Raw genomic sequence first — 72089 nt, forward strand, 5'->3', positions numbered from 1 at the left:
GAACCAATCAGAATAACACCAAACATCACTATATTCTGACCTGGGATTATCATGAAACATCTTTATACCATCTCCAATATTCCTGTTCTGGAATGTGAGAAAATCCTTCTCTAGCTCTCCCCCACAGGCATGTGTGCCAATGGTGGGGGCTAACAATGTAGGAGGGGGGGAAGTCAGCAAGCTGACCAGCGCATGAGACCAAATGTTCCTTATGACCGGCTTACAGATTCCCCCCTATGGCCCCGAGGGACAAACAACACAGTTCCAAGGGGTCACTGTGAAAGCCGTGGCTGTACATGTAATTCCCTGCAGATGCTTGGGGTCTCAATCCCGACAGTGTTGGCACCTGCAGGGGGCTGAGCACCGAAACAGCAGGGGTAGAAGATTTGAGGGAGTGGAATGAGGCTGGTGATGACGGACTCTCAGAACACCCAGTCCCACCAGTCCCACCATATGTAGGCATCCTGGGCAGAGCCGGTAGAGGAGCTGGCCCTGGACGACCCGTTGCACCAGGTCCATTAGGTCAGTCAGAGACCACGCACACTGTCCAGAAATAGTGTCCTTCCACCACAGAGAGACGTCCACCTCCAGCGGAATTTTCCTCAGAACGCAGATTTGACCCATTACGAAGTCCTCAATCACTTCCAGTCAATCAAGTGACTCGCTGGAAAGGTCAGACCTTCATGCGTGAAGGAGCTCATCTCGCTGATGACGTACTACTGTGGGTGAGACACCTGGACGATCTCAGCATGGCCAGACAAAAACTGAATCCCAATACATTTGGCACAAAATGGGAAAATATTGTTAGACATATAATAATGACAAGATGTTTCATGACAACCAGTGCGAGTGGTGAATATGGTCTTCATGTCCCTTATAGAGATATGCACCAATACGGTGATCTAATTTAAATACCTGATTCTTCACTACTACGCAGGTTGAGCGTATGGTAGTGGAATTTAGATAGACCTGTCTTAGGTGAATCAAAGGAAAAGAAACCAAGAATCCAATATAAACAGTACAACTATTTATAGTAAACATACAAACAATACATAGACACATTAATGAGGTGGATAAAGAATATTTTATCTTTGTTCTGACACAATCCACCTATGCCAGCCTAAGGCCTCAATGAATTCCCTTACGACATGACTAGGGTTCTTGTGCAGACAAAAGTCCAGAATATCTTGCTGGCAGCAGCAAACCAACCCTTGGCATATGTTCTGCAGGCTAAGACACGCTCGATGGTATGGGTCTGATGGACAAGTGAACAGCTAATAGAATGGAGCGCCTGCGCTTCAGATCTAACAGCCGTGAATATATTTTTTGTAAACTATGAATGATATGTTTGAGACCAGTGATCATCTGGTTTACCAAACTTGATGAAATTTAGGATAATGAATTATCCTATAAGTATTTGGAAGGCACGTCTGCCTAAGAATTCAGGAACTAAATTATCGAGCTGTGCCTGTAGCCATGCATACTACTATATTGCAGTATATCGCATGCAGAACAGAATACTGGGATGGTTAAAACTAACATATACCAAACACAAGATGTATAACGCAGCTATTTGCTTTAAAATATAAACATTTATGCAGGGTGAATGTCTGCACAAATCCATACGTCCAATCAAAGAATGAATTAAAAACAATAAAAATATACACATTTATGCAGGGTGAATGGCTGCATAAATCCGTAATCAAATGAAAGAATAAATCAAAAACAATAAAAATATACATTTATGCAGGGTGAATGTCTGCATAAATCTGTAATCAAATTAAATAATTAATCAAAAACAATAAAAATATATACATTTATGCAGGGTGAATGTCTGCATAAATCTGTAATCAAATTAAAGAATTGATCAAAAACAATACATCAAAACAAAACAATTCATACACTCTCTCAAGATAAACCATTGAGAGTGCAGGTTCACTGCTCTTACAACAAGAAACACCACACATGACAAACACTTAGGGAAGGAGAGACAAGACGCACAAAGGGAGCAGTGAGAGCTGTGAGGGGGGGGCAGTGAGGAACTGAAAAGCTTGAAACTGTGGGGGGAGTAGAATGACCCATAAATCAGTCCTTGCCAGAAAATGACCCCCCTTGTTAGGTTTTATGCCCAGAGGTGTAAATAAGAGGAGGAATTGCTTCTTCTCTTTTACTCTGAAATTTGCTTAAACATTTTTCATTTGGAACACCTTCCAAAATATAAGCCAATTCAGTGTTACTGGGCTATAAAGACCTCTCCTGTTGTAAACATCTCACCGTATAGGTACAGATGCCACAGGTCACTGTAAATCAGTGAAAACTTTAAAGGGTTCATTTCATGGCATTAACTAGTTTATCTAAGGTCTAGAAAATATTCTAATATATATATTTTGTGTTAGTGGGAGAAACCACACAAACATACAATTAGATTTAGGTACACACATGCCTCAGTTAATCTAACTGGCATCCAAGTAAGTATATTAGTATTATTAACTAACAATTCTTAAAGGACATGCACAGACATGCAGTATACCGTATATAACAATATAAATTATCTGCATTCACAGTGGTGCAACTAGAGCACACAAAGTGAAGCAGAGGAAACTAATATGGTACACCAAGATGCACTATACATTTGGCCTATGCCTAAATAATTTAATTTATCCGATAGGACAAATTATATAATCAGGGATTTCATCCTGTTTTACAACAGATGTATCCCCACTAGGGCAAAGCCTATGTGACATCTATTATAGAACATTTAGTAGATTTAATTTTACATATGTCCATAACAAATATTTCACAAACTATTGCCTATGCATTTAATTATAAGTATACAACTGTTGCCAATACAGGTAGCACATGCCAGAGGACTCAGTTTCCAGCCGCTCAGAAAGACAGAAATTCTGTGAGGCGACACCCGACCCCCGTCTCAGAGGTCTAGACATAGGCACCACGTGCAGAATATTCCCCAACCTTGTAGCAGCGCATCAGAGGGGTGGAGACTTATATCTGCTGTGGCACCCAGCGGCCCTATGACGTAACATCGGGCCTAGTATACAGAGATATCGCAACCACTGATACAGGCCTCAATCACTGAGACTTAAAACTGCTGTTCCCTACGGACGGATACCCGATAGTCTCAAGTCTTGTTATAAACACCATACTTGTTATAACCACCACAATCAAAGGGCTTGAGAAGTATACCCGCCGTGGAACACAGACAACCTGGGAACCTAGAACCTAGGCTATGCCCCTGATTCAGCACCCAGTTGCAACTTATAACAATTTCTGCAATTATAATGGAGAAACTTGCCACCTTTAACGGAGCTCAAGCTTACTCCAAAATTAATATTATATATGCGCATCCTAACAGACCGCACACATATATGTATTATTATACAACTTTCAAAGCTTACCAGCTCATAAACCACTCATCTCTACATACAGATCTAAACACTTTTACCTTCTCTGTGACATGCTTGTTTGCAAACCTGTTGCTACCGGAGCCTACTTGCTCTCTAAGCTATTAGCCACCGCAACACAGCGCCGTTACAAAACATGCACAGCAACATTTCTCTCTCTTTACCTCCTCCAATAATTACGTTACATACCCTGAGAGGTAGTAACCTGCAAATATGACTGGATTTTACGGTCCCAGCCCTGTATAGGATATGTCGATTCCCTAAACAGTGTACATGCAGTAAAATAACACAACTCTCCCAAACATATGCCGATATGAAAGAAATTGTGCTACTCACCACACCAAGGACCGCAAAACCAGATGGTACCCGCGGTAACGGGTATCATGCCGGAATGCAACAACACCACCAGAAAGGACAAACTTCAGACACCTCACCCATTGTAAGCCTCGGCAGACGAATCTTACATGGATGAAGTTTGATCACATAATGAAATTAGATCACGTCGGGGTCACCACTTGTAGAACCTGCACAGCTAGACCAATGAGGGAATAGCTGGAGGTGAAGGGACGACGTGTTCTTTCCTGGCGGTTGAATGAAAGATTTTAAATTATCAAACTCCGCACACGAACAGAGCACAATTATGTTTAGGAATATACTGGGTCTGTTGCCACGGGTCGGATATGGATTGACCTGCCCCATATCCCGCTTACAACTGGCCTGAAACAGATCAGTAATATTCCTAATATTCTCCGTTCGTAAACGGGGCCGTTTTGAAAGCTTAGTGGTTACTCTCGTTCCACTCGTTGATCTGACTCCATTTAAAATATAATTTAGAAATTTGGGTTTGCAATTTACGCGGACCTCCGGAGTGATTACATTCGACTTGTACCTGCGCCACCATTACTCAATAGATGCTCCCGGGATTAGCATTACTGCTGAAATCTCAGTTCGGTGGAGAACTCAGAGGCTGAGGGTCCAATCAACACAATACATGCAAACCTGCCATGATATTTGCGAGCCCAGGTCGGCGTAGCATTGTCTGGGCTCCTTAGAGCTAATTTGGTAGGAACCGGCGTAACGCCCATGGGTTCCCTTCGCACCAGATTACAGGAGCCTTGCGTCGCCCGACCCTTTAAGGGACAGAAATTGCTGGCCTCACAACTTAGAACTATCACAGGTGTACCGCCCCGCCGATCGGTCGGTCTTTTGGCCACCATTTCCCCCTGAGTATTTCAGTTGTAATTTAGGCTGAAAAGGTACAAGATGAATTAGAGTCATGGAGATCACGCAAGTTACAAGCAAAATAGTTTATTTGCAGACAGGTAGGCAGTTAACGTAGAATATCAGTCAATTACAATTAGATAAATTGAAAATAAAAAGTATAGAGTAAAGAATCTTACCCAGCCTGCTTTCGCTACACACATATACAGAATATGCACAGTGTGGGAAATCGAGTGCGATCTTCCACTGCTACACATACATACATACATACATACCCAAGACATGTTGTGTGGGAAGTCGAATACGATCTTCCCGATACTTACATACACGCATACCTACATAAGACATGTTGTGTGGGAAGTCGAATACGATCTTCCCCGATTGGTCTGTCTCCCTTGCTTTTATGCCAAATCACACGTTTGAAACCAGGCGGCAGTGCCATAAATCAACCTGGAGGGGTGGTCAAATCTGGAATTTAGACCCCCACCGTTGGGGGTTGTTGAGTAGGGAAAATGAGATGATTACCAGGAGAGGACGTGTAGGTTTTCCCTTGAGTTATTGAAACTATGGTTGATTAAAATCCATTTGGTATGAAATGTATCTCATCTGATTCGTTGACTTTACTGGATCACATCCATACCAAACAGATTATCCTAATGTTTTGTTATGGTGCAGTTATCATGAAACTTCCCTCCTGATTATCCATTTTACATGCAATTCCTGTTACCATTACATAAGACTTAATGCAATAATACAAGGATCACATGGGCAATGTTTTCAAGGTGTTACTGGGTCTATTTACCATCTAAACAACAGTTTTGAGGTTTTCATTCAAGAGAGTAGTCCCTGGGGTAATGACAGCAGTGCCCAAAGGAGGGCACTGTGGTACTGCCCGGAGTCTTTCCCCCTGGAAGTGACCAGGTGTGGGGTCATAAGATGTTAGGCACATTCCTTTCCCGGGAGTTTTAATGGCCCACATGGCCTAATTGCCCGGGAACCGCTCATCCACCCACCATATATCTCTCCTTTATCATCTTGGTGTCACTGGTCTGGAACTCCTCAAAAGGTACTACAAACAGTATTGTCCTTTGTCCCTTTTGACACGCCCCAGAACCCCCACCTCACAAATGGCAGAGTCAACCCCCAGCTCACAGGCTCTTCACAGATGGCAGCCCCATCATATCTATGAATGCTGTAGTTGGGAGTTTTCATGATAACTGCATTATGCTGTAAATATGTCTTTGTGCCTCTCATGGTAATATACCTTTTGGATAAACCTGATTTGGGTGAATGAAAGGAAAGGAGACATCCCAGACTGTTTGGTTTCTTCTCCTTATCTCCGAAATCCAGTTCTAAACAGTGAGTCACCCATCTATAATTTACAGCCAGGCCCACCCGGCAGGGGGCTAAAACACCTGGCTTCTACAGAGCTTTTGTCCAGTTTCCCCTCGGCTCCTGAATGGTTGTGATATCAAAAATAGACTGTTACAAAAACTAGACCATTACACCAGTCGCACTGAACCAATCAGAATAACACCAAACATCACTATATTCTGACCTGGGATTATCATGAAACATCTTTATACCATCTCCAATATTCCTGTTCTGGAATGTGAGAAAATCCTTCTCTAGCTCTCCCCCACAGGCATGTGTGCCAATGGTGGGGGCTAACAATGTAGGAGGGGGGGAAGTCAGCAAGCTGACCAGCGCATGAGACCAAATGTTCCTTATGACCGGCTTACACTACTCATTCTGCTTATTTATAGAATATTTGATTGTCAAATATATTTTAGTTTCAGGGCATATTTGCATGCTTGTGCAGCACAGTTATGGGTTCGCATGAGAGATCATGCAAGGAATTTCAGGACGGTTAAGGCAAAAAAGTCAAGAAGACCTATTTTTACTTTGTTAAATGGCATTCCAGTGACCTTAAATACACATTCAAGTGCTGTACAGTTAAAAAAAATAAAGATAAGGACATAATACATGAATGTAAGTCAGAAAGAATTGTATATACTAGTTTCTGTCATTGTGATACAGCCCCTGTCTCCTTTTGCAGGCTTCTAGAGCCATCAGCTAGAAGAATGAATAGAACCGCCCATATTTTGGAAAACTGCTGATTCAGGAAATAGCTGACAGTTGTAATAACAAATCACAGGATGGTAGGCAGAGTTTCAAATTAGACAATAAATTCAAATGTTTTCCATAGCCAATAGGTAGACAAATAAATATGTCTCAGCTTAGAATGTGTTTTCCTACAATTATTTTGATTTCTATTGACAGAACTTAATATTGCATACGTCTGAAATAAAATGCTCAAAAAACTTCTGGAACGTGATCCCTTTTGGCAAAGCAGTGAGCAGCAGTCATGAGGGCAGAGGTGTGTTGTTAATGAGAGAGGTCAGAGGAGAAGGGCCAGACTGGTCAAAGCTGACAGGAAGGTGACAATAATGCTAACAGCCACACATTACAACAGTGATATGCAGAAGAGCATCTCTGAACACACAATGCGTCAAACCTCTAAGTGGATAGTCTACAGACCAATAAGGCTAAAAAATAAGTCTAATAAATACCTAAGAATTTACTCACTGAGGGTATGTATTCAGTATTTTGAAGGTAAAGTGAAAGCTTATTATCTTAGAGCTGTTTACTGATTTTGGATGATCTTGCGCACTGGATCAGGTCTCCTGAGGCTAATGACTTTTTTTGTGAATCACCATCTTCTGCACATAAAACTTACTGACAGGCACAGGCAGATCGATCTCTGAACACGGTGGAGTTGATTTGACAGAAACTGATACAGTGGGCTTGTTATATCCCTCCAAAGCTGAAATGTAGCCATTTTGAGCCCTCTTTCTTTTCCATCATTTTTACATTATTTTCGTATCAGCAACACCGGCAGGTTCAGACCGAATATAAAGTGTTTTCTGAAAACGGCTCCCTACTCCTTGCATTACCTAGCTCTCACTGTCAAATAGTACCCGGGGATTTAACAAGTGGTTTTAACAAGGATTGTCATGACAACGAGGTGCTTTCAAGGGCAGGGCCTGTCCGTTACACGTGTGTAGGTGGTTAATATTGCGTGAGGATAAGCTGTTGAACATGCTTTTCATTTTGGCAGATACTGTTTACCATACTTGCGACAAGTTCCGGAAGCATCCGAACACAGACACCGTCGGGTGAAACAATACCATACTTTTTATTTGGCTAACGTGTAGAAGTGGGTTAACAAATAGGTCTCCTCAGTAGCCAAACATGACCCCCGCATGGCTCAGGCCATGTTACCATGACACCCTGATCAGAGAGGGAAGACTGCATAAAGTGTTATCTTTGCAAGAGGTCAGCTGGACAGACTCTCCTTTGTGTTCATGGTGCTCTCAGAGTCAGACACAGTCTCTCTCTCCGGCTCTCTCTTTCTCTCTAGTCATACAACAATCTAGCAAGATTCTTATGTCATATAATATATACACAAGTCATATAATTAACACATATGGCAGCAAGTGCATATATAAGCAAATATAATCAGAATTTATGTTCGATTATAGGAAGGTTAGCATGTGGGACTCTTTCCCCAAATCGTAGTTTTAGTATTATGATGTGATATGATTTGTGATAGCCTAAATAGCCCTTCAACCCCAACTTTTGTATAAGTTTAAATGCCAAAACACTGTACTTTCGCTGTATTAAATGTATTAATTGTACAACACATATCACTACTAAAACATACTTTAAATCTGCTGCTACAAATCCTCTATATGATTCATAGGTTGTTTATATATGCACCATTTTCCATTTTGGATTTAATGTATGCTTTCTAATATGAAAGAGGCCATGAACACAAAATGAATAACATAAGTCATGACTTGAAAAACATCTCACTAGATTCTCTCTCTCTCTCTCTCTCTCTCTCTCTCTCTCTCTCTCTCTCTCTCTCTCTCTCTCACACACACATACACACACTCCAAAGAAAACAGTGATTGCTATTTGTTGGCAATGTTACATCTAATCTTTATTTACGCATACACCTTTTGACTTTGAGACAGTGTGCTTGTAATACTTTTCTATCTGCTGCATTTTGTTATTCACTGACAGGAATGCCATTGTTGCTGATATAAGCATTCCTTGTTCCTGTTCTGGAGGTGGGGGTAATTTGGGTCTTTCTAAATCAATGCCAGTATGTTCCCTATATCCCTCTCTGCCAGGCAAGCCGGCAGACTTATGCTGGAACACAGCACTGGAGCAATTAATTCGCTGACGAGGCCCTCCAGGGTCAATAGTGTATGACAACACTGCCAGTTTCTTTGTGTTTCCCATGGACACAGTCAGCCCGCAAATTAAGCACGCAAACACGCAAACGAACCAAGTAACTCAGGTAAGCCACCTCGCTAAATATTAGGGGAAAGAAGCACAAATATTGTGTAATGGGTCGGGTAGGTTGGGGAGTTGAGTGGCTATACCATTCCAGCACTTAAATGGGCCCCACAGTCTGGTTTAAATTCTTCACCGTGCCAGTACTTACTGTGATCATCAGCCCCACAGGGATTCATCAGTACCCCAGGATGGGAGGGTTTCAGTCAGCTGATATGACAGTGAGTCATCATGTCCCAGCAACCCCCGCTGGCCAAGCAGCCATCCGCAAATCCTCCTGTTGATCTGCATATGAAGTGTCCTCTTTCAACTCCTTTCATTTCAGCTCGCAAATAAGAAGCAGTGGCTGATATCAAGTGCTTCAGAGGAGAGTGCATGCTTCTCTGTATTATCAATAGTGCACATACACTCAGCGAGCACTTTATTTGGTATTTATTAGATTTATTTTTTAGGCTGTTGTGTGTGAAAATCCTCAAACCGCAGTGTCTGGCACCAACAATCATTCCACAGTCAAAGTTACTGAGATCACATTTTTTCCTGATTCTGATGGTTGATGCGAATATTAACTGAAACTCCTGACCCATATCTGCATAATTGCATGTATTGCACTGCTGCCGCACAATTGGCTGATTAAATAATTGCATGAATAAGTAGGTGTTCCTAATAAAGTGCTCAGTGAGGGTAGATGCACTTATCCAGAATTACTCATTCTCTCCAGCTCTCATTCTTTACATACAATAAATTTATACAGCTCTATTTTTATTTACTGAAACAATTCAAATGGATTGAAGTTAATTTATACTTTATTGAACCCCATGGAGTAATTTGTCCTCTGCATTTAAAGTGTCAATCTGTGTATCTTTCATATAAAAAAACATAGTTGATGCCTTCCCTAGAAGGTGTCTATGTAGCAATATCGATTCAATGTGTTCTTAAACTGCTCCTCTGTATGGTGGTTTCCACTGATAGTGTTGGGTGTGACATCCTGCCATGTATTCAAATATGATGATGCATGCACTGGAACTTGCTTGCTGAATGCAAAAGTGCCTAAAATCCAAAAGGTATCGTTAAAATGAGGTTTGACAATATTACTCTGCCAGCCAACATTATTGGTTGTCTCTCGGCAGTCCTCTTTCCCCAAAATATGCTACAGCTTGATTATCTCCGAAGAAAAATAAGCACTCCGCTCCTAGTCATAGCTTTGAATGGAAATTTGGTATTCGAACTGTGAAAACAAACTTGTGAGACTGCCAGTCACCACAGTGGACAGACACTGTGAAATGCCCAGGGACCAACTCCAGGTCTGAGGCCTGTGCCTTGGCCAAGGGCAATGGCAGGAGTATCCTGCTTAGGGCAACCTGTAGCCTAGTGGTTATGGTACATGACTGGGCTCCTACAACCTATAACCTTTTGCAAGACCAATTCCGTAACCATTATGCTACTGCTGCCATTTGTAACAATTGGTCCTCAGAGAACCATTCAGTGTATCCTTTTGTTGTTATTGCTTCCCACTTCCTGTATTTGTTGTGCATCTCAGCTGAATATCTAGCCTGTCCAATCCATGTGTATGTCCATCCTAGTAATGCTGTCAGTTGTGATTGTGATTAATAACAGCTATCAACTGAGATTGTAATTCATTAGTTCAGCTGGGTTTCTGGTCTTACCAAAACATGATTCATTTTGTCCACATTGGAAGCTGATTGGTGGAATTAATCTCTGAGATGTGGCAGTTGATTGCACTGACAATCAACTAACAACTAGCAACAGGAAAACCTTTAGAGATTTTAGAGAGACACAGATATTAATGCTTTTGTATCTTTTAAATTTCAGTTTTAGCTTCAATCAGATAGCACATAAAAGGCAATTGAAAATTATTATTAACCCAACAAATAAATATATGATATACGCTCACCGAGCACTTTATTAGGAACATTGTACTTTTTACTTTACATTTACATTTTTATTATTTCTGCGATTATCAATTATCTAATCAGCCAATTGTGTGACAGCAGTGCAAGGCATGCAATCATGTAGATACAGGTCAGTGAATGTTCACATCAACCATCAGAATGGGGAAAAATGTGATCTAAGTGACTTTGACCGGGGAATGATTGTTGGTGGCAGACAGGGGGGGTTTGAATATCTTGGAAACTGCTGATTTCCTGGGATTTTCATGCACACTAGTTTCTAGAGTTTTCAAGGAAAAAAACTCAATCCAGTGAGCAGCAGTTCTGCAGACAGAAACAACTTGTTAATGAGAGATGTCAGAGGAGAATGGCCAGACTTGCCAAAGCTGACAGGAAGGTGACAGGAAGGTGACAGTAACGCAAATAATCACACATTACAACAGTGGTAAGAGCATCTCTGAACACACAACGCATCATAACTCCAGATGGATAGGCTACAGCAGTCTAAAAAATAAGTCTAATAAATTCCTAATAAAGTGCTCGGTGAGTGTAGGTACATGCAATAATTTAACAGGTTAGCATACACACTTTGTAACCCCTTAAATGCACTTTAGCAGGGAACACTTTCAATGGATGAATGCCCAAGGATACAAAATAAGTTTCCAGAAAAGGTTTCCAATTGACATGTGTCTACATGTTTTGAATTTCCCTTTCCTTATTTTTTGGAATAAGACCACATTTTATCCTACAATAAATTATCCCTCAATTTGCTGCAAAAAAAAAAAAAACTTACCACAGTTGCCGCAATAAGTGAGCCAATCAAGAGTTTAATTTAGACAATTTGAAGAAACAAACAAAAACAAGCTGCACTCTAATGATTAAAGCCACGGTCGAGTGAGATTAGTAGAGTTTTTTTTTTCCTCATTCTATAATCAAGCTCCTTTAAAGAGATGTAAATTTCCTTAGCTGTGGCGCAAATCCTGTTCAAGTGATTTTACTGCAGCTGCGGAATTGGCAGAGGCACGAGCAGCTACTAGATCACCCCACAACGCTTCTCCGTCCTACGCTGTTCATTTACTCCCCTTTTTCACTTTGTTGTAATTTACAAGACCGTAATTCTTTTACCTCCAGTATTACCACCATCGACTACTGGGAACTGGGAATGCGATCATTCAATCTAAGCTTGGCTTGGGGAGAGGAATTCAGTACAAGCCCAGACTTGCCCCTTAGCTGTGATCAGATCCTGCCCACCCCTCTGCCACCTACAAATTGGGTTTGCTGCAGTAGATGTTAGTGTACTTCAGGGCTCTGCTGTACCCAGAGCGGCAATACAGCAGACTGCCTGTCCCTGAAGTGACCTGAAGGCTAAGCAGCTTTACCTTGTTTTTGTTTTTGCCTCTTGGCAAAATGCGTGTAGTGATAGGGACAGCTCGGTGCGGAGAGAGAGTGGGGGCTGCTCAATCTGGTCAATGGGATTTAGTCCTTCCTCTGTGTCTGTGTCTGTGCCTGTGTCAGTGTTTTGCATGTCAATGTGTTTGCGCCAAGGTGTGTGTGTGTGCGTGTGCGTGCATGTGAGTGAGTGTGCAAGGATTAATGTAGTGATTGTGTCCCCTCTTTTCCTCCATATATGAGCAAGTAAGGCATTGGTCGGGGGTGCCATGTTGCTAGGCGACACAAAGATTGACGAAGGCTGGGGGGCAGAGGTAGGGGTGGGGGGTCATTTATAAACCCATTATCCCGCGCTGCTGCCGGGACCAGAGTCTGTTGGAAAAGCAATTTGGTGTCGGGAACGGAGGGCCAAAAGCCAACGGAGAAAGGCCGAGTTAAAAATGGCTGGGTGTTATGTTTTGAGATGACTTGTGGTCTGATGCTATTTCTCATCTGGGTCTGCCCTCTCTGATTTGAGCACAAGTGCCACGCTGTTTTCTCCAGGCCGCAGATGACAGTGCTTAATATCTCGACATTAGCAAGAGCTTGGCTCAGCCAAAGGCGCCTGCACTATAATGTATTGGCACACACTGCCAAACAAAAACAAAAAACTCCACTACAGATGCATCATTTTTTAATTTATGCACCTGTGGAGGAGTTTTTTGTTTTTGTTTTTTGCAGTTTTTTATTTTTCTAAAATATCTTTATAGTTTATAGTGTTTATAGCGAATACATTATCCTGGTCAATCAGTTTCCCATCTTAGTAATGACTAAGTTCAACATACAATAATTTTGAACTTCTAACAGTCAAGAGAGGAATACCAGCAACAAACGCCATTAAACCACAACACTGTTTATCCCTCCCCCTTCTCTGTAAATGTGCTGAAGTTGAAACGCTGTGGCAATTAGAACCCATTTTCAACCAATGAGCTTGAATTATTGAACAGTTATACAATGTTTTGGTACAGAGTGTCGGGCCATCAACTGTATATTTTTAAACCTGAATTTAAGGACTATAAACACAGGCAGAGGGTCAGTCAACATGTCAGTGAGCCTATTTCAATGATAGGAAGGGATTTACAGTGGTCTTGTAACAATGTTTTCACACAAAAATCTTACCTATTGTACCTTACATTTGGTTATAATCAGTGGCAATAGTGATGGCAGCAAGGGGTAGTTGTTAGAGACATTGGGCTGTAGTTATTTGGGGCATTGGCCTGTAGTTGTTTTTGCTTTAAATATTTTAGCAAATAGTTGCTAGGGACATTGGCATGTAAAGCTAAGGTTACAGGTTAGATTCCTAGATAGGGCACAACTGTTTTAATCTCGAACAAGGTACTTATCTTCTAAATAAATAATGTACTTCATAAATGGAAAGTACTGTACCTAAAAATTGAGGATACTGCATTAAGAAAAAAAAAATCATTTTTTGTGGATCTAGTAACCACTCTCTGCCATACATTTTTAATATTTTAAAAACATTGTTTAAAATTCAACTGCAGTTCCAGTTTGGAAGTCAAACTGACATTGTTAATGGCACATAAAAGCAATATCCCCTTATCACCTAAATCTCACAGTCCATGGGCCCCATCCTCAAATCAATATCTTATGTTGCAGATGTAGATTAGGGAAATTTGTCAGACACTTGACCTAGTGGGGAAAGGATTCCAGCCTGCTTATATGTGGGTCATGCTGTGTGTGACCGCAAAACAGATTACACCAGGAAGAGGAAATGGGATTAGGGTCGGGTGACATATACAAAATCTCCCCTGATCACTCCTTAATCAACTGTGTGTAGCTTGGGGTAAATCCACAAATCCTGGAATACGTTGCACCCGCTTAAAAACAAAAACACACACACACACACACACACATACATACACATACACATACACGAATAACACATCACCCCCATGGCTGTGTTTAACCAAAAACAAAACAAAACAAAAATAAATAAAACACAGCAAAACACTCCCATAGCACCCACTTGGAAGGCACAGTGATAGAACATCGGGTGTCATGGGAGAATAAGTGATATGACCCAAATCACGTTCAACTGTTTTGCTTCAACAGTGTTGCATATGCTAAAAACAAGACACACAGTATGAGTCATGTGACTCTCCTACCACTTAGTCCTATGTCAAGAAGAGGCCAGCTAGGGGATAACCCCAGAATAATCCCCTCTCTACTTTAGTGTTGTTTTACTTGAGGTAGCCGGCTGCTGGAATATTCTGCTAAAACTGAACTATACCCCCCACCCCCTTGATGTAGCATGCTGGAATAGTCCACAAAAACTGAAATATACGCACCCCCCACATCCATTTCTGTGTCCGTCACTCCCTCAAATGAATTCCAGTGCAAAGCTGTTTTTCAGACGGGTTTCTCTGCTGGTTGTCCATGACCTCATACCCAATCCTAACCAGTGGAGACTGACAGATGGTCCATTTTTCATGCCAGCACATCGTCTCATGACCCTGGGTAATCATGTGACCTCTGTGCAAGACAGTCTTCTCTGGTTCATTGGGATTACGTACAGCCACACTTTTGTGGTGTTTTTATTGGTGCTGGTGATTCTATAGCATAAGTGTTTTACTTATGCTATGTAATTGGAGACATTTACATTGCTCATGATAGCTTCAGTTTGAATATAATAAAAGATAAGGGAGCATTTGGCCAATTCCTATTTTTATAGCAAATTTTAGCAATATGATTTGCCCCAAAACAAAACCATTGCTGTGTTAGTGGTAATATAATGGGTATATATCTCCATCTAGTGGGGAATATCAAAATTGAAAACGGATTGGGTAATTGTTCCCAGTCACAGTTATCATTCAATATTTTATATTATTTAAGAACTGTACAGGCATAGTAATATACAATTTGTTTTCCATTACAATGTATTAAATATTGTATTAAATGAATGAATAAGACAAAGAAAATCTTAAATCGGGAAACAAATGTAAAACAATAATCTCACAAAAAATTACCTTTACCCACATGAAATTAGATAAAATAATTGATTTCTTTAAAAAATATATATGAAATAGAATCTAGCTCAAATCTCAAGTGAGTTTTGTCATCAAAGTATTTTGTTATAAACACATCTAGATCTGGAATATACCTATTGCAATTACAAAGAAGTACTTACAATACTTCAAATGCCTTCTATCCAAAATAGTCTTCATTAACGTTGCCATATTCACAAAAATCTCCTCCAAACGTCCTCTACCACACACGCCATCACGCACGGATGCACACACACGCACACACTCCTGAGATCATGATCATCTGCAGTGTGTTAGGCATTCTGTAATGAAGTTATTCATCTGGATATTTCTTTCTGGCTTTTACAGCATTCATCACTTAGATAGATTTCAGGATCCTTAACGACGAGGAAAATATTATCAAATACATTAACCGTAGTCAACATCTCTGTAAATACAGGTCAAAATTGAATTATTGGTCTTTTTCCAGTACCATTCTCCATCAAATAAACATTCCTCCATTTCGAATACCACTTAAAGGGCATCTCCACAGTAAAATAAAGAAATGCAAAGCCTTCTAAATGAAAAATATCAATCGTTTGGTAAATATTGCATATTTCTTTTGTTATTTTCATTGAAAATTCGAAACACAAGCTGAAGCCTAAATCATGGCAGAGTTGTGTCGGTAGTATCGTTAGAGTCTCTCATCTCTCTTTGTGAGAGGCTGTTGACTGTCCCCTCTGCCCTGTGTTCAGTTCCTAATCAATGTTGAATTGGATTTAAGTCTTTAGATTGAACTGATTGCTTGCCTTCGTATCAAGCACTAGGTGTGTCTATGTAGTATCATGCATTATTATCATGTTACTTATGATACATTACTATGAAGAGAGGAAAGGCACCTGATCCCATGGTATACACACACACAAAACATTTATTAAAAAATAAAAAAAATAGATTAGATTTACAGAAAGACTGACACACCACTTGCACACCAGTGCAATGCTGGTATATTGCTGGAAAAATATAAACAAGGGAACATCTTTTAGAAACGTTTCATTTTAATGTTACACAAAGGTACATTTTCTATTATGAAATTAATTTTTTTCTGTAGCTGTTGTGCGTTTCTTTTTGCAAGCACAAGCCCATATGCATTTCATAATGCATTGTCATTTGTCATTTTGCCATTTGTAAGGCATAATTACTTTAATGTGGTATAAAACAGCACAATGAAAGGGATAAAATTACTTTAGCAATAAATATAAGATGACGTAGGACTTCAAAAGCATGTGTGCTGCAGCAGTGGAGAGAACAGTCAACAACACGATCACGCCATTAGGGCGATACGCATCAAACAGTTAAGTATCTTTTTAATCTTGGTGCCTGGCAACAGTAAAGGTTGCTACTCAGCGGTGGGGTCAGACCAGTCTTCTGTGAAGTGCTTGGAAGACAGCCGACTGTTTTAAGCCAAAGTTTCTGTTCACCTCAGAGCACCATCCCATGATTCTGAGTCTTTTTAAAACTTCGCTAAAAACATCTAAATCTATAAACTGACCCAACTATCGAGCTTTTTTTGCACCTTACTGCTACATAGGATGTCTTCAAGTTCGAGAAAAATGTTTCTGAGAAAGGAATCCAATCATTCAGTTTTCAATGCCTGAAGCAGCTGTCCTCACATACTCCTTGTTAAATGCATTGGCAGACAATCGTTCAAATGTGTAGACCACAATACAAATGAACAGCCAGAGGGATAAAAACCATATCTAGTCCAAAAAGGACACTCCAGAGTGGCAAAGCTGTAATCTTAATGAAGCCCCCCTAAGTGTAGCCTAAGCCATTCTTTAAGCATTGTGTACTTTTAACACTCATTCCAATCTCCAACATTGCCCAGAAATCGGATGGTTCCAGTCGGCTGGGATAACAGTGATAGATCTTAGGACAGTCAAAATATATTTTGCAGAATTTTATTTTTGTTCAATACTTGGTTAATCAATAAATTAAATAACTTTCTATGGTCTCATATAATTATCATCATCAGCTGATTGGTAGTTGGGCAGGTGGAGGGCTGCAGGTGGCTTCATCCTGTGGGGGAAAACCGGTTTAAACTGGCCCAGAATGCATGGAGGACTGCAGAGAAAACATCAGCACTGAGAGGTGCGAATGGCTTTTGTGCTACTTCTGGGCACTGCGAGATGTGTTGTGTAAACAACCATTGACTCTCTTTCCCATGAAATTCATGTAATGGCATCGTGGTGACATGGTGACATCATAAGAGCACAGTGTTGCAACCTGGTTCAAGCTTGTAACAACCACGGGCAGACCATTAATGACAAATAAGTTGATTTAAACTAAAGTGAGGCAACAACAGTAGAATACATAACCATGGGATGTGAGAGTATTAAAATCAGTTGTTTAATGCCATGTTGAATTAGTGTAAACTGTATGTAGCAAACATATTGGTTGGTAAGTCAGACAGGAGAGAAGGGAGGGAGTCCGGGCGTGGCAAACAGAGCAACCATTTTATGAAACAGCCTCACCCACAGGTGTAGCTCATTAAGTTGAGGATCCATTACATTACATTACATTAATGGCATTTGGCAGACGCTCTTATCCAGAGCGACGTACAACAAAGTGCAAAGTGCATACCCATAACCAAGGATCCACCCTTCTGATTCCCAATTACCTGCACAAACAAACAAGCAATGGGAAACACAATCACAATAGTACAACTGGCCCTTTTTGCTAAGTTTCAGCATCAATAAAGTCTGCAAAAAATGAAAGCGCACTGCAGTACAAATAAGACCAAGAACAGTCTGACCTTAAAAAGAAAGGACAGCAGTACTCAGTACCCTTTGAGTTCTGCTGAGGAATGCCATTGGTACAAAGTCATTAAAAAAAAGTTTGTCCGCATGTGCCAGCTCTCTCAGAACACTGCGCACCAAACAAAAGTGCGGCTTCTGATTGGCCGGAAGCGTCAGCCACCTATTGGGCCGGGGGGGGGGCAAGCCCCTTGTAGTGGCTTTCCAGAGGATGAGTCAGCTCTTTGGCATACCTTTCTGGCCCCGCGGGTAGCAGCCACGGGTAGCCATGCCACCGGGCAAGAGTGCGTCGCCACGGAAACAGCCAAACAGAGTACACCGGACACCAGCATGATCTCACAGCCTGGTGTTTTGCCAACAAACGGAAAACGAATTTGGGGGAACAACACGGGCAGTACTCTGTGGCGTAGATTCATTCAAATGTACCGAATAAGTCTCAGCGCTTGCTCAATTAAGTAACAGGGCTTATAGTTGCTAATCACCAAGAAAAAAAATCTCAAAGCATTATTACGCGGATTAGACTGTGTTAATGTTTGTAATGGTGCGGTGCTGTGGATACATTATCTGCCCTGAGGCACAAAGAGGATGAAGCAAGTCTGTGCTTAAATATGAAGTTGGAGAGAAGCAAGATGTGCCATGATTTTATATGAGGAAACCACACCTTCAAGCAGAACGTTACGGCGAAGGTGTGACCATGTGACCATGCGCTGACCAATCGCTGAGTCTTTTGGATTAAATGAGTGGTTGCATTCAGGCCTCTGTTTCCTGGTCTTAGTTTCTCCAATGCTGATCTGCCAAACCTATACTAACACACTCAAATTTGATCTCTAATGTAACTTTACAGAATAGAACTAACAAGTTACAGATAAAGGCTGTTTTTCGAGGCTCGTTTGAGTTTTATTTATTAAAAGCAAGTGGAATTGCATTGATAACTACTGATTTAAGTTCTTTTCCACCCATTGAGACCAAGTGTAAAAAAACATAACATAATACATAGCCACAAAGGGCCTCTTTACAATGTTTTAAATACATTTCTGCCTTTGTAACAGGCACATTTACAATAACAAGGTTTTATTTTTTTGCATCTTCAAAGCAGAACCAGTATGTTTTATTTAACGCAGACTGCAATGGGGTTATTAACATCTCCAGTTGCATTTACATTAGAGGCATTCTGTATCTAGAGCAATAAACAGAGCGTGTATTCCCTGCACGTACAATCAGTCTATAAAGGTCAAGTATCTTGCTCAAGGGCACAACAACAGCAGCTCACCTGGGTCTTGCACTTACGACCTTAGAGTTGCAAGCTGAGTATCCCAGCCTCTATGCTACTCTGCCGCCCTATTGAGCTGCCTATGGATTAACAGAAGAGCTCATGGCTGTGCACGTGGGGAGAATACTACTCCCTGGTACAACAGGTCATCTGGTACAACTGGTCATCACGCCATCTCCTAAGAAGTCCTCAATGGAGCCTTTGGATTGGCTGTCTAGCTGCTTAGCTCTCTGTTTCTTGGCAACTGGGACTTCCTACCATCCTCTCATCATGTACTGTATATTCACAATACAAGGCAGCCAGACACATGACTCATTTAAAACAAAAGTCTCTCTCTACTGTATTCCAGTGACAGGATTACACAGTCACTGCAGCAAGCAAAATTGCAAACAAGTGAAGAGTTGAAATCTTCTGAACACTGTGGGATGAAGAGGACTGAGAGAGAGCCATTCTAATACATTCACCACACTTGTAGTTCTGTAGCTGGCTGCCAGTTGTCATACTTTTGCTCAGCTGAAAGAAATTCACAACGTACAAAACACAACATTTATAATAATGTTATTGTTTCATACACCCATTTAAATCCCGGCTGTGCGGGACTGACCTGGACCGCGTCTCTCAGAGTGCGCAGATTCCGCACATAGCAATGGAGTGAGATAGGAAGGACAAGAGAAACAGCGATAGAGAGAGAGATGAAAAGTATGGATTATGGACAGGCAAGCGGGTGGCAAGGCCCTCTGGCCAAGCTGACTGTCGCACACTGGAAGCAGTGTTTGGAGACAACAACAGTTTCTTTTGTCCCTCGCATGTGAAATCTATTTCTGAAAGAGACAAAGATTTATTTCTTGTGTGATAAAAGAGCACTTTGACAAAGGTCGCTATCTGACCTGCCTGCAAAACAGATGCGGGAGAGGAGAAACAGCAGGAGAAGGAATGACAGCCCTGCTTGACAGCAATCACTGTTATTCTACGGTTTAAAAGCACATACACCAGCAGTTTGTTGAGAAGATAGGACAGGCATTAGATAGACCATTTAATGGATAAATGTACTTATTTACTTGTTGATGGACTAATGTCTGACTAAAGACTTATGTAGCAGTTCAGTTTCAAATAGCCTACCCTGCTGAAAAACTCGGCCTATGTTTTGAAACAGCTGGTAATTTCAAGATAGTCATAGCTGGATTTTACACCAGGGTACATTTGACCTCAATCCATAACAAGCTCTGAGAAGCATTAAACCATAAAAATATTATCCAAAGCCAAAATACCGCAAACTAAATACGAGTACAAAGGATGCTAGAGTGCTACATCGTGGTGCTGGGTGGGGAAGTGAGATGCGGCCTAAAGCTGTCATCACACAGTCTCCAACAAACGACAAAGATAGACCAGATGTCATTCATTTCCCATGGGAGTCATGAACAAGTTTGCGAGGGATTCTGACCCAATATGATGCAGAGATTTTGTGTCTGACTAAGGGTTTGGGTGCAATGGATTTTTTAAATTTCCAACTTCTCCACTGCAAAGTAACCCGACTGAACTACCGGAAGTCAAGCACTACAATGGAGAAACGGTTCCTGAATAAACTGTATCATTAGCCAAATAGCATGTAGGTTACCCCACTCTTATTTTTAACCCACATTGCAATGCACGCTATAGGTAGCAAAACAGAACATTATTATTTTTGCTTTCCCTCCAAATTCCCTCCAAAATTTTCCTTGTCATATCTATCTAAAGAGGGCAGCACGGATGGTGCAGTGGGTAGCACTGCCGCCTCAAAGCAAGGAATTCCTGGGTTTGAATCCCGGTCGGCCAGGGCCTCTGTGTGGAGTTTCTCCCTGCGTTTGCATGGGTTTCCTTCGGGTAGTCTAGTTTCCTCCCACAGTCCAAAGACATGCAGGTTAGGCTGATTGGAGAGTCTGAATTGCCTGTGGGTATGAGTGTGTGAGTGAATGGTGTGTGTGCCCTGCGATGGACTGGCATCCTGTCCAGGGTGTATTCCTGCCTTTCGCCCAATGTATGCTGGGATAGGCTCCAGCGCCCCTGCGATCCTGTTCATGATAAGCGGGTTAAGATAATGGATGGATGGATGGATATCTATCTAAAGATAGCTAGCTTAGTTGTCATTGTGTATAACATGCAAATAAATTAACCCCTTTTCTTTTACAGGTGTAAATAGATAGTGAAGTATCTCTGACACTCAAACCAGCTCAAGTTAGATTTTGAAACAGCTGGTAGCTGGTTGGTCAGTTCCGACCAGCTTCTAACTTGACATTGTTTGACCAGCTCAAGCTATGTATTCAAACACAGCTCAGCTACCAGCACTAGCTGGTTGACCAGCTCATACCCAGCTAGACCAGTGTATGAGCAGCTTGACCAGCTCAATTTTCAAGCTGGTCAAGCTGGCATAGCTGGATTTTAAAGGCAGGGATTCATTTCAGAGAGAACTTTCTAGAAGGCCCACACACACTACAAAGTAATTGCTCCTTGAATCTAGTGGCCATTAATATGTTTTCCTTGTTTGTCCTCCTTCCATTTACCATGAAAGGAGACAACAGTGTTTTAACCATATAGTTAACTACATTTAACACTTCTTGAGGCATTACTTACTCTTGAAAAGATACATACTGATTTCAAGTCCCACAGCTGTATTGACTTGCTTGTCGACCCACTGCAGAGCACCACATTTGCTCCACGGTTGGCATCTGAGGCTGCATTTGTCTCTATTTAGCAGTCCAGTCAGGGTCCTGGCACATGTCTGGCCAAGTCTGCCAGTGAAAAGGATTTAGTCATTAACATGCAGTGCCATCCGTTTCCTTTGAAGCAGGCCGTTGTGGTTGAAAACACAGCACAACCGATCTTTTGTGCAAATCGCGGTGACCAGAAGCTCTGAGACAATTGACGGTAGAATTAGAGTAAAAATCATCAATGCAATATTGTGTGAAATGGATTACAAATAAAAATAGTCAATGTATAATGTTTTTTATTATTAGAGTGGCAAAAGGATTTCACTGTCAGTAAGACATTGTTCAAATTTGTAATTAGATTACATGGTATATGACTAATGCAAATTAGAAATATAATAGTTTAATGGTTTAATAGTCATTACTAGCCAACAAAGTGTTTAATCAGTAAACCAGATAGGTTATTCTAACTTCATATGCAACAGCAGTCATGTATACGATCACCAGTCCCATGTTTCTCCTTTAATTGCTAAATCAATCATATGCATTGATAACCTCAATACCACACTGTAACACTGTGATGTGATGGTCTGTCAATGAATGAAACTATTATTTACAAATACTGTACCCATATGCAAAGAATGAGCCAATTAACAGAAAACACACACACACACACACACACACTGTATAGAAGGGATCCAAATCAGAGGTTACCTGGAAGAGTTTTACAAGAGGAGGTGTGCTGTCTCAGTGACTGACCGCTCTATTGGTCAGTGAGGGTGATTGATAGGGATGGTGCCCAGAAGCCGTCCCCTCCCCGAACACCCAGTGTATAAAAGCCACCTCTTTTTCTCGTTGACATTACATGCTTTGTCCCACAAAATAACTTTGTCCACTCTCCTCAACTGCAGCACCACTGCGGTAAGTCCTTCTTTTTCATTCATTTTACTGCCTGAAAATACTTTCAACAATACTTTCGGTAGTTTGCAGTTTCATGATAGTCACAATTTTGGAAGAATGTCCAGTAATAAATATTAAATTCATTGTTATTATTTTCCCCATTCACAAATACCAATACATTATACACATGGGCTGACTAACTCTGAATGTACATAGTATACAGTTCTTAGCTGTTGGTGTGAAAAAGCTGGAGACACATCACCTTTACCTGTCCTTCCTCTCTTTTATATTAATATATGCTAATTACAAAAGTAGAATTTGCATATAACCTGGTATCTGTCCTGAAACTGTTTCTGAGAGCCTCACCCTGAGTAAAATTAGCCAGTTTTAGCAATGATTGTCTTTTGTTTTGTTTTGCTCATCATGCTCCTTCTTGTTAACCAGTATACTGAATGTCAAATCTTCTCTGGTTCCACTACAATAAAGTATGTACTTATGATATGTATTGTTTTTATGGGCCATGCTCTGGAACACTGGAATGCTAGTGTAAATGTTGGAGCAGTGAAATCACTCATTTTGTTGGGCATGAATTGAATACTTTTGTCTCTACCCAGTTTGATAATTATGTGGTCTGCAATAAAGGCATTAGTGACAACATGGTCAGCACAATGGGTGTGGGTGGTGCTGGGGCTCTCAATAAAAACATTTGCTGCTGCGCAAGTGAAATCACACAACACATTTTATGGATATTGAGTGAGAAAGAGAGATTGTCACTCTTGTAAAATTGTTTGACATATGTATTTGTTAAAAAATACAACATAGGTTTTTAATGAAAGTTTAAAAACTAAATTAAAACTTAAAAATAGTTTTTTTTTATATTTACTTTCACTTCAGTTCGGATAATCTTATTTTAAAACAGGCACCAGTAATATAAGAAAGTATTCTCTCTTGTTAAAGCTGCTTTCAAAATGTATGTCTCACTTTCAATGACCTGCTGTCTTTGGTTTCATTTTATAAGTGTTTATAAGTGTTTACAAGTTACTTTCACTCTTGTAAAGTATTCATGGGTATGTTTAATCATCACAAAAGCATAACATTGGGTTTACATAGAGGGTTAAATAAACAAATAGTTAAAGTGTAGAAAATACTGTAAATGTATGTATATCTATATGTTTATATATCCTGACAAGCTCATGCATCATGTAGTCTACGAAAAACTTTTCTTAATACAAATTATAATAAAAAGGTACAAATACTATATACAAAAAAAAATAAAGACTAAAAGAAATGCTCTTGCTAAATGATGGGCCTATATTTAATACATCACTCTCTACCCTTACATTTGAAATCAAACTAGATCTTTATGAAGCGCAGATTACTTTGAAACACTTTCATATTTGTGTTCCAGACCACAAAATGTCGGATTTGGAAAATTCCATCGCCACCATCATTGAAGTTTTCCACAAGTACTCCGAGAAGGAAGGAGACAAGCACAAACTGAAGAAGAGTGAACTACGAGAACTGATCAACAACGAGCTATCAAACTTCTTGGGGGTGGGCCACAAGAACACGCGACTCCTGTAACATTATTCTTAAACTCCTTTCAGCTGAACTATAGCTGAACAGAACGTGACCGTGTGCTCAGTTCTCCCCTCTTCTGCTTTCAGCACATTAAAGACCAGGCCACGGTGGACAGTTTGATGGAGAGCCTGGATGCGGATGGAGACTCGGAATGCGACTTCCAGGAGTTCATGACCTTCATCACCATGGTGACCATCTGTTGCCATGAGTTCTTTGAACACCATGAAGACGAGTAGGTTTGAGGGCGGGGGGAAATGGCCTAGCTTGACAGGATAAATGTAATGTAAACCTTTTAACACACATTTTGTTTTGCACTTATTAGACTCTGTAGTAATTTGGGGCGTGCCTTATCTCGTGTTGCATCACAGAGTCTTTATTTAATTATCCCGTGTTCGGTATTGTTTGGTGGAAGCCGGGATCCCTTCCCACAATTCCTTGTGTGCAGAGGATATTAACGCTTCCATGGTGTTATTAGGCAGTGACTGTCAGTCCTGAAAAGGGTAACAACAAATGCCTTTACACAGCTGCCTGTATGCTGTTCATGGTTTCAGTTAACAATATGAGGAGACAAAAAATTAAATACATTAAATGCATCAAAAATAGTTATAGTTACGACACAAAGGGGTTGGGTTTTTGTTGGAAATATAAGCAATTTTGCATTTCAAATAAATAAATCAAATAAATGCATTTCATGAACATAATTAGTCATATTTGTCAGAAATGGGAAACCAAAGGAACCACAATGCACCGATCATCAGAAACACAGCCACTGCTGTGTGTGTCATAATCTTCTGCTGATAAAAAATGACAATGAATGTGTGTTTCTGAACAAAACTTGTCAATCAACCATCCAGTCAGTCAGTCTTTATTTTTGTATAACACCCTTTACAAACAGGTTGCCACACAAAACTTCACTTGGACAATGGAAACCGAGATCAAAATCTAAAATCATAATTTATATGCATGAAATGGATCCTACACACAGCCTTCTGTGGACCACAAAGGCTTCACACAATGTGAACAATACAAATCTCAAACCTCAGCAAGAAGACAATGCATTCATCAAATTATTAGATATGAGTTTTTCTAACCTCTCTGCATGCAGAACACAATGCTTAGATAATGGTATATTTCTGTTGTATTAAATCTCATATCAGGCTTGTAAGGGTGATATTAAAGATAAGGAATTATATTATTTAGATTTTTGACTTTTACTGAGTCTTCAAATGCCCTTGAATGACATGAGTTCCTATATCTGCTTTTGTATCTCCTTTCCTGAGCGTACTTTATATAAAATGTCCTGCCAAAAAGACTTCATAAAGCATGTGTTAACATCTTTTATGACATTCCTTAGAAAATGCAATGACTTATGTTTTTTTTTTGTTATTAGCTTTAGTGTTTCATGCTGAATTCATTTCCTGTTGCAAACAGCATCGTCCTTTCGAAGTGTAAAACACTGCCCTCTGGTGGGAAAACAACAGATCAGATCCACATCAGATCCACGCCCATTGCGACACAGTGCCTATAGTATAGTACAGGGCTCCCCAATCTTGTTCTGGAGATCTGCAGTACTGTAGGGTTTTTTAAACCCTGATTTGGCACACTTGATTAGCAGCTCAATGAGATATCTAGCTGTTGATTGGTTGGAAGGTAGATCTCCAGGGACAGGACTGGGCAGCCCTGCAATAGTAGAACCTCTAAAGCAAGAGTGCAACAGGAGAGGAAGCATTTGGAACAACTTTATTTGAAATCATAGGAAATGGTACTGTACCAAAATATAATTTTTACTATTATTATTATTGTTGTTGTTGTTGTTGTTGTTGTTGTTTTTAGATAGGCTACTCTCATTTTGTAACCATTAAGCTTAGTTTAAGTAGTTTATTGGCTTGCAGCAATAATCAAACCATAGCTAATGATAGTCTGATAAGGGCCCTCCCAGCCCCTGTATCTCTGCTGGCAGACTGTGTAATGAATGGAAGCAGGGGCAGCCAGAATAAACTTACACTTATCTGCACTCTGCTGAATTGATGCAGGCCATTGCAATGCTGAGACGGGCCTCCTAAAGCAACCGAGCATTCAAAAAAATTACAAAAAGAAAAGAAAAGGGTGGATTAATTTCATTTTGAAAAAACAATGCTCCGGGTCAAACACTCAAGCAAATGTCTCCTCCTCACTGTTGCGAAAAAAGGAAAATCATTCACAGGCTTGGTATTCTGGAAGAGAAATGATCCAATTATTTTGAAAAGGCACAATAAAAAACATGAGGCAGATCCTGCCTATGGTACAAGAACTGTATATCATAAACGAAAGCCCCAAGGCCATTTCAATTGTTTAAATGCGGGTGAAATTTGACGTGACATTTTAATCTATTCCATCGTCAGCTACAGCTTGCTCTTGGTGTGTTTCTCCAACTCAATTAAACTTCAAGTTGTCCCCTTGACAAATGTATTTGAGAGATAGTTTTATCCATGCCATTGTCTCATTAAAAGAAAGAACACGGGCAGATAAGACAGATAAGGGAGACAAACATATGAAAAATGTATGATAATTGTGTTTGTTGAGCTCCTTTGGCATAATGCGTTCAAGCTCTCTACCCTAATGCTGTGCTGTAGTTGATTTATCACAACCTGTCTGACAGCCGTGTGTGGAGTTATGGGGGGCTAAGTTTAAAATTCTTTGGGGCTGCACAATTAAATCCCAGAAATATCTCTCTGTCTAATACATGTCCTTTTTTGCCTCGCCCTTTGATTCCGTCATATTTGGCCAGGTTTTCCAGTAAATCAGTCGCTAAACAGACAGTAAACCTGCAGAATGTCGAGGAGTAGAAGTGCTCCTGTGTGCCTTAGATTGCTAAGGCATCAAATCATTGCACATTTTATGTCCATTTGAATGAATCCCACCCTTTAGACATAAAAACACAATTTGCTGACATTAAACACAATTTAATTACCATATCTGTCCTGTGGTAAGTTAAGGGCACAGGCTCGCTTCTGCCAATAAATGTTATCACTTTGGGTCTTCAGGTTGCGAGAGGAAGGGAATGGCTTTAATTTATGCCACCAATATCAAATAATCTTGAGAAGGTGAATCCATTACAGACAGACACCTATAAATCAACCAACTATTCCGGCTTATTGACAATGTTCTATTTGCTAGGGCAAGCTATTTCTATCTTGCAAGCGGGCTACAATATACATCACTGAGAGATAAACATCACTCTGGCCTCATAACATACAAGCTAGCTAGCCACTTAGCACCAAGCACAAGCTAGTAATTTGCTATGGCTACGCTATGGCAATTCACCCCGACATTCACCCCGACATAATGATAAAAGATTTAGCCAGCTCATTGTTAATAGGGTAGGTTAAATGTTAATAGTGAGGTGAAAGACACTCATTGAAAATTAAATGTCCACTGCAGAAGCAGTCTGAAATCCCATCTCCCAGGGCATTTTGCTTAAGTAGGTGATAAAAGGAAAAGCCACGAGACCTTTGTGATTGTAACAACCAAGAGAGAGCAGAGTTCACAAGAGTTTGAGATGCAGCACAGCATATTTGATTCTCATCCAACGGGCCCACAAAACACCCCACATGACAGGGAATATGGGGAGTTGTGTCAATGATTATGGAAATGTGTATGGTGTGATGATGGTAACTTACTTAGCTTATTCATGCTGGATATTCAGCTATATATCTAGCTACTATTTGCATGCATAACTGCCAATTTAAATATAATAAATAAACAAATAAATGTACTAATTTTTCACTCCAATTATCTATTTATATCTATCTATTTAAAAACTATAGATTTTATTGAATTAACAAAGTGAACTGAAATACTGATCAGAAGTATACAAAAAGTACCATTTACCATACATAAAACAACCGCTTATAAAATGTGAAACCAGCCCTTCTGCTGTTAATACATAAATACCCACTTCAACGGGCCAACCATGACACATTCCGATATTTTGTAAAAAATACATCAACAACAATCAACAACAACAAAATCTCCCGCCGTATCTGTCGCTCTTCAAAACAGATAGTAGCATCTCCTTGGTGTTAGTTTTCAGCGTACTCCTCCAGTCCACCGTTCTCCCCGGAGCCTTGCTTCGCCACCGGTTTCCTCTTGCTCGTTTCGGCCATGACGATGGCGGCCAGCACGACGATCACCACGGTCCCTGTAATGACGAGCACGGTTACTGTCTCGGCGAAGCACAGCTCGGCGTCCACCCGGCTCAGCGGGTGACCCCGCAGCTCTGCCGGCTCTGCGCAGCTCAGGTCCCCGTAGTCGTCCAGGGAGAGCCTGCGCACGCTCCGCAGCTTCCTGAACACCCTCTGCAGGTCGCAGTCGCAGTGCCAGGGGTTGCGTCTCAACAGGAGGTGGGTCCCATAGGTACGGATGCTGAGGAAGGTCTTAAAGCGGATGGTGCACAGGCCGTTTTGGGACAGGTCCAATAAGGCCAGGCTGACGAGGGGGGTGAGGACCCCCGCCTCTACGCTGTGGATGCGGTTCCTGCTCAGGTTGAGCACCTCCAGGGACCTGAGGCTGGAGAAGACGCCGTTGGCCAGGCGGCCCAGCCAGTTGTCCCGCAGGTCGAGCTGGCGGAGAGCGGTCATGTAGACGAAGGTCCTCGCCCGGACAGACCGGATAGCGTTAGCGCTCAGGTCCAGCTTCCGCAAGCTGTCCAGGTGCAGGAAGCTCTCCTCTTCCAGGAAGGCCAGCTGGTTGTGCCCCAGCAGTAGCTCCCTCAGAGAGCCCAGACCCAATGAGAAGCCCTCGCTCAGGGTGGAGATCCAGTTCTGACTCAGGTCCAGCTTCCAGAGGCTCCCCAGGGGAGAGAAGGCACCGTCTGAAATGCTGGTGATGTTGTTGTCGCTCAAAAGGAGGACCCGTAGGTTCCACAGCAGTCTGAAACCCCCCTTGTGGAGCCCCGTCAGAAGGTTCCCAGACAAGTCCAAGTGCTCGGTATCAGGGGGAAAGTCCCCGGGCACATTACTGAACCCTCTATGGGAGCAGTTGAGGAACTTGATGTCAGTGATGCAGTCACAGGATGGTCCACAGGACTGCCAGACCTGGGCCTGGGCATTTGTAGCAAATGTGCAGAAAAAGAACCAGCAGAAGAAGCCAGCTGCCATTTTCTATTATTGTATCCTTCAAGAGAGAAAATATGATGGTACATAACTATCAGACGCCAACGTTTCAACTGTTTCATTGCTCACTCATAGCTTTGAAGCTGAAATGCTATTCACTTGTCCATTGTACTAATCATTATAGATCAATTTCAATTTGAAGATGGAAACTATTGTTATATTAGGAAATTATGTCTATACATAAAGACTGGAGGTTTATCTGTCAAAAAAGTCAGAAAGCACACATTTTAAATGTTAAATTGAGTGAAATTGTTAGAAATTGTTAGTTAGTTAAAAAAATTTCAGTTAAGTGGACATATAAACAAAAAGCCACAGAAATTTTGATTTAATCAGAACATATTCAGTCATTCATGTCATAGTTCTGAAGACATCTGTCTGCTTTTCAGTGACGTATGCTGCCTTTAACCTTTTGTAAACAGTCTGATTTCGTTTTCACACTTCTTCATAACATACAGTACAGTGTTGATTTTTCCACATGGTATGCTTTAGCCATCGTGCTAAGGTGCTAAGGCATGCAGCTAGTATTTATGATTGTATTTACAGATTTTAAATCAGTCTAAACCGCAAGCAGTCACACTTTAATATGTCGTGCCAATGGTAATAAACAGCTTGACATTGCAAAGGCACAACTGCATATGTTATTCTGTTAAGAACACAAATGCTATTGAATTATAATACGGTATTATCCTTAAATTGCATGAGTATGATTAATAAAATAATACTGCTCAGGCCATGGTATGTGTAAGACACACATGTAATGCAATAAAGCTTGCATGATGCCCTTACCTATTTGATAATAAGAGGTCCTTGAGTGTGGTTCTTTTAACCACTCCTGTATCGACCCGAGTTGAAACAGAACCAGGCCATGGGACTGAAGCAGGCAGCTTCCTGTGAGCGGAGCTGCGTAGCTCTGTCCTCTTTTTCTGTACCTGTTGGCAGGTGAGCGCCGTGAAGACAATGGGTGCGTGAATAATTCACTCAGCAGCGGGAAAATTGCGGTCCCTTTCCAGTTATCAAGCCCCGAGGGAGAGACAGTGGATTGGTGTGAGCAACAAAGGGGGTGGAGGAGAGTGCCGTTATGGTCTGGTGCTTGCATTATATCCCAGCAACGCTTAATGTGGACTACATTATACCTGCTGTGGTGTGATACACCTACTCTGTTACCTGCATCATGCCCACAACAAACTTTCCATTATGCATCTCTAGCTTTCTCTATGGATTTAGCTCTCTTCTGATACTATTGAATAAAAGAATGATAATGCAAATACAATCTAACCAAACACTGTTTATATGTCCAGGTCATTTGGAATTTTAATGTGTGTGTATTTAGAATTCCTATTCTACAGACAGCCAAAAGGTACTCAGTCCATCCAGAGTTGCTGTTTACACAATTTATATTATGAATAAGATCATACACTCAGTGAGCACTTTATTAGTTACGTATTACACTTTTTGGTCTTCTGCTGCTGTAGCCTATGCACTTAGAGGCTTGACGCATTGTGTGTTCAGAGATGCTCTTCTGCATACCACTGTTGTAATGTGTGGTTATTTGCATTACTGTCACCTTCCTCTCAGCTTTCACCAGTCTGGCCCTTCTCCTCTGACCTCTCACATTTACACAGCATTTTTGCTAGCAGAATTGCTGTTCACAGGAGACTGAGACTGTTGTGCGTGAAAATCCCAGGAGATCAACAGTTCGAGATATTCAAACCATCAAAAATCATTCCACGGGCAAAGATCACATTTCTTCCCCATTCTGACATTTGGTCTGAAAAAGAACTGAACCTCTTGACCAGGTCTGCATGCTTGTATGCATTTAGTTGCTGCCACATCATTGGCTGATTAGATATTTGCATTAACAAGCTGGTCTACAGGTCTACCTAATAAAGTGCTCAGTGAGTGTATATATTGCATATTCTCAAGCATAGTTATAACTTGTGCGATTAATCGCAACTATTCAGTGCACTCCACAACTACGAGTGCACTCCACTTGGCGCATTAATATTTAATATTTTTTCTATCTCTATACTGAAAATGTATATCCCAAGTCTGAGTCATTGATAGCATCACTGGTTTCGAGTGTTGGCCACCATATTTGATAACTGTTTTCATGGCAAAGGAGCATGGCAATGTTTCATTGCATAGTTTCACACTGTTTCTCTTGCATATCATTAACTGTTTTTGATATCCTGATTAGTCTGTTTTATTTACAATTACATTTTATTCCCATTTATCTTCATTGGAATTAAGAGGCGTACAAATATAAATCATTGTGCAGATGGTGCTTGAATGGATGACTTAGCTGTCGTTATCAACCTTTCATTGCTCAGAGCTATCTGAGAATGGGCAATAAAATATTTAATGCTCATTGCTGATGAGGAAACTTTGTTAAATATCCCTGATCGTTTAAACACTTTCCTATTACCACCACTTCCTGTAGAAATGTAGCTGTGGCAGGCCTGATAACATAATTATGGCGTCACTGTAACAAACGGCGCTAATAATGCACATTAAATCAGTAAAAAGCCCTGCTGCCTCTCTCCTTTAAAACGAATACACTTATAATGTCTCCCATAAGTTTTCTTCTTCCAGACTCAATTTAAAATAACTTAATGGGTGATATTCCTTTAAATAAATATGCTACATTCATTACACTGGTAGAGAGGAATGTGAGCAACATCTCTTTCCGTAATGTTGAAAAATGTAGCTTTTATAGACGAAAGAGCAAAGCTGCTCGTCCCTCTAATTAAGTTAATTTGTCTGCGGTTGGACCTCTCCGTGAACGCAACCGCCAATCATCCACTGTTTACTGTATCTAATGACATGTGACTAGCCTGCACGGCTGAGATAATCAGGCTTGATTCCACTGCAATATATCAGACACGCAGCACCCCCTATGGCCAATTAAAAGTATGGCAATGTGGCAGTAGTAGTATATGCAGGATATAAAGTATGGGAACTTAAGGCTATAAACGATTGGTCATGACTGATGATGCTTACAGTATCTTTACAGAACACTGTTGAGCTAAAAGTCCAATGGGGCTTATATCACTAACTATATTACCCTATATTTCCTGGACGACATTCAAATATTACATTTTACATGCAACTTGCGTATAGTAGCATATTTATTTTTGCAATTACGGAAGATTAATTACACTGTTCAAGCGTACAAGAGAACTATACCACCTCCTGGTTTAACCAGCAAATGTCTGACTATAAAGTCATTCCTTAACCGCTGTCCTGCCAAGTGGAGCAAAGCATGTTTCTTCTCGGTGTCTCCTTGACTTTGCTGTAGGGCTGGGTGTTCAGATGGATCAGTATTCAGTATTGGAGATTCAGGCTGGTTGGAAGTCAGACCCTGTCTTACAGTTACAGCCGTTCGCTTTGGCAATGTGCCATTTGCGGGGTATGAAGGCGAATGAGGCCAGACGTAGCGAGGCCACCGTTTCAGGTCCACCCACGTAACACAATGCAAAACTTTCCCTTGCATTCCCATTGCCTTGTCCATCTGTTGTTGTTGGAATAAAGACCATAAGAAAAGCCTAGTTAGAGATGTGTCAACATCGCAGCGCACATCTGGCTTCACGCCTAACCAGGCCAGAGACACAAGTAAGACCATGCAGGAGGCTTACAGGTGGATCTTACAGCCCTTCACTCAAGCCCAAACCTGTATGCATGTGTGTGTGTGTGTTTGTGGGTGTGTGTGTGTATGTGTGTGTGTCTGCAAATGGGTATATACTGCATGTGTCAGTAATTAAATGGCTTGGGGTGAGCATGGCTAACATTTGAATATTTAATTCAATACAGCGGCTGATGATCAGAAAAGACAACATTATAAATGGTTGACTACCCTGACTGTTAAGAACTCATAACCAGATGGCAATGGAGTCAAAATAATGATGTAATGCATCCAGAGGTTGCATGCTTTTTATTAACTGATTATTTATTAAGGGACCATTTTTGTGATGCATGGAACTAGAGACCACTGCACTCCAGAGGTGGTGGCAGTGCTTCCTGTTTCAACTGTAGGTAGCAACAGAAAAAAGAAAGAAATTGGAGTCACATTAAGTGTATTTTTTTCATGTATTTATTTTTGTAATTATTACCAAACTTCAGATTACCCGGCTACCAGTGATATACCTTCACATGATACAAGCCTTGAGGAATATAAGAAGGTGGAATGTAGGGTTATTATTATTATTATTATTATTATTATTATTATCATTATCATCTTTGAGATAAAATAGCCATGGTGAACACATTATTGTGAAAAGTGCAATATTCGTATGCCAATGTGCAATACAAAGAGGTCAGTACACAACAGAATAAAAAAAAAAAAATTACAAAACACTACTGTAAAAAGAAAGCATGAATGCTGGCTTTACGCTCATTTTAAATAGATCTATAGGTTTGTGACAGCTCACTTAATTTTCCAAGGCAGGAAGTGATACCCTAGTTAAGAAGGAAAATGATAATTGCGTTTTGCTCTTATTAAAATGCATCTTTTGGGGCCCATTGCCTGACGATCCAGTTTGTGATTGATGTCGAGTTTTATTTATTTATTTATTTATTTCCCACGCTAATATTGCAGCAACAATTCACTCTCCCTTCTCTACTCCTCCATTCTATCACTGGTGTGGGAGGTGGTTTCAGCGGTAATCTGGGGGATCTAATGCTGACGGTGCGACTGTGTCCATAGATCACATAAACTCCAGCACTGTAAAACTGGATTACAGCTCAATGTGCCCATTGTTTTGATGTACTCTTTTTCAGGAGCAAACACTGCCCAGGTAATGTCTTCCAGAGACAGGTAATTCCCCCATCTCCTTATTGACTGGATATTGCTCCACATTTATCACCGAGCACTCCTCATTTTAGCTAAACAACATTATCGAAACGCTACCCCCACACATTCAGCACTACAGAGGAGTTTATCCCTCTCTGCCAAGAGTACATCTTTTCTGTATTCTCACACTCAACAGCTATAGCAACCATGCAGTTCACAGATTCATAGCAATAGGGCTTTGAGCTCATGATAACAAATGTTGGACATAACAGTATTCATTCATTTATTGCCAGTATTACCTTTATATCCAAAATGAGGAATTATTTTAAGGCTTCAGGGTGACTGCTATTTTATAATCAATACTATAATGGTACAGCATTTTTCTCCTGTCTGAAACTATTCCTCAGTTTCTGTGTAAAGAAAATACACCTCTGCACGCTGAGAAACCATTATTTCATGAAAAATCTTATTTTTTCTTATTTTTGCTTTGGATCTCAGCAAGCATCTGCTTACTTTTAGTAATGTTAAATTAAATGTTACATTACTGAGGACACAAGTAATCATACTGCTGCTGCTGACTACCACCACCAATAATAATATCTTTATTTTTGTATCATTTTTAAAGTTTGTATGAGCTTGCACATGCAATAAATATGTATTAACAATACAATTGTGGAAATGCCTGCTAATTTCAATGTATGTGCATCGATAGATGGCGCTGTTGTTGCAGAAATGTACAGAACATGAACCTGTTAAAATCAAATCTTCAAGACAAGAGAAGCAACACAGAAACAAACTTCCTTTTTTTTTTTTTTTATAACTTTAGTAGGTCTTTTTGCAAACTGTGTGGCCACCCAGTTGCTGTTGAGAAAATGCTTGATTGTGAAATGAACATTAACATTGCATCATCGAGAGCATGTTTATATAAAAGGTGTATGGATTACTATTCATTTACTTTGAGGAAATTACTACTGTGCAGTGTGTCAGCCGTTTTCTTTAGCAACCCCACAACACACTATGCTGAAACAAGCAGTTCATTAGCTTTCCAGTTTTGAATCCCATCTCAACTTCACTGCCAGCTCTTCCTGGGCTACATACAAAAACTGACAGTGCCAATCTGGGTTTTTGCCTGGTCCAGCTTAGATAGGAGTACCAGCAGGTAGCCTGATACAAGTGTCTTTCTTCTGTGCTGCATCACCTCAGGCATGACACAGTTGATTTGTGTCCAAATATTATTTCCTCATGCATTATTTTGTCCTACTTTAGAGGTAACCCAAAGGATTGGAAATAATTTACTGTCTATGAAGAGTAACTAGGAGAGTAACTACACAATACAAAACCAGCAACAGAATTATCAGCATGAAGGGAGGAGAGTGAGATAGCTCTAAAATCAGGAGTCCCCTAGTGATTTCTCAATTAAAAGCAACACACCTGTCCTAAACTAGAAGAGCATCTACCGCGTCAGCAGCCATTTTTGTTTGTCTCTTGGTGGCGAACAGAAAAATGTTTGAATGTTGGCAAATGTAAATTTAGCATTAGCTAACCAGTTGATCAGAAAACAACCAAACCTGAGACGGATGCATGGGGGGTTGGACCCAAAATGCACGACTCATAAACAGTGGTGTGAAAGTCCCATCTGGATATTCCCCGAATAAAGCACTGAGAGCGTGGTCAAAAAGCAATGCTCATATACAAAAAAAATCCAGCCAAAAAAACCAAAGCGCAGTACCGAGGGAGAAGGCAGTCTCGTAATCGGTACACCATGCAAGAAGTCCGGTAGCCAGGAAAGCTGTCAGCGGGGCAGAAGTACAGGCAGGCGGTAGGCCGGCTCGGGGTCGATGACGGCGCAAGAGTCAAGACCGAAGTCTGCTCCATGGGGCAAAAATACAAAAACAGCAGGCAAAGACATGGTACAGGCAGGCAATGGTCAACAAAACAGAAGTCAATAATCTTTTCCCAATAAACTGGCTTGTACCGTAACAGGTCAACAATGGCTTGGCCAAACCGTTCAAAAGACACACTGACCAACAGGAGGCAAACAATTTCACCAAGACAAGACAAGACATGAAACTGACCTTTATATGCAGGTGTAGACAGGTGTAGACAATCAAGCTTGAGAGCAGCAAGAGAATGGAAATCAGGTGTGGAGGATTGACAAGTTAACGAGATAATTAGTCATTGTTAGTAATAAACCTATCCTGCCCTAGCATTAGTAAATTAGTAAATTACATGCACAAGAAACGTAAGGTAACATGAACACATGGTTAGAATGATAGTATTACCCAATCCTGATCTAGCATTAGTAGATTAGTAGACAAGGGAACTTGAAATTAGGGTGTGAGTGAGAGAAAGGGAGAGAGAGAAGCAGGAATGAAAGATTTGCAGAAAGACACGAAAAAGTGTATGCTAATCAATGAACAGTACAACATAACATGAAACATAAATAGTGACATAACAAGTTTGCAAAACTATGACAATAAACTATATAACAATGACATGGCACGACTAACAATTAAATCGTAACAACAATTAAACATGAAACATAACATGACATGAAACATAAAAACGTGGTGAGACTAGACTAACATAATACGTGACATGACAATAACATAACCAAGACAACAACTAAACATAAAACATGACATGACAAACATGAAACGTGACAAAACCATTGTCAACCAAACCATAGTGTCATTGTCAAGTCTTGCAAGCATTACAACATTACATTACAGCATCTCAACATTATAGCTAAAAGCAAGCTTTTTTTGAAAGCAAGTAGTTTTTTGTCCATCCATACTCAGTACAAATGAACAAACGAGTAATAGTAATTTATTTTTTCGATTTTGATAACATCACTAAACTAAAGGGTAGTGTTAGTAAAGAAAGACTAGTTGGATAACATCATATGTTGTAACACTATACAAATTGCTAAATAACTAATTTACAGATAGTAAATGTTAGATGGTAACATTAGGTAGGTAGCTAGCTAACTTACTTAGCTATCAATTGTATCAAGTGTCCAGGCTGCAATGTTATCCTTGCCAAACCAAAACAAGGCAGCAGGCCCACAGTTTAGCATTACTCTGTTCTGCTTGTCGCCAAAAATACTAATGTTCAACCTTGCTTTGTTAGGCTAGCACTGGTTCATGTTAGCTGACATTAAGTTTCAGCAGAATAGGAAAAAAAAAAACATGACTATTGACTTCTTATTATAAATGGCTAGACAGTGTTTCAACTTTTCTGGCTGAACAATCTGCAGTGAAACCAACGAAATGGCAAATTTTAGATTAATTATGGTTTAAGATTAAATAAGATACAATTGTAGATGAGGTGGGGTACAACAACATTCTAGGGTGCAGTTACGACAGCACACAAATAATTGATCTCTGACTGATGCTATAACAGATGACTGGGGGACCTCTGAGAAGGGAATGCTGGGCAATGGAGTGTTTCAGTGGAGTGGGGTTGGGGGGGTGGACTGTTGGGTGCAATGGGTTCAATGGGTTCATCATTTATGCAGGTGTGCAAAAGCCCTTCTCCCCCCATTGAGCATACAGATGTACTGAGGTGACCCGCAGCAGTGTTTGAGGCAACACTGAAAGTTTGGAGACCACCCTGCTGTTTCCGGCAGGCTCACACCTGCCACCCTTCCAGAGAGCTGGGGGGAAGAGGAGGCAGGGAGTGCAGATGGTGAGAGAGAGATTGAGAGAGCAAGAGACAGCAAGAGAGAGAGAGATGTGCATGCATATTGTGTGTATGTGTGTGTGTGTGTGTGTGTGTGACTGAGTTTGTGATGTGAAGTTTGCGAGTCCTTCAAATTGAACAACTCTTTTTACAGACTCGGGAGTACCAGTTTGTTTTCCAAGTTGAGTTGTTCATTTGAATCATTTGTTTGAGCGAGCACCTCTGCCATTGAGTCCTCGTTCGCCAGTAGGGGCCCTCTACGAAACAAAAGAATCACAACTCTAATTCCTCTAGTTGTGCAATACAATATGTAATTTTGTAATTTTTCCCAAAGCACAATAAACAGTTTTGATATGGGAATTATTGTCGTGTTTAGCCTATTGTTCTTTAACTGCCTACTGATATGAGAAGCGATTGCAGTTCGCACTATTACGACCAAGTTGCTCTCCACTCCACTGAACGAACGAGTGTCTGTGAACGAGTCATTCGGGGGAGTGGTGTTGCACTTCGCAAACGATACAACCTTGTCTACTCTCCAATGAGATCATCCACTCTCCAAACAAGGATGTTTTTAAACATAATTGCATTGTGGAAAAGCATAAATTAATCGATGTTGCAGGACATAACATTGTAAACCCAAAATGCAAACATTAGCTGCTAACAGTTCACAAGCCTACTCTCACACTGAACAAACAACATGATCTCACACTGATTTAAAAAAAAAAAATCGGTTCACGTATACTGAATCCTGGATAAGCACCACCCCACGATGACATACTGCAATTGTAAGGATAAATACAATAGATATAAAATAGATTTACACATAATCCGTGGGCAATTTGGCCAAGATATAAGATATAACATTAACAATTTTCATTGAGCATTGAGAAACAAAAATGTTTTATTTGCATACGTTCGAGTGTCTCAGTTTTAGTTGGCAAATTAGAATGTACAGTTGACTGCTAGGGACAGAAGTTCAGAGTTCGGAACATAGAGGCCGATTTCAGTGGTCAGAACATTTGGTCACCAGTCGTAGAATTACTGTGAAACCAGGCTGGAACGAAAGAGTGTTTGTTAACTAATCATTCGAGGAGCTACTCCTCAACTCAACTGAACGAACGAGTGTCTGTGAACTAGTCGCTCTGGGCTCCACTGAGCGAAGAAGCGTCTGTGGCTCATTTGGGGAGCTGTGTCTGTTGCAGTTTGTGACCACACTGTTAAATTTATTTTTTATAAAAAACAAATTACTTATTAAAAAAACGTATTAATATTGAGGGGTAAAAGTACATCATAAGGTGTCCAGAACCTGAAATACACATTAAGGGTTTTTTCTTTCATTGACATAATTAAGGGGTTTCCCACCCTGGGATGAAATTAAAAGGTCCTTTTTTTAATTAAGGGTTATTTCATGCTTTCAGGGGCAAATTAAGTGGGAATTAAGCACATTTTAATTATTTCAATTTCTGTAGTGCCAATGAATGATATAATCTACTCTCCAACCACCCATGCTTTTAAACATAATAATAATAATAGTGCTAAAGCATCTAATGATTCGATGTTGCAGGGCGTTATAAACCAAAAATGCAAACACATTAGGTGATGGCACTTTGTAAGCGTACTCAATGACCTCCATCGTTCACTAGTAGGGGGGTTCCTATGCACTCTGGCCTTACTGAATCCAGTTAACAGAGTGAGTCATTTAAAAGAGTTGAATGAACGAATTAAAACTGAACGACTTAGTAAAAATAATTGCATTGCTACACTGGAGAGAGAGAGAGAGAGAGAGATACCATTTCACACCATACCATATTTGCTCTCTCATCAACCCCCCCCCCCCCCCCCACCCACCCAGCCTGGAACATCTGTTCAAGACCAACTTGCAAACTGTGGTGTGAAGCAGCACCTCACATGCTTTGGAGGAGAGAATGTGCTTCTCTGAGCTTTTCCAGATAAATGGAAGAGGCATGCTATAATTAACGCTGTTAAATCCGATTGGGTATTCCAAATTCCTGAGAAAAAGGAAACATGCCCGGCAACTCTTTGTGGTGTGGTGGGAAACCAGTAGTAGTGAGCTTTGTCAGTGGTAAACACAATAATACATATTATCATAAGTAGTGTGCTGCCCCTTTATGTTTATAATTTTCTGGTAATGATGTTTATGTTTATAATTTACTGGAAATGCCTCTAACCAACATTTCTTTAGGGGACAGCTTTACTGTTATAATTGAGTCAGAGAAACACACTGGGAGGAAGTGGTAACAGAAGGCGGAATAGATGAAAATGTCACGTCAAATTTCACCTGCATTTCAACTACTGAAAAGACCCCAGGGCCTTGGGAAAGATTGCACAAATCCTGTACCACAGACGTGACATATATCGCATTCATTCTTATTGTGTCATCTCATTTCTTGTTGATATAATTTGATTGTCCTTTCCCCCAGATGGCAAGTCTTCGAATGAGATTTTCAGTACTGGGTAGGGAACCTCGAGTTTCAGGAATGACCTATAGCGACAACCAAGAGAGAAGTTATTCCTGCTGTAAAATCCAGCTATGCCATCTTGACCATCTTGATAATATAAGCTGGTCTGGCTGGGTATGAGCTGGTCAACCAGCAAGGCCAAGCTGGTCACACAGCTGGTCTAGCTGGGTATGAGCTGGGCAAATAGCTAGTACTGGTAGCTTGTCTGAGCTGCTAGCTGATCGACCAACTGCAAACTTTTTAAAAACATATGCTTGAGCTGGCCAAGCCATGTCAAGCTGAGAGCTGGTCTGAGCGAGTTCCCAGCTGTTTCAAAACCTAGCTTGAGCTGTTTTTTCAACAGGGATAATTGTTATGGTCAGAAAGGATTACACTCTGGTCCTTTTATAAGCAGCAAATGCATAATATTTTGGCATGCAGAAGACCTCTTACTGACCAGGAAACAATTAAAATTCTCTAGTGAAGCGGAACATGTACACTGATATACGTCACAGTGATAACAGTCAAGTAGTTACTAAGATCGGAAGCATTCATGGCTGGAGCCAATTTCTTTTTTTTTTCTTTTTTTTATTGAAATAAGCTTAGGAGATTTCCTGTAATAGTTTGCCTTCAATTTTAATTATTTCATTTTAAAACAATAGTATTTACAGATACCTTCATAACAACCGGTTTTGTGTTATTATAGAGATTACTATAGAAACACTACATTGTCTATCAACGATACAACACTATAATCATCATGTAAGGTTCCCAAGTACAAATATACAGTGCATTGGACATGATTTGGAAAGGCACACACCTGTCTATATAAGGTCCCACAGTTGACAGTGCATGTCAGAGCACAAACCAAGCATGAAGTTAAAGGAATTGTCTGTAGACCTCCGAGACAGGATTGTCTCTAGGCACAAATCTGGGGAAGGGTACAGAAAAATTTCTGCTGTTTTGAAGGTCCCAATGAGCACAGTGGCCTCCATCATCCGTAAATGGAAGAAGTTTATCTACCAATCAGGCCTATATGGTAGAGTGGCCAGACGGAAGCCACTCCTTAGTAAAAGGCACATGGCAGCCCGCCTGGAGTTTGCCAAAAGGCACCTGAAGGACTCTCAGACCATGAGAAACAAAATTCTCTGGTCTGATGAGACAAAGATTGAACTCTTTGGCGTGAATGCCAGGCGTCATGTTTGGAGGAAACCAGGCACCGCTCATCACCTGGCCAATACCATCCCTACAATGAAGCATGGTGGTGGCAGCATCATGCTGTGGGGATGTTTTTCAGTGGCAGGAACTGGGAGACTAGTCAGGATTGAGGGAAAGATGAATGCAGCAATGTACAGAGACATCCTGGATGAAAACCTGCTCCAGAGCGCTCTCAACCTCAGACTGGGGTGACGGTTCATCTTTCAGCAGGACAACGACCCTAAGCACACAGCCAAGATATCAAAGGAGTGGCTTCAGGACAACTCTGTGAATGTCCTTGAGTGGCCCAGCCAGAGCCCAGACTTGAATCCGATTGAACATCTCTGGAGAGATCTGAAAATGGCTGTGCACCGACGCTTCCCATCCAACCTGATGGAGCTTGAGAGGTGCTGCAAAGAGGAATGGGCGAAACTGCCCAAAGATAGGTGTGCCAAGCTTGTGGCATCATATTCAAAAAGACTTGAGGCTGTAATTGCTGCCAAAGGCGCATCAACAAAGTATTGAGCAAAGGCTGTGAATACTGATGTACATGTGATTTCTTAGTTTTTCTTAGCAAAAATTTCAAAAAAACCTCTTTCATGTTGTCATTATGGGGTGTTGTGTGTCGAATTTTGAGGAAAAAAATGAATTTATTCCATTTTTGGAATAAGGCTGTAACATAACAAAATGTTGGAAAAGTGAAGCGCTGTGAATACTTTCCGGATGCACTGTACCTTCACTGTTTTCTTGGCAGCCATGGATGGGACTTAAAGGTAACTCTAGCCACAGATGATAACCTTGGCGACAAACTCTTGTCACAAGCTGAATCTCTGTCAGCATCCTAGTTTTTCCATCAGAAAATGGTGGCCTGATTGCTTAAATTAAAAGAGGATATTCTATTTTCTGCCATAATTCAGCTCAAAAGAGTTCATAAGTATGTGATATTTCTGTGGTTTGAGTGAAAGTCTGAGTTTTCTAGGTTAGTCTCACACTGTTTTAAGAGACACCCGGCCAAGAGAGCAGCAATTTGAATAAAAAATAAAAATGTCATTAGCTATGACAAGTTCAGAAAAGCACAATGACAGTCCCCAGTTGTTCTGAACTCCAGGTCTTTGACCACCCAGATTTAAAATACTTTAGTGGTAATAAGGTCCTGTAATTTGAAACATTTTTAGAGATCATTCCAAGTGTTTGATGTGGGGCTTGAAATGCAGAAATGAGGACAGTACAGACCACATTCCCTATGAGCTCAAAACTATTAAGACTGAAGTGACATTTCAATTCAACAAACGTTCTAGTCGTCTGAGAGCTTGCTATGGGAGAATCTCACTGTGGTGCTTAATCCTATCCTACCCAGGACACGTTATTTCTAGAAGTCTGTGGAAGACACAGAGATAGCAGGGCACTCATTTCACAGGAGACTGACTAACAATCAGACAATGTAGCACGAATCGGGGACATTCACCACCAATTACTGCTGAATCACTCTGCACCCCGTTTTTTAATGGCTCCTTCCATTGTAGACAACAAAAGAGAGGAGTGTATGAATTAAGCGGGGTTTGGAAACCTAATGTTTCCACTTAGTAAGGAACAGGATGTAGACAGAATAAATAAATGAATTAATTAATTATCCGACATTACAATGCCCTAATTGGTGAAAACAACAATTGTTAGCTAACATTACTGAATAATTACCAGTCGTTACTACGTAAATACCAGCAATTACTTAGCATTAACCGGTAATTACTGTGTAATTAATGGCCTGTAATTTAATAGGTGGCTATTTTTACCAGGTGGATTCATTTATTTCTTGGGTACAAATCCCATTCCTTGCAAAGTGGTGTCCCCCACAGTGCCCTCAGGAATTACTTGGTAAAGATGAGCAAAAATGGCTATTAAGAAATCTTTGTTGTTTATCAGCTCTATATTTACACAGGGCACCACTTTTGTAGAAAATATACCTCTATATTCTCATCCTGGGCTTTTTTTTTTTGCCAAAGCAGTATAACTGCACAATTAGAATCGGTTAATCAGTTAATCAGTTAGAGTTCATATTATCTCAAATATCTAACCATACATTTGGAACTAAAAGTACAAATATACAGTTCTTTGATAGTCTGAGTCAAAATAGCCTGTCACGTTCATGTAACATCAAAGCAGACACAGATTTAATACAATTATTTATTAACTAGATTAGATTACAAACACAGAGCATACATGGGCTAATCACAGAGAACAGTGCTAACCAAAGGAAGATGAGTGTGTGTGCGGGTGCATGCAGGTGTGTCCTTTGGACAAAATGGAGGAGGACAAATATCATGCTGGTTGCGTTTGCCTAGCTTGTATGTAGAGGAATCGGTGTGGCCGAATAACTTGGGTTAAGCTACAAAGTAGATATGGGTGATCCAAGTACTCGGACGAAACAAGTATCCAGTACAATTAATACAATTTTTCCAAGCACGAGTGCTGTATGAGCAATTGGATCATTATCCGTGATGATTGGATAATTGCCATATTTCTTTTCATTAACTGCAGTAGCTGTACATCAGTAACTTCAAACTGTTGTGTGATAGGCCATTATTATCAAGTAGCCAACCGATAATGTTGCACTTCAAAAGAATTAACAAAACGAAGACGTCCGGTATACATTGCACAGTGAACAAATAAATGTTTATAAACACATAATTTGACAATTAGTGACCCAGTGTGCCCCTTCAACTCATTTCAGCATGCAATGTGTGGTAGACTAATCTGATTTCTGATTTAAAATATAACTTTGTCTAATCACGCAAGCAAAACTGGCAAGCCGTTTGCCATGTCTGTGGCTCGCAGATCGCAGTTGCTGTCTCTTCCTTTTTTGTTGTTGTTTCTCCACTGCTGTTTTCTGTTATATATTATCCTGTAGAAGCAGTCTCTGAGATCGCTGTAAATTTCAATAACAGAAAAATCGCAATCCACCTGCCAGAAATTACTGTCAACACAGCTGTCCAGACATTTCTTGAAATTAATCACTAGGTTCTTTTAAATAATTAGTACGCCACAAGTCTTCCCTGAAGGTATTTACATCAACATCGGGCGACCCCCCCCCCAAATGACCAAATGTCCAAATGTAATTGGACAGTTGGCTTCTCAGCTGTTTCTGATTAGTCAGGAATATTCAAGTGCTTCATTATTGAGGATTTAAGAAACCTTTCTGGATCTAGTCTTGATATAGCTGGGGGTTATTGTTAGCTTTTTCTGGCATTTTGTTTTGTTATTTCAGTTTATTGTGTCCATATTCAATAGGCATTCACCAGCTGCTGAGTTTATAGCTTTTACTGTATATTTTCTGTCTTTCTGTCTCATAAACAGGATGAGGTCAATCATACTCTTGGCTTCTTGTGCAAACATTTTCAGTGCTATGTTTGTTCTAGCCTGTAAGTTGGCGGATGACATAGTTGACACCCTACTAAAGTTATAAATATTTGTATTTGCATCTGACATTTAATGCACACAATAAACTTTAGTACAATGGGTAGCTGTTAATAAATTGAAAATAAACACTTCTTCTGTGATTCAAAGGCACAGTAATGATGAAATATGTTCACTAAATCCCATTGATCAGGTTCTGTGGAGAGCTCATTCAAGGAAAGCGTCTTTTTAATGAGAATGATTTTAGACTGTTGATTACCCTCATCCTTATTTGCAATTAAAATGTATGCAAATGAATTTACAGGCTCTCAAAATGCAGCAACTCTTCTGAGTAATCGCTCCATTTAAAACATTATCAAAACAGAATGTTGGGCATGGTTATGAGCATACTCCAAGTACTCCTTAACTATTGTTTGTTAGACATGCTATTGTATGCCACATTAGTAACCTAATCTTGCATCTGAATGTCAGGATCAGGACCTGGATTCAATGAACATTTGTTCTTAAATTTGAATCAGTGTTAAATGGTAGTGTTAGGTTTCACTTCCTTTTTAGAGGTCTCTCAGAAATGGTTTGTGATTGGCTTAGGGAAAAGGAAATGTGTGTTCCCTGTGAGGAAGCTACATGGAATCGAGAAACACACTTTAGCAGGTTAGTGAGTGTGGGGGTGAACTGGTGCTTTCTCCATTTTGAGCTAGTGAAAAATCTGGACAGTCCTTGAAGAGCAGGACCATTATCCAGTGGTTTCAGTTCGCTATTTGCCAAGAACACAACTTAATTATTATTTTTTTAAATAAAACTTCTGAAAACAAGAGGCAACTATCTGGGGGAAGGGGCATACAAAGCTTGTGTTGTGGCTTGAGCTAAAAGAATGAACTGCCTTTGCTGGTAAACATGATTGCGATCCAAACACAAACACTGTGGTGCAAGAGAAGATAACCTTCAGCTGAAGACAGAATTGTGGACAATAGTTTAGAAAAGGAACAATTCAATTTCCTGTGTGTTTACTGGTTTTCTGCTTATTGCTCAATGCAGTCACCTGAAAGGAACGTCAAGTAATGTAACCCACTGGGTTTCAAAACAGTGGCTGATTCAGAGCAGAGTTGAAAAGTATCATGCTGTCAGGGGAGTCTGCTACAGATCGGAGAACATCTCTTGCGGAATCTCAAGCTTGAGCTAGTCTGGAGGCTCAATCATGCTCATGATTGGCGTTTTAACTCCAAAAGGGAACTGTACGCTTTCAGGAGAAAAAAAGTATATAATCTTGGTCAGGAACCAGAAACAACACATTCTGGAGTAGAACCTCAAACCATGCAGAAAAACTTGATGAAGACCTGATTAAAATATTTATCAAAGTGTGTGCGACTGCCAGTGGGATGGGAAGGCAGCAAGGAACACCTGCTGGTAGCATAGAACACCTGATACTTAATGAAGAAAGGTGGCTACAGTCTGACTGTGATGCAGGATAGTAGTAAGCACCAGCGGAAAAGCAATGCTGTTTTAGAAGGAGGTTTCTATTTGGTGCCAGATCATAGGGCCCTGTGGAAAGTGCACTGCCAGAGAACAAGGACCTGGCAGAAATTATAATTCTTTCAAATTGTGAATATTAAGGCTAATCAGAGAGTTTCCAATTGAAAAATCATTTAAAGACATTTTTATGCAAATTTGCTTTTAACAGAATATGAATAGATGCTGTAGTTTTCTTCCATGTTCTTGTTATTATGACTGATCCTCTCTTGTTGCACAATTCCATCTCTTCCAGGACAAAACAACAGGAAAATATTCCTGGGAAACTCACAAATATATGACAGTTATTCCACAGTAAATCCAGGAAAACTTCCTGTTGACACCACTCAACACCTGCTTGTTCATTGATGTTGGAACTTGAAGGGATTTGCACAGATTATTTATCAGACATTCTATAAATAGTTCAATTAATCTGCAGGCAAAGGTAGTGTGTGTTTATCCTCAGCACATGTCCTTCAATTATGCAGTTATTTAAGCCTCAGTTTACAGAGCCATGCATAATTTATGGGAACAATTGTCTCTTTAATTGGGGTCATTCTATGCAAACTTGAGTAAACCAATGAGGATTTGTTAGAATCCACTGATGAAATGGCATATCCCACCCTTACGGAAGTGGTATACCTACAGTACTGACATATCCCCAGTGGTATACCTCCCTTTATCTGCCTTTCCCTTCCATTACAGCACATTGGGATAGCAGGTATGCCCTCTGACAAGGATGGATTATGGGGCATATTGCATGTCCATACATTATCTATGCAGAAGCACATACAGTGCATATTGGAACAGTGGTAACCTAACCAACTCATCTTAGTGCTGGAGAACAATGCCATTTACCCTCAACTCTTTTGAGTATGGATTTAATTAAAAGTGCTGAACTTTCATTCTAAAGAATCCCCAGGTCAGTCGGGAGTTGAGATGTGTATAGCCCTATGCCTACGGAATCCTTAAGGTTTTAAGGATTCAGGTAGATGAGATTGTAAGACTGTCCTGATAATTATCCCAAGTGGCAACCTGATGGGGATGTCAATAATGGAACCCATGGAACCAACCGGGTTACAGAACCTTGGCACATAGACAATTCAGGACACAACAACCCAGTCCAGGCCTGTCTTTTCTGGCAGCTGTTCATAGCTGATTTGGAGACTATTAATCCATCAAGGTGCACCAACGTTTCAATGATTTCTGGAATCCTGTGGTTGCCCAAGCTGAATGCCAACATTCTGAAATGTAATTGATAAGATGGCTAGCCCCAAAGGCAGCTAGCTCAGCTTCCAATTCAAACCATAGGAATTTGAACCTATTTTCTGGCCAGCTTCTGTCATGTTGCGTGCTGGCATGTTGTCCATTTCCTATTTTCAAGACGACCCAGATGCCTCTGGTAATTTCAGGACTCGCCGCATGCCGAACTTGGAGGAGAGCCGCTGTTCGGTGCATGTCAGTCAAGAGCGAGCAGCTCATTGTATTTTGGTAACACTTTACAATAAGGCTACATGAATTGACATGAATTAATAGAGCCTAGTTGTTAACATGAATTAATGATATAATAATAATTCCAAAAATAACTATTTGGAGGTGGTGACAGAATATCAGAAAACAAACAATGTACTTTGTAGCAATTAATGTCATTATGAATATGAACATAATAGACACTGTGACACAACACTGTGTATGAGTCTTGTCTGTTAAAACATTTGCTCTACAGAATAGTGTTGAATCCCAAATTCAAATTGATTGGGGGAAAGGAGGTGTTACGGATCGAACCTCAATCCACAACATAAACAAGACGCCAACGAGAAGAGGGCTCGAGTCTGGGTTTTTAATTACAAAAATATTTATATTTATAACAAGTAAGAATGAATAAGTATTTAAGTTGATAGTCCAAAATAGCGAATGGCATCCAAGAGAGCGGGGACCAGCAGCTCAGACAGCGGAAGCAGGAACATAGGCGTGGGATGGACCGTCTTTCACAAGCATGCGCCGCATGCATCGCCTCCCGCTTCACCTGCGCACAGGTATATTATATAGGCCCCGCCTGCCAGATCTCAAGGCACGGATTGGCAGAGAGATAATTGGCAGGGGCACGCACTGTACTATGTTTGTGGCCATGGCTACCAGCAGAGGGAGCCAAGCCAAGATTACTGGATTAGGTGACCACCAAGTACAGGGGATGCGTAACACTCCGACCCCAAAATGGTGGCTTGTCACCATAAATTAAGCTCTGTAATTAACATTAGCATTACAGCAAAGGCATGTATGCCATAAGTGAGCTTTTACTATTAAACATGTCTGTGAGAGGGGCCGCAACGGAGGAAAAATTCACACAGAAGTCACAGTAATAGCCGACCATTCCAAGGAAACGTCGCAGCTTGTGACGGTTAACAGGCACTGGATAGTCTTGGACAGCTGCTACTTTGGCCATCACAGGGAACACATGGCCACCACCAACGACCCGACCCAAGTACGTGACCGTTGCTTTGCCGAATTCGCACTTGGCCAGATTGATGGTGAGGTTTGCTTTGGGCTGCACCCGTATCGCATAAAATGCGCACAGGCACAGAATGACCACCAGGGACTGATACAAGCCCATCAGTGAGGAAAGGCTCATAGCTAGATGGAGCTAGATGAGCACAGGATCAATGGCCATGAGAGAGTGAACATTTTGTCTTGATGCTGTGACTAGACCAATAGCTTTTTCCTGCTTCTTTTTCAGCTTAATACATTCGGCCTTGGAATGCCCTGGGTTCTTGCAATAGCGACAGAACTTTTGCTCTGTTTCAACTGGAACGCTCCGATTATTCGGATCAGATGGACTGGGTGCAGTGGAAAAAGGGCTAGATGCAGCAGATTGATTCTTAGAACGATTTAGATCTTTATGCACTCAATGAGTCAATGCGTACTGATCCGCAAGACAGGCTGCTTGTGAGATTGTCTCAGCTTTTTGCTCAGCAACATAAGTAGACACATTCTCAGGCAGACAATTACGAAATTCTTCCAACAGAATTAACTCTCTGAGATTTTCCTGGGAATCAACATCTTCTGACTGGCACCACCGATCAAACAAAGCCACTTTATCTCCAGCAAATTCAACATAGGTCTGTCTGTCCAATTTCCTGTAATGTCGGAACTTTTGTCGATATGCCTCTGGAACTAACTGATAGGCACCCAAGATTGAGGCTTTCACCTCGTCATAATCAGAGCTATCATCAAAAGGAAGAGCAGAGTAAACTTCCTGTGCTTTGCCTTTTAAAACACATTGCAGCAAACGTGTCCAATACCGCCTAGGCCACTGTAAAGTAGTTGCAACACGTTCAAAATTAGGAAAGTATTTTTCCACCTCCCTCCCAGTGAAGTCAGGAACCATACGAATGTACCGGCTCGCATCAAAATCATGTTCTCTGCGTGGTACAGCCTGGCCCTGTCCGCTTGCCTCAATTTCCAATCGCTTTAATTCCAGTGAATTTTTAAGCTCCTCTTGTCGAGCCGAAACACGCAACTTTTCATGCTCATTCTCAAGCTCTTTTTCACACAAAGTGAGCTCCTGTAAGCGAATTTGGAGTTCAAGCTCTTTAGTGCTACTCTGTGGTGGCTTTGTTTCAGCCGCACTTTTGGGCAAGATTTTCTGTGCAACAAGACCTTCGATTAAAGCAGTTAAGGTGGTCGCTTTTTGGTGTTATATATGCACTTGATAAGTCTCACAATTCAATCAGCTGGTTTTTCAAGCATTGAAAGAGAATCTGCACGGACGGCTCCACAACAAAATCATCTATTAAAGACATTTCGATACTTCAAATGCAATCAAAATCGATTTGGAAATATTTTTGGAAATCGAAAACTTTCAAAAACTGATCGAAAGGCTATAAAAATATCAGCTTCAAAATTCAGAAGTGGTCAAAAAAACACAAAGACCACAGGTCCACCCACAAAAAACCTGACAAAGCACAAAACACCAGTATAGCTGGCCAAAACGAAGTACAACTTCAGTGTGCGATCAACTTTCCAAAAGTTCACAGAACTTCACAAAACGACTTGTATCACAAAAAAGGCAATTCATACGAGAAACCAGAACACCCAGGAGATTATTGCTAACAAAGTAGGGGACAAAGTAAGTAGGGGACAAAGTAAACAAAACAGCCCTAATTACCTCTCTGTCTATCTTCAGTGGTTCCACTACCCAGCGTGCAAGCTCGTTCGTTCAGCAACAGACTACAGGCAGCCAATCACCAAACCCAAGCATACTAAATAGGGCTACCACCAAAAACAAAGCAGAAAATAACAAATTGATTATCTTCCTAAGGGTATATACAAAAGAAGAGAATTGCCAATACTTACAAAAAGTTGTTGATTCTTCAGAAAAGGTCCCGCTAAAAAAAAGATTAACACGGAATGTACCCTAACAAAAACAGTAAACGGTTCGGGGAAAAAAATGGGGGAAAAAAAGCGGACGAGCCCCCAATTATGTTACAGATCGAACCTCAATCCACAATATAAATAAGACTCAAACGAGAAGAGGGATCGAGTCTAGGGTTTTTAATTACAAAAAAAGGGATTTACAACAAAGAATGAATAAGTATTTAAGTTGATAGTCCAAAATAGCAAATGGCGTCCAAGAGAGCGGGGAACAGCGGCTCAGACAGCGGGAGCAGGAACAAAGGCGTGGGATGGACCGTCTTTCACAAGCATGCGCCGCATGCATCGCCTCCCACTTCACCTGCGCACAGGTATATTATATAGGCCCCGCCTGCCAGATCTCAGGGCACGGATTGGCACAGAGATAATTGGCAGGGGCACGCACTGTACTATGTTTGTGGCCATGGCTACCAGTAGAGGGAGCCAAGCCAAGATTACTGGATTAGGTGACCACCAAGTACAGGGGATGTGTAACAGGGGGAAAGCAGGTCTGGAAGAGACTGACACACATCATCATGAAACTAACACTTAAGGTGACACCACAGGCAAACATCGATGTATAGAAACATGAGTGATTAATACGCAATTTAGCATGATTTTTGGTTTGTAGTCCGTAACACACTTTTTAATTACCACTCACCCAACGGGCTAGTGCTCTCTCTTTCGTATTTGCCATTAGTGTAAATCACTCGCCTCAGGTGATCAGCCCTGCATATAATTCATCTCATTATCAAAAAAGTGCCACATGATTAACTTGGAAGAGCCATTTTATATTCCACATTTAATATCCTCTCTCACCTCTTCTCGCAAACAGAAAGTGTGTGAGATGTGAGATGTCATATTGAGTAGAAGGTGCTTGTTCAGTCAAATCAGTTTGAAAGTTAAACTTCCCAAAAAAATGTACACCATAGTTTTAATGAGCGGTTGCATTGAAACAATTTGAAAAGATGGAGCATTTGGCATAAAATGACTTAGCCTAACTTTATTGATGCCTTTATGAAGGGTGTCAAAACTCAGTAAAATCATATTTTGCAGGTCATCCCTATACATTGACTTCTTGAAATATGTGGAATAGGAAACATGGGGCTCTTCTCTTTGTCTCTCCTATCCTCATGGGACTGGAAATCGATCAAGGCCCACCATCTTTAAGGACATTCCAACCTGTCAATGCTCCTTCAAGGAGCTATGTGCTAGGAGGCTCCCGGGGGATGCTTGAGCAAGGAAACGAGTGCATCCTTTGCAGAATCATCGTTTTCTGAACACATGATATAAAAAATGATCGACTGGTGGATCCACCTCTCCCCATCTGTAATTGACTTGGCTTCAAACTGACACTTGACTGAACAATGATGTTCCATTTGCCTAACACACATTTCCGTGATTCCTCACATCCTTTCCTCCGATGGGTGGAGCTAGGAAGCTAGAAAAAGGATGCAAGGAAGTAAAAATAAGCAATTGGAATGAGCCCATGAAATATCTCGAAGGGCTGTCAACAATGTCGATGACATTATTCAATGTTTGTTACAATATTACGTATTAAAGAAAGGAAAGGTTATTTCATACTGAAGGTATGCCCCTGGCCAAATACTGCATTCATTTTCACACTTTTTCGGTATTTCAACATTACATTATGAAGGTATTAATAACGATGTAATTTAGTGCAAACAAGGAAACCCATCTCACCTGCAAGTTCCTGACTTTTTAAATGTCATTGATGTTTTGCACATAATGCGCTCCCCTGAATTGTAATGAGAATCAATCTGAACATAAATAAAAATGACATCTCAAGTTGTGCCATAAGGGCACCGTGTACTTGACGGATATTAATTTCAGAGACGAGTCCAGTTCTAGTGACAGATTCCCTACGGCAGTACCTCTGAATAAACATGACTTCTCCCATGAAATTGTGTTTTGGTGTATATTTCTGAGACTATTTGTGCAGAGAGAACACTGAAATGGCAATGTGTGAAATATAACAGAATCAAAGCTGTTGAAGACCTGCCAAAAATCTAAATAAATAAATGCCAATGCCAGAAATCTACACATTCACTGTACTTATTATCCGAGTTGGTATTTGCCCAAATACTTTTATTCTTCTGTAATTAGTTAAATCTGAGACCTCAATGCTCAAGATGCTTCAAAAAAAGGAGAAAATAGGTACTGTCATTATCCTTAATGATGTTCCAAACAGTTTATTTTGGTTAGCTTACCATTTGTCCTATGTCTGTCTTTTCTTTCTGTAGCTGTTTTTCCTAATTTCCCTGCCTCATAATGGCTTCCTTGACTTTCATTGGATTCTGTTTGGAGTTGAGCCAAAGGCAATCATAAGCCTAGAATCAAAATGAGACCCTGAAAGCTGAGGTTATGCCTCCTCTAATAAGAAGTGTGAGAGAGAGAGATCAAAATAAGGAAAAAAGTAAATTGTTAAAATTAATAAATCATTACAAAATCTAGATATTAAATCATTTTTCAAATTGGAAAAAATGCAGTTCTGAAATTCGCTTCAGCAGCGATATCCGCAGACAAGATAGCCCATCTACTTCAAGGTTAAATGTGTTGTGTGTTTAGAGATGCTCTTCTTCATACCACTGTTGTAACGCATGGTTATTTTAGTTACTTTCACCTTCCTGTTCCTGTCAGCTTTGACCAGTCTGGGCTATTCTCCTCTGACCTCTCTCATTAACAAGGTGTTAGTGTTCAGTTAATGTTCACATCAACCAGCAGAATGGGGAAAACATGTTACTTTGACCATGGAAAGATTGTTGGTGGCAGCAGTTCTGCAGACTAAAACACCTTGTTAATGACAGACATCAGAGGACAATGGCCAGACTGGTAAAAGCTGACAGGAAGGTAACAGTAATGCAAATAACCACACATTACAACAGTGATATGCAGAAGAGCATCTCAGAACACACGACTCATCATAACTCTACGTGGATAGGCTACAGCAGTAGAAGTCTAAAAAATAAGTCTAATAAAGTGTACAGTGAGTGTATATATTGTATATAAACTTTATTTGCTGTAATTCGTTCCCGCTTAATCCAAAAAGATATGGATCTATTCCTGGATTCCCGGAAACATACACATCTCACTATGATGCAGAATGAGGATTACTCAAGCACTTAATCACTGTAATCAAATGGACCATTCTGCAATGGAGACAGAGAAATGAAGGCAGTGATGTAACTAGCAAGAAAGTAATCCAAATTAGCACATTAGGAATGGAATAATTTTTAAACAGCAAAGGTAGATCACATCCAACAATTATCCACTTAGTTCAGATTTTACCTTAAATTGGTCATGTTCTAGCATTTCAAATGTAATAACTTGTACTATTACTCATCAAATATATTAAGTGAATGTTCTGCCCAAGATGTTCTCAAACCTAATTTCCCCCTTTCATGTTTTATTTTGAATAATTCTTTAAAAATTATTCTAAAAAATATTCTTTATTCGTGCTCACAGACTAATTTTTGCGTGGGCATACTCATTCATGTTCTTGCATTTCAAGATCCTCTACATAACAAATTTATGCATTTAAACCATGAAACCTCACATCACGGCACTGCTGAATTAGTTTGCTAACCATGTCTTTCAAGAACAGACCTCAATACATAAACTCTGCGAAATAGGCACCATGTTATTCAAACAACATAAAGCCTAAAATCCCAAGGATATTTTTTCTACAGTCCAATGACATGTGTGTTTGTCCACATGTTGGTCAATATACTAGGTAGAAGAAAATGCATGACATTTGAGTCAGGTAAATTACAGTATTACAGCATTTCCTTTGTGAGCTGGGTAAATGCAGTACCTCATTTCCCATATTGGTTATTTACAGTCCAGAATGTCAAGAGAGCTCCATAGTAACAAATTATGACAGGGAGTTGTATGACAGGCCTTCATAATGTGTCCCTGTAAAAGGGGGGAGGGAAGGTGCCCTGGAAAGTAACAGATACTGAAAGTGAGTCACTTTTTGTGATCTCCTCCTACGAAAACCAGACATAGAGGGAGTCCACTCAACAGGGCTCGTGAAGAACAGGGAGATACAGAGAGGGAGTTTCTGGCACCCAGTGCTCCGTCTGCAGTTCTCTGTCCTAGCTGATATTGACCACTCTGAAGCTGTCAAACTCAGTCTAACAGAGGCCAGTTCAATGGCAGCTGGTCATGAATGATGTAATAGCGGGAGTCTGTGATTGAGGGGCCTGGACGTGTTCACAGAATTCTGCTATCAATTAAGGGCCCAGCTTGGAGCAAGGCGGCAGAGGCCCACTCAGTCGCCGAGTCTGCCGTCGTCCTCTGCTGTTTTCTTTCACTGTGATTACAGAACCGCACCATTCCTGATTGAAAACCCACAGAGGGCTATTTCACAAAGCACTCAAGAGTTTATGAAGGCTCTGTATACGACATGGGAGTCTCAAATTAATGGGGAAGCCAAAAAAAAGAAAAGAAAAGATTAATAATTTTTGAACTGGGGCTGAGGAAGGGGTATAGTCTACTGTATCTTCATACCACAATGTCATTTCCTGTTTTGAAGTTCAGGCATACTGCCAAAGCAATTCTTGAACCAACACTCCCCCAATTCATCATTTCTCTTCCTTCTTCCCCAGCAGCCAGGAGAGCGTTAGACTGAGCGGCTGCTGGGTAAGTCTGTGCCAGCATCGGGTCTTGTGTTTGGCATGGAGCACTTTGAGAACTAGTGTACAGACGGATTAATAAATTGTTCTATCTATGCGTATGTCCCTCAGCATTGGTGACCAATGCTGTGGTCTCTCCCTAGTGCTGAGAGCATCATGGTACTCCACTCCTACAATTAAATTGAATGTCACACAGTTCTTTTGATGAGATGGAAGAGTAATGCTGAGTGGGTAGGGGCGCAATTCAAGGTGCCCTCTTGCATGAAATAAGGCAGGACAAGGGTTACAACAGGACCCTGGGCACAACAGAGAAAGCAAAGGCTGAGGGAAAGCAAAGGGTCCTGTTCAGACCTCTAATTTAGTCAATATAGTGATGCTGACCAGAGCTGGGCACCATCTGAATTTGTGAACAGAAAAGCTACAGTAAAGTAAATGATTAACAATGACAATGGCAACACCGGTGCAGAGGTTGCCCTCAACCATCCACATACTACAGTATGTGCATTTTTTGCTTTGAGATTTCTCAGAAGAAAATACGTATTGATGATTCATTTTGAGGTGATTATTAAGGTTTATGCGATTAATTATGCTCTATGAAAGCCATTCCAATTCCGGAAATGGAGTTTGTGGTGTGAGATTTGTTATTTTAAATAGCACACTGAAAAAAATACAGGAGACTGTACCCAGCCAGCAAAGAAACAATGGCTCACTAATGACCTGACTTTGGCACAGCTGTTTGTTTCACTGCTTTTTCGAAATTGGAACTTGGCACGACATTGGTCTGCTGGTAGGACAGTCAAGGAGAAGCAGTTGCAATGAGGACCAGCTGTTAAGAGAAGACAATTGTTGGTGTGGTCCTGCCATTAGCAGGCTTCTGCAGTGAAAAATACAGAATAATTACATGCCAAAAAAAATGAAGCCAGCAATGGTTTGTTAGTTGGGAGCTTTCTTGTTGGGAATTGGGAGGATTTGATAAAAACTGCCCCTGGGAGGTTGATCTGGTCCATATTTGAACAGACCAAGCAACATTTGGAGAAAGGTTTGTAGATTTGGGATTAACACTTTCTACAGCCCATTTCTGCTATAGGAGTTGTCAACATAATGAGGGATATACATTTAATTTACCTTTGTTTGTATCATATAGGCTTTTCTGGGTGATTGCTGGCAGTCAAACTACTGGGTGCTCATGTTTAGTCCTGCTGTAGGACTTAATAATCAGAGAAAGTAAAAGATTACTATTTTAATTGTAGAGCATTTGTTCAACAGCAGTTACCAACATTCTGTCCAAGGTAATTCAAGGGAGGAGAAAGAGAGCTCTTTTTGTGTCGTACCATTCTATGTCTTATGATTACGATGCTTTCTTATTATGCATGATGCATGTTGCTTCAAATCTCAAATGGGAAAAGGATCTCTGTAATAATTTTATGGTGTGTATCATTTACAAACACATTTCCCAACTAAAATAGTGTACTGTTAAGCCATATGAGCCATATGAAGACCATCTCTGAACACAAAACACATCAAACCTCTAAGTGCTACAGCAGCAGAAGACTTAAGTCTAAAAGAATATGTTGAATAAATACCTAAAACTGCTCACTGAGTATATAAACATGCCAAAGAGAGATATTTTCCTTGTCAGCAACGCAGTTTTTCATTGTCGGTACACCCCTAGAGGGCAATGTTTCTCCAATAAAGTGGCCCCAGGAACAAATATTCAGATACAAGAAATACACAGGATTCTAAAAAGAATGAATAAAAATAAATAACTGAGATCTGAGTAAGTGTTACCATAATTCCACAGCAGCACATGGGATTGAGTAAGCTAAAAAACTTTTTGTTAATTTGTTTTTGGTTATTTTTAGCAGCAAATTAAATTAAATTATAACACTTCTGCAGTGGAATCCTGCTTACTTAATTGCATATAATGAAGTTGACCATCAGAAGTAATGTTTTCCAATTATAAAAAAGAAGGTCTCCCTGCAAATATTTTTACATTTAGTAAATAAACAGAACGCATATTCTGTTTATACACACGTGTTACTAAGGTAATGACACAACATTAGATTCATTAAGTAATCAGCTGCTGATTGGCCATCTTTTTTTTTAAATTGATGCACTTGTATTTTGATAATAAGGTTGATAATTAGTATAGGCAGTCAAAGGAACAGATGGTGAATTAACTTGATTCTTAATATGATGCCCTCTTTAAAATGTTCTAAAGTTTAAACTTAACCTGTTCTTTCATGCCTAGCGGGATTCTTCAACTTGATGAAGAGACAGTCATAATTAGCAGGGTGCAACAGAAACAGCAATATCTCACTCCATGGGTTTCCTGTCCCCCAGGTCCCCTCCACTATCTTCTCCAGTCTATTTAAGTGCCAGATAGATATCTCTGTTCCCAGCACAGAGTGAGGCACCTCATCGACACCCGCTAATGAGACACAAAAGGACTTCCTGAGCGGCCATCATTATATCACACAGACAGAATGTGCAACGACTTGAGAAAACAGGCAACTGCTGTGAGATTCTCCCAAGACCATAGAGTGAAGATGCAGGATGTTACAGTTCAATTAAGAGAACTTTGCAAAACAACACTGTCCTTAAACTCCACCAAAGGACCACCAAAAGTTACTGAATTGAGCAGGCCTGGGAGAAGGTCTGCTGAATTGAGCTGGCCCATGGGCAGGTGTACTGAATTGAGCAGGCCTGGGAACAGGTGTGCTGAATTGAGCAGGACCATGAGCAGGTGTGCTGAATTGAGCAGGACCATGAGCAGGTGTGCTGAATTGAGCAGCCGATGAGCAGGTGTGCTGAATTGAGTAGGGCCATGAGCAAGTGTGCTGAATTGAGCTGGCAGGAGCTAGCACATTGACTAAGCAAACCCAGGAGGAGTGGGTGTCATGGTCCTTCTCATTTGAGCTCAGTGCACACTGGTTTCAACAGCTTGACCTTCCACGAGCAAAGTATAGGATTCCTGACATACCCTGTATGTCTCTGACCTTGCTGATGGATGTGTGCTGGTACTGAGTCAGCAGTATAACAACTTCAATACATTAAATCATTAGAGAATTCACCAGGGTTAGATATCCCTAAAGTGTTTGCTAGATCACTTTCGGCAAAGCTGACATCTTTCTTGATTATCATAAATGACATATCTCCCAACATACAGGGGTAAGGGCACTGGTGTAAATCAGTGTGTAGAGAGAGTGGTCTATATCAGCTAGGCGTGATACATTGGTTTGTGTTGGATTTCAGCTTGACATAAATATAAAGAAACTTGTGTGCCTGTATGTTTGAATAAAACTATCAAAATCCTTCACATGAACCATTGTTCCATAGTTATTAGCTGATTGTCAATGGGACATTGGTGGTGTCTGTATTCTATTTTGAGTAGATGGTTTGCATTCATATTGTGTATGGCATGTTGCCTATCTGTAAGTATGTGCATGCTTGCTAAACACAAAGCTGCCCTAAAGTATATGACAGACCTATAAAACACATCCGTTTGCCAGGGCCTCAGCGTACTGTACATACACATTATACATATACGATCAATGAAAATAATTATTTTAAGTTGAAGCAAGAGCCATTACATAGTCTGACTACCAACATCTGGAAAAATGCATTTCCATCCTGTTTTTCTCTCCATGGCTGTATTGACTTAGTTCTGGGGGGAAAACAGTCATTTTATGACAGGTGTTCTGTTTTGGGCAGATCTGAAACAATACCACCTTAAATATTTCATCAGAAATACTGCTTTTAGTGTCGAGATACTTCCTACTATCTGACATCAGATCCTTACTGTAACAGTGGCAACTGTACACCTGACAACCCCACAGTACAATGTATAATTCGCCATGACATTACCCAGGGAGGATGGGTTTCACACATGGTCCCTGCAAACATTTATAGTGGACAGCTGTTAAATCATACGCGCTCGTCTTCCAGTTTCCATTGTCCACAGTTTGAAGAAGGTCATGCCCTAAAAACTTTGCAAGGAGATGAAATGGAGTTTGAGCTGATTCTCATGCAGTTTTTATTGCAAATGACACAAATTTACATTGCGGGCATTAGCGTGAAGCTGTAATGTGCAATGAATGTATTCACTATGGGATAATTGTAAGTAGCAATTGAGACTATTTATTTAGTGCTGCTGAATGAATGTGTATACGAGGCGGCCCAGCTACTCACAGTGATTTACTTAGCATTTGTCTGATGGAAACTGACTTTGAGCTGGCCCGTCCTTTATTGCCTGCTCCGATCAGGGAAACTAAGAAGATAAGAGTCGCTTTAATAAAGCTTGATCAGAAAGGCAAACTCTGGCACGCCATTTCTCTCCTGCAGAATGGACATCAGCCAGAAGCGATACATAATACATTAGAGTCAGCTCATCGAATCTTGCACGTTAGAAATAATAACAATACATTTGAATAATTTTTGTACTACACAGCTGCACAGTGAAGCTTTGACACAATCTCTTTTACTCAATGTTTTTCAGTGACCACTGTATTGAAAAAGGCCCATATGAGACTTTTTCTAAGTTTTCATACTGATACATGCAGCCCACTCCGTTTCGATTCAGATTTACACGACCGTGTGGATACACAAGGGGATGACACAATAGCTTTTGGTGTCATCTCTGCATAAAACCATACATTGGTTCAACATTTTTACTGTTGAGAATGCTCAAAAATATCACCTGTAAAACATGCAAATTCCATTACAGCTTCTCCTCGTGTCTTGATGGCTGACTAGGGTCACGCACAGGACACCATGCGGCATAGATTCAGTGATCTTCACATCATCCAGATGGCTTCTCTTACGATGCCCACCTTGGCAGTGCATGTACAGATTATAAATAACACCGAATCCGTACAGAATTTTACCCGGCAGGATGCCCTCAATCACAACCCCGGTTTCTCTCTGCCTGGGTAAATACAAGGGAGCATGAAAAAAGAACAGGGAAGACTCCATAAATCAGTATTACTGTGGGCTTCTCATTATGGGTGCAGGAAAACTTTTTGCTCTCTGTATTTCAAAACTGGAAGAGGAACTATCGCAATTGCGATTTCAAAAGGTCATTTCATTGCCACGCTCAGAAAATAAATTCATGTATATATTTGCATCTCTGAATCCAATCACCCGGGAATGGTTTCCAACAACCGTGGAAAATAATAAAGGCTTTATACATGACCATGTTCAAGTGAAGTGAAGAATTCAGAAGCAACAATGTTCTCTATAGCTTGAAAAAGTACACACACAAATGTATTGAGGTCAGACAGGTTGGAACTGAAAGACTTTAAACAGCAGGTCAGACAGGTTGGAACTGAAAGACTTTAAACAGCAGGGCAGTTGGGTATTACACAAGCTACAATCACTGCAGTACAAAAACAATTCAATTAGATGAGATATTTTGGATAATTTGAGGACTGCAGCATTACAATGGACACAACAGCTATGCGTGAAATAACACATTGGCTAGCAATACACTTTCATAAATGCATTAATACACTGGTGCTTGCTTGCAACTTTTAAGCAATGTCCAAGGCTTAAATTTGTGGTTAACTGAAACAAAATCACAAAAAGCTGCAAACATTGTGGCCCTGCAAGGACTGGACTCACATTACACAGCATGTTTAACAATTACTGCTAGCGTGCTTTCCAGTTCAGTATTTTTTCCCTTCCCCAAGGTATTGCATTTGGAAGTGGTTCGACTGTTAAGCCCTGGTGTTGGAGACAACATATTTACTGACAACATATTTGAATCAGAGCACCATAGAAAAAAAGAACAGTCTTTCCTGCCATTATCAACGAGCCTACAGCCAGATGGAATCCGCAAAACAAAATTTGTCCAATGGCATCCTGATGCAAATCAAGCAAGGCAACCGTTTAGCTCAACATGTTTCTAGCATGTCATAATCACAGTGGAGATTATGCGCTTCACATTTTCTTGGACAGGGGCAAAATAACCCCTTTTTGACTTGTAAGTTTTATTTGTCTTCATTAGTATTCATTTCATTTTTAGTCTTCCATGTGACAGCTTTGCATAGCCCATTTTTTGGCAGCCGGTGCCAGAAAATCTGAATATAGATGCACGAGGCTGGTAGATGGATTTGAGAAAAGACTATGGAGAGAGAGAGAGAGGAGGAAGGAGATCTCTGATTGATGACCAGCTTCCACCGTAGCGAATTGGAGTCTGCTGACGAGCCAAATCACTAATTATACGCCTTACAGATTTATGGAGAAAGGGACTGTGGGATTGAGGCCTGGCCGCCTCAAAGCTGGACTAAGGGAGGGAGGAAGGGAGTAGGCGGGACGCTTACCTCCCCATTAATTCTACTTTCTTTCACAAATCAAATTACAATGGAGTTACATACCCTTGAGGTACAGGCAGTATGGTGGAATATTTCTGATAAACTACACTTATAATAACAAAATATATATTTTTAGTTGCAATATTTAAGTGGCAGTTGAACTACTACCACTAATCATTTGTCTTATGCCCACCACTGATTTTATTACCAATGGTTTAAGTGAAGCCATTGTGCATTTGTCATTTGTCATTTTTAATTTGTGTGCAAATGAAACATTTACATGAGTCCATTCATCTCTTGATTTCACATAAAGCATCAATAATCATAAACATATTAACACATTTTATTTTTCACTTACACTTATTTTCCAATGAGTGCATGGAAACAAATCAAACAAAGGATGTAATTACAATGCAATAACACAGTATTGTTTATGACATGTTTGTTACTGTTATTCATGGTAATAATGCAGTTATAGCCATCTTATTAACATGGGTCCCTGTGCACTGTTACAACCTAGTACCAAATTTGGCAGAATAGTACCTCATATTTGAAATGGCTGCAAAGGACCAATTAAAATGGTTGAAAATGGCTAACAAAAGTTAATGGCTACACAAACACAAGCAAAAAATTACAGGAATATATAAATGTTGTAAAATTGTCTACAACCAAACATTCCATTTCATGTCACTTCAGGGGCGAGGACTGAGAAATTAATCCCTCCTCTGTGTTGTCATTACTTGGGATATAATTCTGTAATTTGGAGGTGATAACATATACATCTATATCAAGATGTGCGAAGTTGCAGATCATTCTTTTAACAGTTCCAATACCTTACTGAACTGCAAAGACATTTGCAGAACACCATTGGTCCAAGTGAAGCTTTTTTGGTGCTTGTTTATTCTTTCAAAAAAATGTGATGAGCGTGAGTGTCCCTGACATTCTCTTTCACTCCACCACCTGGGGAACATTTATATACCCCTAGAAAATTGACATAAAGAGAATGGATGACAGGTGCTCTAAAATGATTCATATTGATTTGGTTGCCAGTTTCTCTTGTGTGTGTTCAACAGGGCCAATACTGAGACCATACCAATGACGAGCAGTGACACCAATCAATTCTGTAATAGCAGCCACATACCAAGACTCTGTTTGTCTCTGTTGCATTTACTCACCTTCCCTGCAGACGCTAAACTCAAACTAAAATGATATGTAAGATTTTGTTTGTGCCCTGGGACATTACATCAGCATTAGCCTTGGGCATCTCTGATGGCTGGTCTCTTTCGCAAATTGCTGAGAGAGAACCCAGTCCCAGGATTACATATTTTTGCCTTCGGAAAATAAAGAAAGATACACAGCCACATTGTATCCTCACAATAATTCTGCAAATATAAACATGTGTCTTTGTATGGGGCCCATGGGTCTCCTGTTTTCCATTCGATCACAGAGCCCAGGTTAGTTACCAGTCATGTAAACAGGCCTTCAGCCACTGTGACTTAAATATTTATCTTCCTGTAATGAAGGTGAGAAGACAGTTCATTAAGGGTTTACTCTCCCCACTGATATGCACTTCATTACAAAGGTGAGGCAACTTGTCATTTTTAGTGATGCTACCTGTGTAGAGACCAGATTCACACAATGGTTCCTGACAAACTTGGAAGATGGGGTTTGAAAACACACAATAACTGTTGCTCGTTAACAACAGTTAGCAATTATGAATGAGTCTGATAGCATGCTTGTCAGAAGTGACAGACAATTGAATAACATTTGTGTGCGTCTAGTCCTCTGTTTTTTGCTTCAAAACGTGTGGTGTCACCTTTCTGCTCCTTGCCGCACCTCAGACTACAGTTAAGCTCATACAGAATGGAGGAAGGCCCTTCATATGGAGCTTTGACATCAGTCCACAGGCACCTGATCTACCAGTGAGGGGTCACTAAAGTGATGAAACTTGGACCTCTAACTGAACTTTCCCATACCCTAGGTGACGTGATCATCAATTGCAAATCACCCTACTTGGCCATAGTCAGCACTGGCACAACTAAATGAAAGAACCAGCCAGCAACTGTAGGGTACATTAACCAGGGAGTATACCACTGTTAAAACAATGCATTTAACAACATTCTTCAAAACTTTTCACTTTAAATTCAATGTCATGACATTGCAATTGCAGGTCGGTTCAACAGATGTGCGAACAAAATATATTTTCCACTGCCTTTCCAACTGAACATTGCGCTCAACCATTGCGCTCAAATGATCTGCAGTCTGTGGGTTTATTGATCCTCGCTTTCGCTTTTACCTTTCACACAGTTAATGGGATCATTAGGGGATGAACACAGGCGTTTGTGGGTTTGTGATATTCTTAGCCTGTCTGTGTCCCTTGTTGGTGACATACAGTGCTCATTAACAAAGGACCCCAGGTGGCTAGGATATGTCAAGCCTCAGCAACATGACAACCAAGTTTGATAGGGAATGTAAAGCTCTGCCTAACCATGAATGTGTGCAATTTCACACCCCTTCTGGAGCTGGAACCGAACTGGAATTTCTGGAACTGAATGAGATATAATGTAAACAAACACGGGGAAGCAGGCACTTTCACCCAAACTTAACGTCTGTTCAGTAGTAGTTTTTCTCCTGAAGAATGTGTTTTACTGCTTATTGACTATCTCAGGCAATAAAACACAATGTGAATTTGAAAACGACAAGTAACAGCACAACGACCCTGTGTTTGGAAGACCACGTTAGCGCACGATGATCCAAGCACCACTGTAGTGTCTCGTTAGCAACGGCTTCCCCACCACAATATCACAGTGCAGCACTATGACAATGTCACTGCATGCTGAAATGGATTGCGTATGTGACGCGTACCAAGTTATGAAAACGGAAGGAATTATACTTTACACACACACAAAAAACAAAGCTGACCTGGAACTTGGTGTTTGGAACACCTCATTTAGTTCATACTGCTAATTGCATGAATTATATGCACCACATGCATATAGACAGGGCATTAACACCAGTCCCCCTTATCAGAGCTAGCCAGCCAATCAGCGGTTCATTGATATCAATGGGACTTAAAGACACAGTCACTAAACCAGCCTGTTCTTGGGCAGGCTCATGAGAGGCACTGGAGAATGGACATGTAAGTATGGATATAGATCATTTTTGGGACTTAAAATCACACACACACATCTTCTTATGGATATCAGGACTCAAAATAACACTGGAAAGGTATACATTACGGGAACTTTAAATACATGATAACCATTTTGACCCCATGTTTCCATATTCCACCCACTGTGATGCACAGATTGAATAGTCACATTTCATGGTAAGTGAGAAATGAAGCACTTATTCACAGCAGTAGATACATACCCTTCCAGATAAAAAGCTGCTCCATTACAAACTGGTTAGTTTGGCCATCTTTGTTCACAAAAACACACTTCAGTCTGCTGAATTGACAGACATGACATTTGTCAACTTCATGATAAGAGCAGCGACACATAATGTGTCATACAGGCAAAACCCCACTGTGGAAATAAACGTATATACTGAGAGGAGTGCAGTTCACCGTTCTTATACTTGGGACTTGTCGACAAAATAACATCTGCAATTTAATGAGGCTGAATCTAAAATTAACTGCTTAAAACCATTTGCATTATTCACTATAAGAATTGCTAAATAAAAAAGTATTTCTCAAAAAAGTTGATGCCACTTTCCCAAATGAATTAATTAGATGATCAGTGCATTGAAAGTTTACATTTCTTACTGCACTAAAGCTGGGCAAGAATGTGTAGCAGCAAGAAACTGACATATAATCATGTCCACATCCTACCATTAGATTAATTTGCATCGGCAGTTATAGGAAAATATAATATAACCAAAATAATATTATCTATTATAACAGAAAGATAGAATACAGAAATAGACATGGTGAAACAGGAAACCATCCTCATTACAATGCATGTTGAAGGAAAATGATCTTTTCCCCAGCATTCAAAACCAGAGGTGAACACTTCATTACACCTTTAGCAGCATTTCTTATTGTATGGAAGCAAGTAGTGGAATGCTATCTGCTAATACAAATTCTTGGCAGAATTCCAACCTGAAACCTCACCAGTATTTACCCTTTATTTATTTAATTTTTTTTTTTTTTACATCTCCCAGTACCTAATTTATCTTAGTTATGTTTTAATATACAGTATAAAATGGTTGCAGCACATCTTCCTCCTTTGAAAGTTGTGAGGACCTTGGACCCATGTATGAAGTTGTGACCCATGTATGAAGAATTCATACCAAGCTATATAGATGCACCTGGTCAAGTCTGCAATGTGTAATAAGCAGTGTCAACATCCTCTCACCCAGGCCTCCATCCTGCAGGAATTATCACCTGCCCGAGGAATCAATGTGACCAGCATGGAAAATCAGTCAACCCTGGAAAACATACAGTAAGTTTCCACTATACTGCCCTTTTACCCAAAAATATTTTGGAGACCAAGGCCTGCAGGCCAAAACACCACATGTTCACTTTTACAATCTACAACATCACAAATACAAGTCATCTGTAGGATGAAGATGTGTCTTTGGTTTTTATACATTCATGCTCCCCAAGTGTGATCTATCGATTGTGAACAAAGCCTAGAAGTGCCCATTTTCCTTGTGTGTTCTTTACCAAAAACCTATCACAAAAAGTCACTTTCCTTCTTGCTCCCGATGACAGTATTTATATAGCGCATTGAATCTTTATGCACTATAAAGCTAGCTGGTGAAAAACAAAAGCCTGTGGAAACAACGGCTTGCATAACAGTGTTTAATGTTTCCTGGGTGGGTTCATGTCATTGTTGGGCTTGATGATTTATGCAAAAAGTGTTTCACAGCTAACCTTGAGCAGCTGCACCACTAGAATCGTGACATTCTTTTAGCTGCATCTGCTCTTTGCGAGGCGCAGAACTGAGCCTTATGATACCTTAAATCCCAGCTTTGATGATTGTTTAAATAGTTCAAAAAGCCCCACAGGCATGTCTAAATTTCCAAAACACTTATATAGATTTAAGACATGCTTGCTTCTTGAGAAAATAAGAATCTTCCAGGCAATTTGTTTCTCTTCCTTTACCCTAATAGCCAAAAGTTCTAAATAATAGTCTCTAAAGCAGCATGGAATGACAGCTATTTTTGGGACGTTTATTTGCTTGTCCTTGGCTGCAGCTTATCTCTCTTCAGCCAGTTGGTTTGCTTGGAATAACGCCTGGTAAACATAAATAGCTATATACATTAAGTGTCCCCACTGGGACCTGAGTGGACCGAGTGCTGTTTGGCCTATTATTGTTGCATTTAGTGAAGTACGCCTTGGGGACCGGCCGGACCTAAATCAGAACAGGGAGGTGGGATGTGTTCTGTTCTGCTGCATACATCCATCTGTGTCCTGTGCCCGGGACCGTTCTGGCAGGGACTGTGCCTGTTAATGGCCTGAGTGGTCTCCTCTAGCCCTGAAGCTGTGTTCCTGAAGAACAATGATCAACCCGGTGCACAAAATGCAAAGAACCACTGAGCTGAGGCTGTCATTGTACGTGGTGTCAGTGCACAATGGATTGAGAACAAGCTCTTTGCTGGATTGAGATTGAGAATATGGTTGATCTGCATTATACTTCATTACAGAATCTACTAGACTAGATATCTCAGCATGGTTGGTGTAAGTCAGGGGTCAGCAACCCTGGTCCTGGAGAGCCGCAGGGTGTGCTGGCTTTCGTCTCCACCTTAAAATAAGCAACCGATTCAGACCCAAGAAACCAGGTGAGGTGAGTTAACTGTGCAATCAACGGCTTTCATTGATCAATTAATGCCAAGTAACAACGAAATCCAGCACACCCTGCGGCTCTCCAGGACCAGGGTTGCCGACCCCTGGTGTAAGTGGACAGGTTGGACCTGTTGCTGGTCCGTCTTTTGTTGTCCTTTGTTTCTTTTGCAATTGCAGGTCAAATCCCTTTGCTGGATTTGCCAAGGTTGCCTTCTGAAGTGAACACATTTGCTGGAGGTGTGGACAGGTCCATTGCTGGTGTAAAGAGACTGGAATTAACTGAATGACAAGACTCACTAGAAGAGAAATAAAGCAATAGATAAAAACCACACTTATGCAGTATTATACAGCACATTGAATCTGCCCATAAAGCCCAACTTATCTTCTTTTTAAGTGTGTGTTCTGAGCGAATAGAGAGGGGGGGTGGGACCATTATGGTCTTAGAACAGGTTGATGGACCGAGTCTGTATACTAAAGACAATCACGATGATGAAAGCGGTGGCGATGATGGTTATTATGATGATGATGATGATGCCAATGAGAGTGATAAGCCTTTGATTAATATGCAAATCTGCCTCAGCTCAGCGGTAAATATACTTTAAATTCAAATTAAAGCACTCTCACTACATTCACTTTAGCCTTTGGGAACTCATTCCTTTAAAAAGGTCTTATCAAGATCAATGTGCCACTGCAAATTAATTCATTCCACAGTAATGTCGTACTTCAGTGTCAAAACAGCAAGTTATATTCAACTACATTACATTACATTATTGGCATTTTGGCAGACGCTCTTATCCAGAGCGACGTACAGTTGATTAGACTAAGCAGGAGACAATCCTCCCCTGGAGCAATGCAGGGTTAAAGGCCTTGCTCAAGCGCCCAACGGCTGTGCAGATCTTATTGTGGCTACTACTAAATCTACTAAATTTGGGGTGGCCTAAACTAAAATTCTAGGTTTAGTTTTGCCTTTATCAAAATTGTTATGAAGACAAAAGCAAACAGGAATCCCTGACAAAATCTATGGATTAGTCACACATTCACAGCCTGTGTTTGAATTCACTCGTGTCTCCTTGAGTCTATGAGTAAATACTGTTCAACATGATGAGGGCTCCAAACCAGAGAGGGCCAGATGTAAAATAAGAACAGGGAAAAGACACAACACTGTCATGAAGAGAGTCAGTCACCATCTAAACTACTGAGAACGGGCCAGCGCCTCAACTTGTTAAGACACTGTTAGTGCATGGACAGGCCCCGTGGTCTGGCATCGTTTAAGATGAATGGATGAATAGATGAATACACATTTTGTTATGTTAAGTTAAGTTAAATGCATCAATCGGTTGCACTTTGAGAGGAAAAGATCTGCATACAATCTTCTGGTTTTGTAAACAATTCAATCAAAACCTATGTATCACCTTTTAAGAAGCAGACATGAACTACACTTGAGCCATGAAATAAATTAATAGAAAACTGCCATGTGTTGAACTGGTTTATTTCAAGTGTTTAAAGAATCACACAATGTTGCACCGCATCCAACATCAGATTTAAAGATTACATTCAACCAAAACCTTGATGGTGAATGAATGTTACTATATCAAGGAAATAATTTCTACTAATTTTTAAACCTTTAATCGATAGATTTAATGAATGTAATAAACTCAAACTAATTCAAAACTCAGAAAGCATATATTAAACCTAAGGCATATATTAAACCTAAAAATGCATAAACCAAAATGAGGACGACATAACTACATATTTAACATGCTCTTGAGATATGTGCCCACTAGATCCCTCGGGTCCTCCGGAAGTTTCATGGCTGTCCCACATGGCTGAACTCAAGGAAAGGCTGCCTTCAGCCATTTTGGCCCCATCCTGTGGAAAAGCTTGCCAGAGGGCCAGAGGGCCGTGGAAAGAGTGGACATTTCTAAGAGAAATCTTAAAACACACCTGTTTTGGCTTTTAGGTAAGTTGCTTTTATTCAATTTTTAAAAATTGCATCTTATTGGAAGTGAATGGAGGCGATGTCAAATTTTTATCTCATTGGAAGATGTGTGGCTTTCCCCTTAGCTGTAGTAAAGTTCAAAGAATCAGCTGTGTGTGTGCATTTTTAATGCTAGGAGCCAGTGCCCCAGAGGAGCGCTAAGTCTATCAATGCCCCTGGCATCCACCTTCTATAGCAGACTCCCTGCATCATCCCCACATGCAAGATAAGATGCAGTCTGCTACCCTACGCACATCCGCCGTGTCCAGGGATTGAGATATGTCTGGGGGGAGGTCAGGGTCATCATATCAGTTCTGCAGGCTTGGGTGTATGATTGCTCTTTGACAGCGTTTCCCTGGTAACCATCCATTAAACATGTGTGGGCCCTCTTTGACGGGCTGAAATATGAATCGCACAGTGATAGTAAATGCGCGTCGCCCTCAGAGTAATAATTCTAGCTCAGTCTGACTAAAGCGGATTATGCCGCCAATTAACTTTTCAAAAGCATCCTGAATGTGCCCAACATCAAAAAGAATTGCTCTCAAGTCTCATGAATCCATTTTCTCAACTTAAAGACAGAGGGAAATGAGGGAATGCAAAATAAATGCTGCCAGTTTACCCGACAGCTTGGCTCTTCATTTTGCCCTGATTATTAAAAGAAGACATTTTTTACAATAGCTTTTTCCAAGAATTTTATTGTATAGCGAAGGTCATTGCAGATACCCAGCTTTAAGCACTTCATGGAGGAAGGGGGGCCAGGGGAACAACAACACCAACACCAAATGAGGCTAGTTAAGCTGACTCAACTTTGTTTGACATAGAGACAGCCTCTGTGTAGGTATGGCTGCCCTAAAATGGACACCATACACACAGAACTGATTCTCTGGGAAGGTACTAAAAAATAAGAGAGGAAGAAGTGAAATCCAATCATAAATTCCTCTTCCAAGGAGCAATATTGTTCATGCTTTCACTCCTTACGAATAAATAGTAATAATAATATGTTTTTATTTAGCCGCTGCTTTTATCCAAAGCATAGTATCTCTACGTTCACCTTGTCATGGTCAAGGTGTTAAAGCCCAACAAGCATAGACAGCAAAACTATTTTTTGTAGAGGGGTGCTGAAAATGATAACCTCCCCTCCCCCACCGGACCCTATGTTCTAGTAGCTGAAAGTTCTTCAGTCCTCGTGGGTACACAGAGTCGGTACATGGGAAAGGCAGGCAGAAAAATGCTCAAGAGTAAGAGCACATAACAATCGGGCAACGAAACAGGGAAACTAGGTGAGATGAGGAACAGATGCGAGAGCAGGCAAATTAAAGACGATGAAAAGCGAACAAGGCACATGAAACCAAAGGCAGAAAACATAAAACTGTAGGATACGGGAGAAGGGAGTATGACACCAGCAGAATGTAAGGGAAGTAGGGAAATGCCGACACAGTTGCTTGTACTGGAAAAATTACATAGCAAGTCTAGAATAGCAGCGTTGAAACATTTAGCGTTCTGATCAGGACAACTGTCTTGCACCCCCACTTCCACCATTCATACCTACCAGCATAATGTCATAATTGATGCACTCTTGATAAAAGTCTAATTTAGTCAGAATGTAATTTACACACCTTGATGATCTGGCCCCTTGGTTAATTACCCTTGTAATTCTCCCTGTGTCAGCAACTATTAATGAGACATGATCTATTTTTCAAATGCTTTCAATGGAAAGGACATTACAGTAAAAACAGGTCATGACCAATAAGGTTAAGTTACTCAGTACGTAAGTGTCCTCACTGAGATCAAATTAATTATTTACAAAGTAATTCAAAATTAAGTTATTTTTTCTAAATTATGGATGGTAAAACTGTCACAATTTTGTTGAAATGTTAAATCTTTTTATGACAGGTACGTGAAGCTTGTCTGAATAGCTGTCAGAAAAGCCATCTGCACACTGTTCTGTTGTGATCTTTTGTGACAGTTCTGATAATGTAATGTAAATGTGCCTGATAAGTATTCCCAGATGAACAGGATTGCATACCCCTGTGTACACTCAGCATCCTGGGTGGGCCAATGTTTAAAAAATGAAACTGGACAATAATGGGAAAACATGATGACACTGATGACATGATCATTTTCTGCCTGCTGCACTGACCTTAGTAGTTTCTGCAAGAGT

At 40.5% G+C, this 72089-nt stretch overlaps 2 protein-coding genes and 1 pseudogene across 2 annotated transcripts; 1 reads left to right on the forward strand and 2 right to left on the reverse strand.

Moving 5' to 3' along the window:
- Positions 1–324: 324 nt before the first annotated feature.
- On the reverse strand, positions 325–18478 carry LOC133123502 (uncharacterized; annotated as a pseudogene).
- Positions 18479–22970: 4492 nt separating this feature from the next.
- s100b (S100 calcium binding protein, beta (neural)) lies at positions 22971–27286 on the forward strand. The gene is made up of 3 exons (XM_061236245.1): positions 22971–23018; positions 24406–24551; positions 24665–27286. The coding sequence occupies exons 2-3, from the start codon at positions 24414–24416 to the stop codon at positions 24812–24814; spliced, it is 288 nt and encodes a 95-aa protein (XP_061092229.1). The 5' UTR covers positions 22971–23018; positions 24406–24413; the 3' UTR covers positions 24815–27286.
- Positions 27287–28639: 1353 nt separating this feature from the next.
- LOC133123503 (insulin-like growth factor-binding protein complex acid labile subunit) lies at positions 28640–29716 on the reverse strand. The gene has a single exon (XM_061233974.1). It carries the CDS (start codon positions 29714–29716, stop codon positions 28640–28642), a length of 1077 nt encoding a protein of 358 aa, XP_061089958.1.
- Between the last annotated feature and the right edge of the window lie 42373 nt (positions 29717–72089).

Source organism: Conger conger, chromosome 3, assembly GCF_963514075.1.
Source record: "Conger conger chromosome 3, fConCon1.1, whole genome shotgun sequence".
NCBI lineage: Eukaryota > Metazoa > Chordata > Actinopteri > Anguilliformes > Congridae > Conger > Conger conger.

Coding starts and splice junctions, on each gene's coding strand:
- s100b (XM_061236245.1), top strand. CDS start 24,414: ATGTCGGATTTGGAAAATTCCATCGCCACCATCATTGAAGTTTTCCAC. Junction 24,552..24,664: donor AGCTATCAAACTTCTTGGGG/GTGGGCCACAAG, acceptor TTCTGCTTTCAG/CACATTAAAGACCAGGCCAC.
- LOC133123503 (XM_061233974.1), bottom strand. CDS start 29,716: ATGGCAGCTGGCTTCTTCTGCTGGTTCTTTTTCTGCACATTTGCTACA.